Source organism: Mytilus galloprovincialis, chromosome 1, assembly GCF_965363235.1.
Source record: "Mytilus galloprovincialis chromosome 1, xbMytGall1.hap1.1, whole genome shotgun sequence".
Taxonomy (NCBI): Eukaryota; Metazoa; Mollusca; class Bivalvia; order Mytilida; family Mytilidae; genus Mytilus; species Mytilus galloprovincialis.
In genome coordinates, this window is record NC_134838.1 from 22986727 (window position 1) to 23058815 (window position 72089).

At 33.0% G+C, this 72089-nt stretch overlaps 2 protein-coding genes and 1 long non-coding RNA gene across 3 annotated transcripts; 1 reads left to right on the forward strand and 2 right to left on the reverse strand.

The window, feature by feature from the left end:
• Window positions 1-14878: 14878 nt before the first annotated feature.
• On the forward strand, window positions 14879-17608 carry LOC143069687 (uncharacterized). Its single transcript, XR_012976461.1, has 3 exons — window positions 14879-15019; window positions 16841-16922; window positions 17481-17608. It is a non-coding gene; the product is annotated as an uncharacterized LOC143069687 (long non-coding RNA).
• Window positions 17609-20213: 2605 nt separating this feature from the next.
• LOC143069691 (protein SSUH2 homolog) lies at window positions 20214-30577 on the reverse strand. Its single transcript, XM_076244459.1, has 11 exons — window positions 30455-30577; window positions 27704-27730; window positions 27135-27293; window positions 26600-26669; window positions 26051-26180; window positions 24860-25045; window positions 24293-24462; window positions 23851-23943; window positions 23126-23228; window positions 22289-22393; window positions 20214-21477 (listed from the first exon to the last, which is right to left on the reverse strand). Exons 1-11 carry the CDS (start codon window positions 30465-30467, stop codon window positions 21331-21333), a joined length of 1203 nt encoding a protein of 400 aa, XP_076100574.1. The 5' UTR covers window positions 30468-30577; the 3' UTR covers window positions 20214-21330.
• Window positions 30578-32171: 1594 nt separating this feature from the next.
• LOC143069668 (uncharacterized) lies at window positions 32172-35292 on the reverse strand. The gene has a single exon (XM_076244427.1). The coding sequence runs from the start codon at window positions 34996-34998 to the stop codon at window positions 33436-33438; it is 1563 nt and encodes a 520-aa protein (XP_076100542.1). The 5' UTR covers window positions 34999-35292; the 3' UTR covers window positions 32172-33435.
• Window positions 35293-72089: the final 36797 nt, after the last annotated feature.

Below are 72089 nucleotides of genomic sequence, written 5' to 3' on the forward strand. Positions count from 1 at the left end.
GGCTGAATTTGCTAATCTTCTTAGATTCTTTCTGGTCATATAGCTCCCAATGAATATATAAAGTTAGGAAAGGAAAGGGGAATGGAACAAGGAGAACAACCCGACCAAAGAGCAGATAACAGCCGAAGGCCACCAATGGACTTCAATGCAGCGAGAAAACACCGCACCTGGATTTTAATACAGTACCTTGTTTCGAATGCTTAAGTTTGAGCGTTCTGAATGAAGGATAATTTCGAAAAGCGTTTTGGTAACACGAAGTGAATCTAATAACCCATTGTTGGGTTGCCGCCACTAAATTGGTAATTTTAAGGAAATTTTGCAGTTTTTGGATATTATCTTGAATACTATTAATGATAAAGATAAAGTGTAACCAGCAAATATGTTCAGCAAAGTAAGATCTACAAACAAGTTTATACGACCAAAATTGTCAATTGACCCCTTAAAGAGTTATTGCCCTTTAAGGACAATTTTACATAATTTGTTTATCATGTTTTCTAACTTTCAAAAATCTTCTCTTCTGAAACCACTGAACCAATTCCAACCAAACTTAAGCTGAATGATCCTTTGGGTGTCTAGAATGAAGTTTGTGTTTTATTTTCTGTTTCGTCAAAAAACATGACCGCCATGGTTAAAAATAGATACATAGGGGTAAAATGCAGTTTTTAGCTTATATTTCAAAAACCAAAGCAGTTAGAGCTAATCTGACATGAGGTGAAAGTGTTTATAAGGTAACTTTCTATCAGCTTGAAATTTACAGATGAATCTAATAACCCATTGTTGGATTGCTGCCACTAAATTGGTAATTTTAAGGAAATTTTGCAATTTTTGGTTATTATCTTGAATAGAATTAATGATAAAGATAAGCTGTAAACAGCAAATATGTTCAGCAAAGTAAGATCTACAAATAAGACCAAAATTGTCAATTGACCCCTTAAAGAGTTATTGCCTTTAAGGACAATTTTACACAGTTTGTTTATCATGTTTTCTAACACTTATTAATATACATTAAACTAAAAAAAAAAAAACTACAATGAAATTGGACACTTAAACTCTTAAACGAAAGATAAATGCCAAAAAATCAAGGTGAGCGATTCAGGCTCTTGAGAGCCTCTTGTTCTTTAAGTTTTCATTTTTATCTTTCAGATGCGGAACCCGGATTTAAAGAAAAATGTGGCGACTGTGCAACATAAGGATTTTGACGTGTTCAAAGTCTATGCATTTACCATAGATGAAGCTCCATTAGGGAGCGCCCCTACCCCCTTAATCCGCCTATGCAACTGTTAATTGCACACTGAAGTGTTAGTATGGCGTGAGCAAAGCGTAGCTGTTGGCTCTTTTTTAATCATTAGTAATTAACTGAATATTACATTACTAGCATTAATCTAATAAGGTGTCACTGTGTTATAATAGTATCGGTTTTTGTTTCATTTTCTCTTTTACCTATACTCGCATGCAGAACTACCTGAAATTTATCATTGAATGTAAATAACATAGTAATATGAATCTCTCTCTTCATTTGACATGAATTATCATTACTATAGTCATAGTAGCAATTTGACTGTTAACTAAAGATTCTCTGAAAATTACATTATCAAGATGATTGATTTCTTGATTAACAGCATATTTCTTATGTTAGGACGACGTGTTTTTCAACTTGTAATCGGTATTCCAATGGGAAGCAATTGTTCTGCTCTTCATTCCGACCTTAACCGTTATTGATATAAGGCTGGATTGATATAGCAGTTTCTTATGAAAAATGTAAAGAAGGTAGCCTTCAACTTCACTTTCCGCTAAGCAGTTGATGACCTCTAACTAAATAATCTAAAGTTGGGTGACTGTGTTGAACGCATCTATCACATCGAACTTGGGATGACGGATACAACATATATAGTTAAGTCTGCCTCATATCTTGACTAACATCTAGATAGTGAAAGGCAACATAGCATACTGCTGTTCAAAAGTCATAAGTTGATTGAGAGAAAGCAAATTCGGTTACAAACCAAAACCTGAGTAAAACACATCAACCATAAGAGGCAAGCTACGGAAAGACACAGACGTCCAACAACAACAAACGCCACATACATAGAAACGGACTACTTTATAACGAAAATGTCAATCAGGGTCGGTTGAAAACAAAACTTTACGACAAAAAAGAGAAGATTTCCCGAATATGAACTTTCTGTTTTAATGTATCAATATTCCAGCAGCGCCTGCATATGGAGTATATATCTCCCAGTTTGATTTCCTTAAGATTGACCGATGGTTGTTGCTTATCAGGAAGCTATGAAATCAGTAGTTCTAAGTTTTTAAGTTGAGATCAGCCCCTTGTAATTTTAAGGACACCATCACGAGTTGGTTGACCATAATGGAATATCGGTTCCAATTGTCGTAACCAAAATCTCATCCTTTTTTCCTCGAATCTGGCTTACCAAAATGAGACGTCTCATCGTGAGTGTACTAACATGGGCAAAACGACATGCTACATGGGGACCTGGATCTGCTTTACCTCGCCGAGCACACGAGAACACCCCTTGCTTTTTTGGGGGATCGTGTTACTTAGTTTTTGGGTTTCTATGTTGTGCCATTTATACTATTGTTTGTTTTGGTTCTTTTTTTTTGTCATGGCTTATTTTGGACTTATTGAGTTTGTTTTGATTGCTGGCGATTTAGTGATGAATCAAGCCATTTCAAACTGAATTTGATAGTCGTTTCTGACTGTAATTATTGAACTAGGTATGAGTCAGACCCTCTCGAACTGAATTAGTCAGTCATTTCTCACAGCTATAAGTGAATTAATGATGAGTGAAGCCCGTTCGAACTTAATTTAACAGTCTGTTCTAACTGTTAGTACATAAATAGTGATGAATCAAGACTTTTCCAACGGAATTGGACAGTCTGCTTTAAATGAATTCGTAACGAATTGAGTCCTTTATAACTGAATTTGAAGCATGTCCATACTGTAATTAGTCTAAACATATATTTTATTTACTCAAAGTAAAATGGATTGGATGTAAATCATACTTCTGAAGTCCGCTCTAAGACTATAATAAGTGAAATAGGAAACAATCGAGCCCTTTTCAACCAATGTTTAAGTTTATTCCTATGGTGTGCTGTTGCACCACTATCCTTAACTTTATTGGTGAGGGGTGAACTTAATTATCTAAAACCTTGTTGTATTTTATATGCCTGTCGCATATTATGAGTCAGTGGTTGTTGTTAAATTATGTCCTTTGTTTTTGTTTTCTATTAATGATTTTGTTATAAATGCCGTGTTTTTTTTTATAGCTGACTATTTATGTACGGTATTGATGCTACCATTAGACCATTCCAATAACTTATTATGAACGTAACATTGTACATGTTATTTCTGTAAATCAAATGACAATCAAGGTAACTATATATCTGTTTTATGTTTTTTTTTTTATAAAAACAATGACTTCAGACTTATAGTGAAAGTTTTACGGACGCCAAAACGAGATGGTTGGCAGTGAATGGAGTATAAGTTTCACAGATGCAACTGACAACGGATATGTTCCAATTGTTGTAATCATAATCCTTCCTTTTTCCTCAAATGTGACATCACCGAATTAGGCGTATCAGATGGGTTGTGCAAACATGAGTATTACGACAGTACCACATGTGGTGCAGAATCTGTTTACCCGTCCGGAGCAAATGAGATCATTCCCAGTTTTGTTGATCGTGTTGCTAAGTCTTTTTTTGCATCTTGAGTATTTCGTATAAACACGTAGATTATTTCCGTGTACCATAATCAATAATAAGTCACATCCAAATTTACATTGTAGCGACTATAATTGATAATTTTATTCGAATACTGTGCAAAAAATGTTAATATTTATGTTTTAAATATGATTATATGAAATGAATTATTTAACGTTTATTCATTGTCTCTTCAATCCAGTTTTAGACATTTTGTCTAGTGATAATGCATAATTCCTGAAAATGATATTAATGATTATATATAATCACCAAAGTAACCCGTGAGTATAAGTCATGAAAAATTTGAAGAGTGGTGCCGAATTATACAAATTTACAGTAACATGTACATATTTTTAATATATTTCCAACAACGTTATGTCATCTTTCCGAACAAAAAAGCATTTTCGTCAAACATAATATTTAATAGAAAGTCAATCATATATTTGTTTTCTTAAACAAAATTCTTCATGTTTATCTATATCCTTTATTGCAAATTTTATAAATAGCATTTGAGAATTGCAATATTTTTTCAAAATTGTCATCGGCATCAAAGAAAAGTGCTGATGTTGGTTTCCTTAAAAACATACGACTAAGATTGATCGTAAGAATTCATAATTGTTCATGTGTAGCGATCAACTTTAATCATAATAAATTTGTTTTGTTCAAGTTATTCTAGAATGTCATTTTGATTTTCTGGCTATGAACAAAATTGAAGAAACATCTTTAGAGTAACTTAAATATACTTTTTGATATTGAATTTCACTACGTTTGATTCAATAAGATACATATATATTGATCATGTAGTTGAAACAAATTCAAGAGAAAATTGACCATACCCCTTTGAATAGTTTCAGGCTACGTCGTTTACTGGATTAACATTTAAAACACTCAAATTTAACGTTACTTTCTGATTCGCAAAATCACGAACACTTTCCCTTAATTTGCTCAGCCTTAAAATGTAAATAAAGGGGTCACATACTGGATTCAATAACAAAAGACAATTAACTACAAAAGCAATCGTAGGTGTTTCTTCGTTTGAAATTGCAAAGTTTTGTACATACAATCCATAAACTGTTCTGGGAACTATTGAGCAAACAGAAACAACAATGATACAACTTAATGTAATCACATTGCTGCGCATTTCTTTGGTAGCTTTTTTCCTTTTCTTTTCTTGTAATTCAGTAAAACCATCAATGGTGAATACTTTGCTTTTATGTTTGACTATTCTAATTATTATTATCACGTAACATCCAGCAATTAGAAATACTAACAAAACTTTCGGTATTGCATTAAAATGAAGAAATTCTTTCTGAAACGTGTATGCTATGTCGCATCCTTTTGATGGGACGAAATCCTTTTGTGCAAAAACATCCACTAAATATCGTATCAAAACATATAAATGGACGATTAGAAATCCAACTCCTACAGCAACGTTACTGGTAAGTCGTCTTAAAATTAGACTTGAAACTGTAAATGTTGCGTTAAGTCGTTCAAAGCATATAAATAGAGTTTGCAAAAGTGAAAATGTGACTGTTCCTGATGTTAAGTTATACAGAATGATACACTGTGTATGGTAGCTATCTCGGGTACTTTCAGTTAATATTCCTCTAACTACTGCTTGCCAAATCGTTTCGACCATCATAACCGCATCACTTATACTAAGGTATAAAGCTAAAGATAGAAATCTACTTGCTGACCAGTTCTTGGTTTTTACCACATGTCCTATTACACAAATATGCACAACAAACAGTAGAGAGCAAATCGTTACAACAACAAAGTTCGATATATTCATTCCGATACTGATTTTAATATCGATATGATAGTATCTGAGTTCCTATATCTTCACTATATTATAGATATATCCGACATTGTCAATCTGCTCAAATAACGTGACTTGTAAACAATGAAATGATTTTGAATGTTTACGTTTATATAGGAAATTATACCTATACAATTATTGTTCTTATATTAAGAAAAGAAAAAAAACTGATTGGTATCCACGGTAATATAACTGATGAGGGTGTCTTTACGTCATGCAAACAATTACATCGTTGTAGTCCATCGACTCTTAATTAAGAAACAAGACTCACTTGATGACAGGTATTCAAACCGCAGGTATACTTCAGGGTCAGAAAAGACCATATCAGAGACTTGTAGAAATAACAAACCACAAGAACAAAACGTATAGTAAAAAGTCAAATCACAAAAATACTGAACTCCGAGGAAAATTCAAAAAGGAAAGTCCCTAATCAAATGGCAAAATCAAAAGGTCAAACACATCAAACGATTGGAAAATAACTGTCATATTCTTGACTTCATACAGGGATTAAATCTTACGTAGAAAATGGTGGATTAAACCTGGTTTTATAGATAGCTTAACCTCTCACTTGTAGGGCAGTAGCAAACAATTCCATTATATGGACAACGATGTGTGAACAAAACAAACAGACATAATAGGTAAAAATTCGACATGGTGTTATAACATAAGATACAAGAAGAACTCAATGTAATTTTATCACCTCTTGAATCATTCACAGTAAGATACCTTTTATGATCTTTTTTTTAAATTTCAATTTGAATCTTTCAAGAGGTAAGACATTGGTAAATACATATCTTTTTTTTTTTTATGAAATTGCAAATGGTAAACTTATGATTATAACTGTCAGTAGTTATCTTTTATTTCATCTATTTCAGCAAAAATAAACTGTTAGTCTATGGGTTGTTTTGTTAAAATAGTCACATATAATGTCTTCGAAATCTCTATAGATTTAACTTGATCTTCTTTTCAAATACCTTACCAAATCATCAATGTGTCCAGTAGTTCAATATTGAGCTTTAAAACCGTTTCGTTTTCGTTCAATGAGAACTCTGTATTGGACATTTTCGTAAAAATCACTTAGGTAACGTCAAATCACACCGAGCTACTAGTCAGATGTATTTCATGTTGCAATTAGATTTATTTGCAACTTACAAAAGTTGATCGTATAACAATCTGAAACTCAAGTAAATTCTATTGTATTTCATTGGCATTTTTTTTTACAGCAGTAATATGTTATCAATGTACTGGATGGATTTCGATTGAAATAAAAAAAAAAAAAAAACATCTTGTCAGTTGCAAAAACACATTTCACAAATTCTTCGTCAATTTATCACTTTCTGCACCCATTGTATAATCTATATTTACAAGTCTAAAATTTATAGTCAAATGATATATATGCAATTTTATTTTTCAAAATAGATATACTTTTAAGCATTTTGAAAATGATCTTATGCCATTTTGGACACCTAGAGCTAGATTAAAACTACTATGATGCACATTGAAGGGTATACAGTGCAACCTGCCTAATCCGACACCTGAGTATTCCAACATTCTGCTCTAACCAACACATTTCCTTGGTCCCAATATATGCATATCCTTGCAGAAAAACCTGAGTATTATGACACCTTGCTTAATCTGACATTTTTTCTGGTCCCCTAAAGTGTCGGATACACTGTACTACAAAAAGAACCTTGTTATCTGTATTTTATAAATTGAGAATGTGTCCATGCGACACAGATGGTACCCCCTCTTGTATATGATGTTATAAAGGACATAACTCATCAACGGTAAAAGTGACGCCACCCAAATTCAAATTTGATCTGAGTTTTGTAGTAATAAGCATTGTGTATAAGGTTCATACCATTTGGTTGAGGCAAACTAAAATTATAGAACGGAACCTAATTTAGGGCAGTTCATTCGGACGGAAGTACAGACGGACAGGGTAACACTTAATGCCTCGTTGATGCGACTTGGACATGAAAAAAAAACTCTCCTATCGAAGTTTATTGGAAGATTCGAACCGATGTTTGGGCGGTTCTTCCGTAATGAAAGCGTTCCCTCAAGATGACAAACAGCAACTAGAGCGTTATTCATATGCTTTGAGTCATGTCAAGTGCTTGCTGGAATTAATTTCTGGAACTAAATACTTTTTTTTCTCTATATATATATGAGACGGCATTGTTTGAGTACTCACAATATAGTTTCCCAAACCCCGTCAAAATATGATTAAACTCGCAAATAGTTAGCTGGTTTTTGTTCATTGTTCACGTGTGCTTCATACAACTGTACTGAATCAATAAATCTATTCTAGCCACGTGTAGTTCAGTTTGAATGTTATTCTTTCGTTGGCAAAGGTTGACTTCTAAAATAAAGTTACTATTTATCCATACATGTCACTTTTCGGTGACTGTACGTGTTACTGTATTGTCTTTGATATTAGACTTATGAACTCCTTAAATTTGTAACATTTGCTTATAATTCAATATTCAATCTTTTAGATCTGCAAATTTAAGGTAACAAATTTGTGTCCTTCCCTTAGCGTAACCTTAAACTATGCTATTGTCAAAATCATGAGTGCGCTATGACCAACGCTGTACGCCACAGACACTATCAAGACTATAGATACATAACATTCCCGTTGTTTATTAATGCCTTTCGTCGTCAGATTCATCGTCAGTTTCATCTGATGCATTGCATTGATTGGTCAAACAGTCGACGTATGTGTAATTGCCGTTTTAGACCTATCAATTCATATGTTATCGGAAGGGAACTTTTTACTTAGCTTTTCGTTTTGAATTGTCCTTGGAGTTCGGTACTTGCTTTATATTATTTTTAAAATGTATTAATTGAAAACATATTGACATGACTGCATGGGTAATTTTATCATCCTTAACGACAGACAAAAAAAGCAAATCTTCAAAGTACTAGTATTTCAGGTCAAATAATGTCATGCGTCCAATGCGCTTCATGTCACGATACAGTATAGATCTATATTCTTTTACAATCGTAGACAAAGCCAACAATGAAAGACATTACTCGATTAACAAAAGCTGTATTTTATCTAGCCTTCTTAATCGAGTAGTATAGGGAAGTGTACAAAGTGCTGGCGGGGGTGCTACGATGTCCAATTAGCATGGATTTAAATTCCACTGTGAAAAGAGTAAATATTTGCTAATGCAAGTTTTCATATCTAACATGATTGTTTGGTTCACATTCAGATGGAGTATGTATTTAGGGCGTTTTACCAAATATATATATACTAGTATATATAAATCTAACCAATTCAGAATTTCTGTGGTAGAACTGTCACACACACACACACACACACAAAACAGACACATACATATCTGTGACATCATGGCAACGCAGTTTGCTTTAAAGGGGCACTAGCTACGAGATATATAAAAAATCTAAATTATGATTTTTTTTGGTTCAATCATTAATGCAAGTAAATAGTGAAATGATAATTCACTTTTAGCAGCTAAAATGGTTGAATTTTGTCAAATTAAGCTAATAAAAATTGATAATGAATTATTCACTTGCAAGTGAATAATTCGACCTCATAAAACCTGTATTCATGTGAACTCCAATTTAACCCCGTAGAAAGAGATAGAATAACGCATGCATTGTCCGTGTAAGGTTATTTAAAGGAAAATAATGTCAACATTGAAAGTGAAACAAAGGTAAATAATTTGATTGTCTGATTCGATCCACAAAAAAAAATCTTATTTAGGAAAAAAAACGACGATAAACATAATTTTTTAATCTATAATACAAAATTTAGTAGACCTATGAAAAATCCAACTGTACGAGCTGCTTAAGGGGGTTCGCGGGTCTAAATCATTTATATAGGATTTCTCTATATTTTTCTATAAATGAACTTTATCTTATAGTTAGTAGAAAAATAAAATAAAAAAGTGGGGTCACCGTTCATTTGCGCTCACAATCTGCCTTCGAAAGAAGCATACATTTTTGTAAAGGTGTTTTTTTTTCTGTTGAAGTAATAGGAGAAATAAAGGTATTAAATAATATCGAAATAAAAAAAGAAATTTATTACAGAAATCGCTAAAATATTACAATAATTTAGTTTAAGTACAGCTTATATGGAAATTATATTAAAAAAGATAGGTCACCGATGATTTGAAAAAGATATTTCAATTTTAGAGTAAAAAAATGGCATTTTTCCACCAAAGGGAGATAATTTGGAACTTTTTTAATGATGTATACATTTTGAAAGTCATCTGGGGCCAACACGAATTGATTGTTTTGAATGATTTTTGTACCATATGATAAAGTAACAACTACAAAAGGAAATAACTAAAATTTGTAATGAAAAACAAATGTTTGATTTTTTTCTGAAAATTTTATACCCTCGAGCCTCCTTAATCTATTTATATCTATGTTTATGTTTACATCGCTTATATGGTCATAGAAGGTCAATTGCTAAAATTCACACGAAACGAAGCTACATGTTATCGAGCCCATGACCTGTAAATTGTTTATTTTATACTTTTGATAGTTTGGAAAAATGTTTTACATTGTTATAAATAAAATATGAGAATTTGAGTCAAATTGGTGAACATGAATTTGACAACTGGTGCCCTTTAATCCGCTAGTGAAAGCTAAATGTGATATAGTTGTGTTGGTCGAATGGTTTATGTCACTAGACACAGTGTAGATGGTGTTGCCACGATGTCACAAAAGCAAGAATTCGAATCACACAGAGGGAATAAGAGTGATACGTGTTTTATCATACGTTTGCTACTCAGAAAGGCAGAACATCGAATGACGTGTTATCAAAATAATAATTATTTATAATGAGATTCTTCGAGATACTCTCGTTTTTACGGTAGAATATTTGAATTGAGACATACACTAATCAGTCAAAACATAGTACAATTACAAACCAGATGGCAACATTATGTGCTCAGCAACGTGTGTTGAACATAAACACACACATGTGCTTCGTATCTTTAATAGATATATTTCGTCAATTTCCCAAGCATCAAATATATAATTTTATCAGTCAATAACCAAGAAGGAAAATTGCAAATCATGATTTCAGACATACATTCGTCACAAAACACTGAAGGCGAGTAATGATAGCACATTCATTTGTAAATAAATTAGAATTATTGTAAAAACAAAAGCTATCGTCTGAAAAGAGTATCATTAATTAACTTTCATTAGATTTGTATGAATATTGTACGGAGCCCCTCTAGGGACATGCAAAGAAAAAAAATATATTGTGCGCACAACTTAAATAAATTGTGCGCACAAAATAATATAGTGTGCGCACAAAATAATATATTGTGCGCACAACTTAAATATATTGTGCGCACAACTTAAATATATTGTGCGCACAAAATAATATATTGTGCGCACAATTTAAATATATTGTGCGCACAACTTAAATATAGTGTGCGCACAACTTAAACATATTGTGCGCACAATTAAATATATTGTGCTCACAACATCATATAGTGTGCGTTAAATTATTTGCCCTTACACATGATACGGAGCTTCAATGTCTCCTTTTTAAAGTGACAGAATGGAGAAATACATAAGGTTTTCTTTTGAAATGGGCTAGATTACATGGAAATACTCTAGCAAAAAATCATCAGTGCATTTGTATCGACTCCTGACATGAATACTGAATAAATTACGTTTATTTCGTCTGAAACTTGGTTTACTACACATGCGTCGGAAGCCTCCACAGAGTTTATTGGAACGGTTTGAAACAGACTTGGCAATAGAGCGAGGACACTATTGAACCTATGTAGACTTTCGTGTAACAAATATACAACTACTATTTGCACTTATGCATTATACTTTATTTCTGAAAATCTCAAGATTTTGTTTTGATTGACTCTAGACTGACATGTTCCTCAATTCACGACTTTGATTTTGTTATGCTCCGTCGACGAAGGAGATGGCCATTATGTTTAAAAGTCTTTACGTCCGTTCATCAGTCCGTCTCTGTTTATGGTAAATAATTTGGTTATAGTTTATGATGAAGTTTTAGTGTCATCAACTTAAATGAATAATGTGGACTGGTTTCCCTCAACATATCATTGTAAAAGTGTAGAGTAAGTCAAATCCACTGAAAACTGAATACACGTACACAAGTTTTTTTTATCAATAAAGATGACTATGTTTGTTCATGATTAAGTACGGTTTTGACCCAAAATGTACTGTTCGTTATTGAAATGTGACGATGTGTTCAGTCTAAGAAATTCACCATGAAGTTGTGATCAAATAGAGATAAAACTGAGTACATATATAAATCAAAAGATGCAATATGAGTGCCAATGAGACAGCCTCTCCATCCATATCATAATTTATCAAAAGTTAACAATAATTGGTTATAGTACGGTCTTCATTACGGAGCGTTGGTTCACACCTATTAACAGCAAACTATAAAAGGCCCAAAATGACTGTAAAACGATAAACATATATGAACCACACCAATAAACGACTATCACTGAATAACAAGTTTCCGACGTAGAACAGTATGCTAATTATGAATTAGAATTTTTTTAAGAGTTGTGTACAAATGTTTCAGGCCAAGTTCTGATTCATACTGATTTAAAGAAGAGAGGGCAAGAGGTCACTGATAGTATCTTTTTTTGATCGATTTCATTATACAATTTTACAGAATATTGTTCGTATTCATTATGAAACTGAAATGTTACGAAGCAATTTAGGAATAGTCAATGAAAAAGTATTCCTCAGTGGTATATTTTGAAAAAAAACGAAACAATTATGATTCAATTTTTTCCAAATATGGTCCGTTTTGGGGCATCATTTATTCAAAAACGTGTGGCCCGATTGATCACGATCGATGCGAGTACCAATGAGACAACATAATACATATACACCATAGCTCATACAAATACGGGTTATATACTTCTCATATATTGAGGTGTGGAGCTGGCATGTCAGTAACTGCTAGTAGTGCTTTGTTAATTTATGTATCATTGTCATTTTGTTTAGTTTCATTTGTTACCTATTCTGACATCGGACACGGACTTCTTTTAAACTGAGTTTTACTGTCGGTATTGCTGGGTTTTGCTGGTTTTTTTTTAAATCTGCATTGGCTAGAGGTACAAAAGGAGGGTTGAGATCTCAGAAAACATGTTTAACTCGGCCGCATTTTTGTGTCCGTCCAAGGTCAGGAGCCTCTGGCCTTTGTGTTAACTTGGTCTTCTATGAATTTTAATTTTAATTTCTTTTATATATTTTGGATAGATAAAGGAAGATGTGGTATGAATGCCAATGAGATAACTCTCCATCTAAGTCACAAGTTATAAAAGTAAACCATTATAGGTCAAGGTACGGTCTTTAACACGTAGCTTAGGCTCACAACAAACAGCAAGCTATATAAGGGTCCCAAAACTTACTAGTGTAAAACCATTCAAACCGGAAAAACCAACGGCCTAATCTATATAAAAAAAACGAGAAACGAGAAACACTTAAGAAGTTTAGTATGACGTCCATAATCGCTGAACTAGTACATATTTTTGATTATGGGCCAGCTGAAGCGCGCCTTTGGGTGCGAGATTTTCTTGCTGTATTGAAGAACCAAATGTATCTGAGAAACAAACCTTATAAAACATGCGCGCCTTATAATTATTTTGTACATTAAATACAGTTAAACTATACCTTTACTATCGTATCTAAAAAAAATAGACCAATTCTGAGATATTTAAAATTGACCAATAAACCATGAAAATAAAGTCAAGGTCAGACAAATATAATATATACATTATAATCATTCCATAAAACAAATAAAGTTCACTTATTGAATAATTCCTTATAGTATCTGAAAAACAGACCAAACAAGAATCAAATAACACGAACCATGAACATAAAATCAAGGTCAGATTAATATTACTGCAAGATAGACAATAACACCATACAAACATTCCGTACACCAAATATATCTAGCGAAATGCTTATTGTATCCGAGAAATACACCAAAACACCCAAAAAAACTTTGGTGACATTTAGACATTAAAATCGTTTCATACAACCAAATATAGAAGAACTATTGCATTCCATATCATATTGTGTGCACAATATGTTTAAGTTGTGCGCACAATATATTTAAATTGTGCGCACAATATATTATTTCGTGCGCACAATATATTATTTTGTGCGCACAATATATTTAAGTTGTGCGCACAATATATTATTTCGTGCGCACAATATATTATTTTGTGCGCACAATATATTTAAGTTGTGCGCACAATATATTATTTTGTGCACACAATATAATTAAGTTGTGCGCACACTATATTATTTTGTGCGCACAATATATTTTTTTTTCTTTGCATGTCCCTAGAGAGGCTCCGTAATATTGTGGGCAGATTTAAGCATCAGTATATTTTACAAAGTCGTAGCTTTGGTTGAATGACAAAAAACAGCGATGTGTTAGACAATGTATTTGAAAGCAAATGCACGACGTGGACGTGTTTTGAAGTATTTTATCTATTGAGGTATGGTAGATTTTAACTTAAATCAGCAACAGTTGTGAGCGTCATAAGCCCAAGGTACAAACATAAATTCTTAAAATCACTGAATAGTACCATGAAAATAAATTTTCAAATAGTAAATAGACACATATTTGTTAGAATAAGTATTCAATCTATTGTTAATTGTCATGCATAATGAATTCATTGATTGTTATTTCGATTTTTTCCTTTCATTATAATATTATTTCCAAATTATGCCTATATGTGTCAATCAAATAAAAAAAAAAAACCCCACACACAATATTACCCATTGATTTAACACAATATTAACACAACAGTCATATTTTCCTTTATTTTTTTTAGCATTCTTTTGCATCTTTTTGTACATTGTCACTTGTTGGAACTTAGTTCACAAAATAGGAACGTACCAACAAAGCAATCGAAAACCATATTTTGTAGATTGTCAGACAACAAAATGGCCGAAAGAAAAAGATGTACAGACAAACAACAGACCATAAAACACTACACAGAAAAAAAAAAGATTGATTTTCTTTTTATCTAACAATCTCTACTGACATATAAATTTAAAGTTTATTAATTCGAGAAATACATTTTTACATTTTTCGAACATTATTTAAATTACAGTTGGGTAACCCTATACTAATGTGTACAATGCTTGTTCCACGCATAGCTAACTTACGCGTACGTTAATTAATCCTTCAAACGATCCGTAAATTTGCGTGATTGTTAAAACTGTATAATAATAAAATTACATATGTAATATTGGCAAAGATAAAGACATGCGCATATTTAAAATTTTATCACGTTTTAAGATATAAAATTTGTTTAAATATAGCAAATAATATATTGAACTCCACTCGAGAAAGACTGGTAGCTTATTTAGTTAGGAGTTGTGTACTTCAACTGGGTTTCTTGAACGTTAACAAGAAAATCAAAATGTGTTTCAAAGTAACCTGCGAATCATGCAACAAGCCAACATGGGCAGGTAAGCTATTTACTTTTTCTCATTTAAATACATACCATTCATTTGTTTACACCTGTCCGTAGTCACCTGTTGTTCAGTTGTTGTCGTTTGTTGATATGGTTCTTGAGTGTTTTTCGTTTCTCCTTTTTGAATAGATAAGACCGTTGATTTTACTGTTTGAATTGTTTAAACTAGTCATTTTTAGGCACTTTATAGCTTGCTGTTCTCCACAACATTTTCAAAATTAATTTTATGACTTTCTTTCGTAATTTGACATTTGCTGTATTAAAGAGATTCTTGTGTGTTCCAATTCGAAAATTGGGGATTGAAAAGCCAGAATTATTGTCCCAACCACTAGAACTGCTTTCTAGACATTCTTATAAACAGTTTCGTCATTTGCACATAGTGAACTAAATGCTTATAATTTCCTCTCCTGTATCAACGAAACGTATCTACTATACATACGAGTTTGAATTCCGGTAGCAGTAAGGGAAAACGCATTACCTTCAACTTTGGAATCCATGTTTCTATACATTTTTAAACTGAAAAGAAGAACGATTTACATTTTTGGACGAAATAGAGTCGAAATCGCATGCAACATTGCAGCTATGAGATACAGGGATTGGAATATATGTTGTTTTGCAATCAAAGTATTATTTGTAATAATTAATCATCAACTTCATTCCTACCCACAGGAGAATAATGTTATATATATCAGTATGTATGGTCGGATTATGTTTCTGTGTGTAAGAGAGAGTTGTTCCCCGTTTGCCAGTATCTTGTATTTATGTTTGTGGCGTCAATCTTTGTCTGATTAAAATGTATAAATGGAAGCTGATGTGTTTTTATGTGTCCGTATGTTATCGCCTCCATCCATGCTACCAGAGCTATTCCCCTAGTCTGTAATATGGTGGGGACCCGAAACGATCGTGAATAATTATTTATACATATTTTGGAGTTTAATTTTTCATTGGATTTTGGATATTTTTTCTTAAAAAGTTGACCGATTGTTCCTGATGGATCCTGTTATTCCGCCATGATGCTGATTACTTTTTATTGTTTTTAAAAAATTTATACCTGAACTTTTATTATGATACCAAAATTTAAATTGATTTTTGAAAGAACAGACCATGTCTCGTCTCGTGTACGTACTGTCTTTGTGAATTATGTGGATGTCTACATGTATTCCGTTTTCAACCAGAAAGCACGTGAGAATTATCTCATTACATCATACATTATTTGATTTTCGTAACATTTGGATCCTGTTAATATATATGCTATTTTCATTTGACATTATTCAATTTGTATCGGTGATAACTGTATCGCCATGCATAGTCTAAACTTTCAATTTTAGAAATTAATACATATTGTATTTTTTTATAACACATAAACATATTGACCATTGTAAAAATTTAATAAATTTTTGTTTTGTGGGCGGGATGTTATATATATCAGTATGTATGGTCGGATTATGTTTCTGTGTGTAAGAGAGAGTTGTTCCCCGTTTGCCAGTATCTTGTATTTATGTTTGTGGCGTCAATCTTTGTCTGATTAAAATGTATAAATGGAAGCTGATGTGTTTTTATGTGTCCGTATGTTATCGCCTCCATCCATGCTACCAGAGCTATTCCCCTAGTCTGTAATAATAAGAACTAATTTTAAATAGTATTGTGTTATTCTGTTTTGATGCAACTTATAAATTTTTTCTTGACGCGTTTCGATAAGTTACTCTCAGAAATAGACTAAAAATTACCATTAGAATTACAAAATATTTCATAACATAATCGAAGAACTAGTATGTGACATATGAAAACCTGTGTATATATTGATTGTATTTTTCAGGATGTGGAAATCACATTGAAAAATGTTTGAAAGATATTCCACCAGAAGAAAGATGTAAATGCCCGAAAAAATCAAATTAATGGTGATTTTTAATTCAACTTTAACTACGTGTATAATTTTCTAATGACTAATTGCAATCTTGAATCAAATAAGCAAAAGGAACAGGTCACATCAAGTAGTTACAATCAATAGAAAAAGATAAAGGCATGCACTAAAAACATGAGATGAATTTTGCTATGTTCAATGGAATTAATAGCTTTTACTCTGAAAAATAACTAGCTTCATATACTTTATTTGTTTTGATTAAAACATTTTTTTCAGATGTATAAGTAAAGTTCTGAATATACATTGAATATTTGCTGGGCATTTTGAAATTTCCATTGAACTAGTCAAAACAAAAATATGAGATGCGGAATATACCATAGGGACATTCAAACTCTGAAGTGGAAAATAAACTGACAACGCCATGGCAAAAAAAAGACCAGAAGACAAACAACTGTCTAAGAAATACAACATAGAAATAAAAACAGCCGCCATGTGTTGACGTGAACATATTTAACAGTGGTTTTAATTGTGAATCATTTATATACCTTTTGACATTGACAAAAAGTCGTTAAATTAACTTATCTTATATTTTCAGGAAATATTTTGTAGATTTGTGTTGGTAACACGAGTGAACAGAAGTGCCAGAAACCTTTTTTTTTTGTAACTTTTAATTTTATTGTTATGTCTATTCATCATGAGTATTCATTAAAATATTCAAATGCATCGCCTTCTATTGCATTAAATGTGCTTTAGACCCTTACTGTAAAAAACCTTGCTAGTATGGTCATAAACTCTTATAATTGGTGTTGTAGATCTTGTATGTTGCTGTAGCATTACCTGATATGTTTCCTTCCTTAAAAGGGAGACGAAAGATAACAGAGTGACAGTCAAACTCTTAAGTTGATATATGATATGTTGTTACATATGCATACTCTCTTACCGTAACATAACCTGCAGACAGAATTTGTTTTTTTTTGTGGTATAACAGGAAACCTCTGATCATAGTATTCTTAATGATAATGATATTTTCATCTCTACGAACTCCATTCTAATATTATTGACTGTTCAGAATACTACTATCTGTTAGTTATACGTGACAAATAAAGAAGATATAACAAAAATACCGAACTCCGATGAATTTTCTAAATGGAAAGTCCATAAACAAATGGCACAATCAAAAGCTAAAATACATCTGATCAAGCGAATGGATGACAACTGTCATATTCCTGACTTGGTACAGGAATTTTCTTATGTAGAAAATTGTGGATTTAATGCATATGCTCCACCAGTGATAGCATATCCCAATTCATAATCTTTTGGCACTGAATTATGACCAAATGTCACAAGCACAGCATATACTGCAGAGCACACAAGTTCCCATCACTAGATCGGTGCCAGTGCTGGTGAATGTTTCGCCCCCATTAACCTGTTGATCTGTTCCTACATGAAATATTATTAATGCAGTCATTTTTGACATAGACTGGTCAACAAAAGAAACGATACACGATTTTTTTTTCAAATTAAAGATGAAGTTTTCTGTTAATGGGACCAATATTGAAGGAAGTAATACTTAATGACCATGGAAATACAATCCGTTTAAAAAAAAAATTTTTTGCTTTCATGACATCATTTGACAAAATTTGCATTTTTTGACAAATTTACATAAAACGACAATTCAAAAAAACAGAAGTTCCAAATAATGATGTCAATAGCTTGCTAGACCTTTCACTTGTAGCACAGTCGCATATGCTCCACCAGTGATAGCATAGCCCAATTCATAATCTTTTGGCACTGAATTATGACCAAATGTCACAAGCACAGCATATACTGCAGAGCACACAAGTTCCCATCACTAGATCGGTGCCAGTGCTGGTGAATGTTTCGCCCCCATTAACCTGTTGATCTGTTCCTACAGGAAATATTATTAATGTAGTCATTTTTGACATATACTAGTCAACAAAAGAAACGATACACGACTTTTTTTCAAATTAAAGATGAACTTTTCCGTTAATAGGACCAATATTGTAGAAAGTAATACTTAATGACCATGGAAATATAAATCCGTTTTATTAAAAAATATTTTGCTTTCATGAAGTCATTTGACAAAATTTGAATTTTTTGACAAAATTTACATAAAACGACAATTTAAAAACAGAAGTTCCAAATAATGATGCCAACCTCTCATTTAAAGGTAAAGACAATGTTTGCCATCAAATCTTTTTTAAAAATCATACAGTTTCTTCGTTTACTTGTAAAGCAAAGTTCGGCCCTACAAGAAATCGTTAACATGTATACATAGTCAATAGATTTACCATAGAAAGTATGTGTAAAGTGAAATTCAAAAGACAGTAACAAATTTAAAACTAATCCGAAAGGTTCCAAATTTACAGTGTGTTGTTTTCATGTCTAAAGCATTGATTTGCGTCGAAAATATTTTTTAATTTTGTTTGCATTTTTTGAGATTTCAAAAAACACTTTTTTTTATCAAAAATTTGGAAAAACGATATTTCAACCCATAAGTTAAAACATGAACATAACTTGATTAGCATTTTGAATATTTTTAAACAAATTTGAAAATTCACTAAATACTTTGAAAATTGTGTGTTAATTTTTTATCCAACTTTCCGCAAAAATAATGTGCACCCTATGATTGCTTACACGGAATTTAGGTACTTTCCGACAGGTTATGGTATTCATTATTATATGTGCATAGATTGCAAATGAAAGCTTTTTAAAATAGTTTATCTCTTTTTGTTTTATATTTAATACTTTTTGATAAATTTTATTCAAAAGTCGTGTATCGTTTCTTTTGTTGACTAGTATATATACTGCTGTGAAATCATTTTATCTAATTGAAATGCTCTGATCTATCATACATACTAGTAGATTGTCTTAGCTGGTTAATGCACATCCTTCTGTGATATTTTAGTTGTTGCTTTTCAGCCTCGTTATTTGTTTTATTTGACCTCCCAACTGTCTTTTTTTGAGTGCGACTGATTAATCTTGTGAAACGAAACACGAGTCTAGCGCATTAAATTGTATGTCTGCTGGTGTCTTTGTTCTTATCTATTTTTTGTCTTTATGTTTTTTTAAAACTGTGTAGTTTATACGGAGTTACTTTATCAGTAGACCTTATGGATACAAAAATACCACTATCAGTCAGCAATTGTCTATCACAGATCATGACTTTTTATTTGGCTTTTATCACGAGTATTACTAGTGGAGCAGTATTTGGTTAAATTTTTAAATATATGTATAAGTATCATGACAATGTCAAAACTTATATTGCATGGTTGGACGACTTGTTTAGTAACAAAATACTCCAAAACAGAATTGAAAGTTTTATTGAAAAAAAATACATTTGTATTTAAAAGATAATTACTAACAGTTTATAAAATCATGGTTAATAAAAGAAAATAAAAATATCAATACTATCACAGAATTAAAGTGATTGTTGAACATGTAATACTGGAACTCTTCACAATAAATCTACATACATTCATTTTTTCATATAGACATCATTGCGGTTTTGAAGAATTGTAAATTTGAGTTAATGCTAATGTTCTTTTGATAACACTATCATGCTTTGTAATTTGCAATTCTAATAAATTTTCTCTAACTGTAAAAATATATATATTGAATATAATGTGTATTACATATTGCACACAGAGTAATCTCTATTTGTAGATTGCAAAACGTCATCTAAACTTTTCTACAGCTACTAAAAGAATATGTATAAGACATTAAATACAAGACCATATCAATAATGAATATATTACAGACTTGATAGACTTAGAATATCATTTTTTCAAATAATTCGGTAAATTTCAGAACTGTATACTTATGACCCAAAAGTTGATAAGAAAATCAACCTATTACAGAATGTTAGTAAAAAAAGGTAAGAATAAAGATAAATGCATTCTCTATAAAAATATGTTAATAGATCTGATAAGAAGGTAATGCCGCTTTATTATTTTTGTAAACATATTTTGGCAGCATATGATCATGCAGCTTATATGAATAGTTTTATAATATATAAGATACATCCTAAATATATCATGTAAAATAAAATACTTCTTGAGATTTTCATAAGTCTTGTTTTGATAAAAACAACACATAACAATAAAATAAACAAAATCAATCAATAAAAGTGATTAAGGCATTTAATATCGATAACACCTTTTCTGTATATGATTATTTAAAAACAATAGCTCTTCAATACATAATAATATTTCATTTTTACCCAATAGCATAATCACAATACATATACAGACAGACATAATAATAATTCTTCAGACTGTAATTATATATATTCTTGGTTTGATACGTGATTGAATACTAAATGAAAAAATTGGTTTTAACAGATCCAAGCAGGCAATAAAATTTTACTCAAAAAACCCAGGCAAAGAGAAAGAACGTCAGGAATCCTTTTGATGTCTGACAATTTACAATATAGAACATCCCCAACAGCATTGTTGAGGGTAGTCGGGTGCATGGACTTTTCTTTCTAGTCCATAGACCCAGAATCTTGAACTAAAGTCTTCCCAGGTGTAGTTAGCTTCAGTTACTGGCACAGCACGCAATCTTTGTCTCTGAAAATAAAATTTATTTTAAAATGAAAATCAATGAATCATGTCGTAAATGTGTCAAGTTATAAACATTTTATTCTCCTTTGTCAGCTACACGTCTTGCAGAAAAAATATGATTAGATATTCGTACAAATACAGGACTTGTGTGTTACTCGCTGACAAGGAGCACTGTAATTGTGATCATATAAATATGTGATCATGTTGATTCAAATGAATCCATGAACTCCAGAAATATACCATGACATTGTCAGTTTCTCTTGAACAGATGAGTATTACATGTCCCCTTGGTTTGTTCATCCTCCTTTTCAATGTCAGTGGTTCTGTTGTTTTTCTCTTACAGTTGATGTGTGTCCCTCGGGTTTAGTTTGTAACCAGGATTTGTTTTCTCTGAATCGATTTATGACTTTTGAACAGCAGCATACTACTGTTGCCTTTTTTTATATACATCTAGATCTGATGATATATCTAATTATCACCTTGTAAAATCACTATAGACGGACTTGGCTTAGATATCAACATTTAATGTGTCCTTCCATCTGAGCTGATTTAGATCAACACCCAAAAGAATCAATTCTGGGGGAAATTCTAAATCCTTTAGTAATTACATTTGATTAATAAATTCGTTGAACAATATTGTTTGATAGGTCATGTGTATAAGAGAATACTTATGTTTGGGAAAACAAAGTTGAATCTGCATCAAGGGCAACATGCCATTTTTAGGTATTACCAGTGGCATATTTTAATATAACACCCAAAAGATTTTTTTTCTAGAGATTTTTCAAGTATAAAGTAAAATTGAAAATAATAAACTAACCTGCTGAAGCTGTCTTTCATTTGGAAATGCAGTTCTATGAGAATTGACCAATCGAACAGAATTATCATTAATCTCCACCACAGGGTATGACGTAATTGGGAAAACCTTAAAGGAACAACGTTATGATTAACAAACTATCAGTTGGTGAGTGTTAATTTACAATTTACTTTTCGTATGCTAGAACAATTTAACTTTGGTGTTAATCAACGTTATTTTTTCGGAATGGTCTTATATATGTAAAAAAAGTAAAATCACAAAAATACTGACAGTATTTTAATGTAATTCTTTAGATTCCTTTTTTGATAATTTTCATTGGAGAACTGGACTGTTGATGTGTTCTTGATGTGCTCAGTCCTCACGATAATATAATAAGACAAAGAGTAAATATAAAGTTTATTATTTTTCAAGCACTTTAAATAGTTCAATTGTAAGTACAATGGTATATTAACACCAGGTTGCAATTATCTCATTATCTCCTAATTAAGCAAAAATGATGACAAGTATTATATAATGTAATTAGATTCCCGTTTAATAATTTTCTTTGGAGAACTTTTAAAGTCTAGTTGATTGAGTGGTCTATGGTGTTTGACACAGTACATGTGGTAATGCCATGATGTAACAGAAGCAGGGGTCTGAATGCCACGAAGGGAAGAACTAACGCAAATTTGCTAATCTGACATTGTTGGGCTACATTTGAGACCAAATATAAAACCTTGTATCGGCAATAACAATATATGGGAATGAAGATGAACATTTTAAAACATTTTTTAAAAACATTTTGATGACATCATCACATTAACTATTATTTATTCCTGTCACTGTTAATAATAAACCTACCTGCGTCATCACTTGTTCAAAAATGGTTTCACCTTTAGCGTGTCTAACCAGTTCATCCGGCATGTCAGTTCGTTCTATTATGTGGTCTTCGTTGTGATTTGTACTGAAAAATAAATAATACCCAATTCTAGATGACACTCCTTTATTAAAATGTATAAAACTGTGATAAAGGAAGAAAGTAGATTAAAAAAAAATCAGGGGGAAAGTTCAGAAACTCGAAATCTGACGTTAAATGGAAAAAGAATATTAAGTAAATGAAGAATGTGTCTGAATACACAAATGCCCCCGCTCAATCTTTGCAATTTTCAGAGTTTATAAAGGGGCATAACGCTAGAGAGGTAACTAGGTGACTCACTGCTAAAATTTAAACTCTGTCTGTGAGGGTTTTTCCGTAGCATTGTGTATGAGTTTCAAGAAATTTGGGTGAGGAAAACTGTAGTTAGAGTGCTGAAACGATATTGGGACGGGCAGACTAAAGTAAGGATGGTCAAAAGTACCTCAATTGCCTATGACGGGGCCATAAAAATCTGCAAGGGAAATATCAGATATTTTAAATCTAAGAGAAAAATATAACATTCACGACATGTAAATGAACAAACTAGAACATTCATTGACTTCTAACCAGAACCTGTCCTTATCTTGAAAACATTTCGTCACATTACCCCTACATTTGGTATCTCATCAACGCTACCCTATAGCAATAATACCGTTTTCTATTCACTTACTATGTAACTGTTAACTTAATGTAGCACTTCATTTGTCTGTATCCATCACAAGTATCACATGTTATACGGCCATCTCCACCACATGTATGACAACTGAAATATAAACACATGGTTTACATACAAAATAAATAAAAGTATATTTGATTAAGTATTCAAGCAAAAGTTCCAAAATGTTTATGAATACGTCGTTACATATCTTTTCTGATATATTTTCTTTTATTTGACACTGATGAAATTTTATGTTTTAAGTAAGAAACATTATGTAATCTTACTAAGAGTTAAATGTATATGCCTGGATCAAAATAGATATATCTAGGAACTAGGTTTCTTCTGATGTTTTGCAATTCTTTACAATAACAATAGCAAACGTAATAAACGAGGTTGTGATTAAAATATCCGAATTTGCATCTAACCAGGTCACCCATTTACATGTACAACTTACCTACAACGACCGTCCCCTCCACATCTGTGGCACCCTTCCATACGCTGGTTACCCTCGTGGTCAGTTCGCATCACTCGTCCATCTCCTCCACAACTGTCACAATGAGTCTGTCCCCATCCACCACACCTCCAACATCGGTGGTATCCCCGGGCATCACAGTCATGACAAGGCTAAAATTATTGTTTACAATTTGGAATTAACATTGTGATTATTATTACGGTATGATAAATATAACTTCAAAACGGAATTTTGTAAAAAAAAAAACTAGAGAAAAAGAGAATAATTTTCTTGTATAATATGTTATGAATAATATACATTTTAAGGAATAACACCCTGACAATTGAACAATATTTAAAATGAGCATGACAGTACGGGCCATGAAGTTTAAAACTTTTGATAGGCACTATTTGATTATTGGGGACATTTATGCATTCTTAAACGGAAAATGTCACCTTGACGCAGACGTCTACAAATATTAAAAATACACTTAGATAAGGACACGAAAGAACTATTTTTTATATTTGGTACACATAACAGGGAATTATATAAATAATCAAGGACGTTTACCCTGACTGTAGCTGTATGTGGAACTTCCATTTCCTTTGTGTGGGTTTCAAACATTCCGTTTGGTTGACATGGAATTGCCCATGGTGGCGGTGGTGGACCATTCTGGGGTCCATCTACAGGTCCGCCTCTATATGGTTCATTGACATACCCCGTGTCCCTTCCTTCACAGAATGTCTCAAGTGTATACTGAAACGAAATTAACAGATCAACGTTCATTAGAAGTCTTCGTTTTACTCATCAAATTATATAATAAACAAGAAAGTGTCCAAAGTACACAGATGCCCCACTCGCACTATCATTTTCCATGGTCAATGGACCGTGAAGTTGGGTATATAAAAACTAATTTGGTATTAAAATTAGAAAGATCATACCATAGGGAACATGTGTACTAAGTTTCAAGTTGATTGGACTTCAACTTCATCAAAAACTACCTTGACCAAAAACTTTAACCTGAAACTCCCACTTTCATTTTCTATGTTCAGTGGATCGTGAAATTGGGTTCAACAGTCTAATTTGGCTTAAAAAAAATATCATATCATAAGCAACAAGTGTATTAAGTTTCAAGTTGATTGGACTTCAGCTTTATCAAAAACTATCTTGACCAAAAACTTTAACCTGAAGTGGGACGAACGGACTGACGAACGAACAGACGGACACACAGACCAGAAAACATAATGCCCCTAAAAATCGTATACCTGTAAATTCTTGCCTAAAATTGAACTTGACTGTCATAATACAAGTTTGAATATCATATATATTAAAAGTATATTCTATTCGAATTGTAACTGAACTGGTGACAAAACAAACCACCATGATCTTAATATAGAATTTATAGCATGACCGCTTTTAGTCTGGGTAAGCCTTGCATTTACTCTCCAAAAACTGTAAATCTTGACATTTCATGTCATAGTGATGACAAACAATCCCGTTATTCTCTAACATTACTATAATTTTCACTGGTAGGAAAACATTACATCAATAATTTGCAATAATGTATGCTATATAGACATTTTCGTTATAAATTTAAGAGAAACAAGTAATAGCTACGCTACGACAAAGCGTTAAATATGATAAGAGAACACATTTTTTATTCTTATTAAAGGGCCCATGGAGAGCAAATTAATTTATTACAATGATTTAATTGACACAATATGTGATTGCAAAGCACCACCATTGGCACCATCTACTCACATGTAAAGCCGTTAATCCTATAGCTTTAGAAAGATTCATTTCATTGGCTGGTTTCTTGCCATAGCAACAGTTCTGGTTGACATGTTCAATCATAGCTGATTTACATGCTGCTTCATCCAAGTTGGCTAAACTAAAATGGTTGTTAAAATGTATCAATATAATATATGTTTACTTATTATATGATACAAAAATGTACCTACAGTTTTGAGAAATATATTGTTATTTTTTTAAGTGTGAAATTATCTAAATTCTTTTTAGCGTTTTTTTTTTATGTACAATATCAACTTACATATTAACAGGGCTATTTTTTCAATTAAAGTGTAATATTTAAGATACAAAATTATTGATGTTGATAAGCCATGTCAATTACTGTGAAATTTGTTCAGAAAAACTAATATTACAGTTCTTACTGAGAGCTGGATTTAATATTATTTTACAAATATTTTCTACCTAACGCTAAGACTGACGTGTGTATATAAAGTAGTCAGTGCTCGCGCTTTTACGAAGATATGACATTGAAAGATCGTTTAACCTTTACTAACGACTTACTCTGTAAATTCCATTGGAGGTGGTTTTCCTTGTGGTGGTGGGGGTGGTGGCGGTGGGGGCATCGGTGCCACTGAAATAAATGTGATCAGTTACACTTGAGTTAAACAGATCATTTGACGTACCTGTACAATATGATAGAAAACAATGTCTTAATTCATTTAGAAAATATACCGAAAAGCGTAGCTGTAATTGTTTTTTTTCGGAAAAATAATTAAAAGAAATTATCATGAAATTTTATAAATTCACAAGTGAACAAAATCAACCATATTGGATTGATATATAGTGGTTTGATTTCTATGGGTTTTTTTTTAATACTATTGTTTGTCTTCTGGTCTTTTAGGGTTTTTGCCATGGCGTTGTCAGTTTATTTTCGACTTATGAGTTGGAATGTTCATATGGTATCTTTCGCCTCTCGTCTAAAAATCATACTAGCAAAAACCGGCTTTAGTCAAATTACTTTACACCGGCATAAAAGCGTTGAAAAAATGAAATAATTACACAATTAAAAATGCGCTATGTTCTGTTTCATACTTACTCTGTCCGAAACCACCGACTTGACCATATCCTTGAAACTGTGGCATCCCTTGCATTGGTGGGGGCCCTCTCTGAGGTGGGCCTTGAGCCAGTGGCTGCCTTGGTGGCCCTTGACCTTGTCGAAAATCGGACGGCGGCGGTCCCATGCCAGCATTCCATTCTAGAAGTTAAAAAAAAGTACAAAAAAAAAAGGTTAATATTTAAATTTTTCAGCATACGATGAATATTTTATTTATTGATTGGTTGGTTTAATAAAATTAAATCAGCGTGAATATGCTATATTGCAACAAATATGTAACTGAATATGTTGATTAATTAAATAAATAATAATAAAGTTAATATTAAGGTCATCACTACATGTTTATTTGTTTCGATCGAAATGTACATTTTGTCTATGAAAATAGGACAATCGAATAATATCAACAATAAAAACGTTCTATAACGAACGACTGAAAAGTTCAAATGAATGCCTTCAAAGTATTTCATTAAATGAGTATTTTAATCATAACTGGTGAAATATTGGAACTGCCATTTCAGACTTTAAAACATGAAATAATAGAAAATACTTACGCTGAGGTGGAGGTCCTCCATAACCACCTACAAAATAAAATACAGTAATCAATTCATTGGACACACATATCTTTAATAGAAAGAGAGATTTCAATGCCAACAAATCGGAAGAAATAAAAGAAACGTGACACATATGCTGGATAAACACTGTCAGTACCATTGAGAATGAAAGGAAACAAAAAACATACAGTAATTACATGTACAACTTGTGAAAGATGGCAAAAACCCTAAATTCCAAGTATGCAAATAGTTGTACTGCTCAAATTACACTTTGAAAAGCGAAATACTTTATTCTATGCCATCACAACACTGTGTGGTATCTGGTTTTAGTAAGCAATTATTCTTGGAAAGAACTGGGATTGGAGAAGTGACGTTTAGCACTAAACAGCCAGTTATTGTTATATGTTAATCTGTTTGAATTTGTGGATGGCCTCACATTTGGAATCAAGGATTGTTGAATTTTCACTTGTTTAAAATGCCAAGTTTGGTGTCTATAAATCGCATTACTAAAGGGATCCTACTACTATTCATCGATATTCAATGTAAATGTTTTATTTCTATATAGGCTTGAAATATATCATATAATATAAGCAAACTTGACTCGAAAACTTGATATGTTAGCGGTTTTTAGTTAATTGGTCTCCTTGTCCATCATCGAAAATTGGCAATATTCACAGCACAATTTTCATCAAAGTTATTGATTTTTGCGATATTCTTTTGTTTTTGTATTGCAAAGATTAGATGCATGATTAGACTTGCTACATGTCTCTTGCTTATTATTATTATTTTTTCAATTTTGCCCCTTTAATAATTTTACTGCTATAACTAGGAGATTACAATTATACTGACATCTGCAGGAGGATGGTGCCAATGGTGGTGCTTTGCAATCACATATTGTGTCAATTAAATCATTGTAATAAATTGCTTTGCTCTCCAAGGGCAATCAGTAGGCTGGCACTTATCAGTAAACATATAAATAAGTAAGAGAGAAATATTAGAAAGGGAATTGTAGCAAGTCTCATGCATGATTTGCATTTGAGTTACGTAGACAGACCGGCAGACATCGAAGGATAGTATGCGTTAAACAAAAGAATACGTTACTATATTGTTCACAAATATTCAACAAAGACATACAGTAATCAATATTGATTTTTCACTTGCCCGATATGGCCAGTTTTGTTTGCTTTTATTTTTATCACTCAATGCCAATAAACAAATGATATAACTGTTTATCCCTAATGCATACAAAAACAAATATTCAATTTTGCATTGCACAGTTCACACAATCGACCAATGGTCAATGAATGATAATTTACGTTTATATTTTAATTCAACACACTGAAATGTCAGAAATAAAGAAAAGCAGATTGGTAGAGACTACATGGTAAATGTTGACATTTTTTTTGTTAAAAAGCAGTATTTTGGGTCTGAAATTTTGTTATAATAAATCGATAATATAAAAATGTGTGAATTTATATTTAAAAAAACAAACATGTAAAAACATAGTCAAGTTTCAGGTAAAATTCCTTTGTCGGCAACACCTTTAAAATTATCATTATTTAAAATGACCTGAGTAATGAACTAGGTGTATTATCTATTTAATATAGAATCTGACACAGTTAGAAATATGAACTGGTATTTAATTTTAATTGATCTTATTTTGGGACAGCACTGTCTAGGAACAATATAAATATTAGACCAAATCGTACATACTTCTTTAACCTTTTAAATCAATTAGTTCATTTACACTAACTTAAATTTCAGTGGAATATTACTGTTGAAATGGCATTTACATAATTATGATATAAAATCGAGCATGCAATACAAAAAGATAATAAAACTGTTGGAATTATGCTCCATCTGTCAAATACTTAAATGTATGTGAACAATATATAATATAAGTCCCGGTAGAAAATTGACCGTTTGAGGTCGCTTTAAGTCGTACTACTCTCCACGGGTACAGGTACTTATTCAACATTGGCTTTCAATTTTTTTGGGTTTTCTGGTCGATGAAAGTGAACTTAAAGTCCACGAAAGTGTTTCGGACGCACACAATGTATACATTTCATTTCCATTCACTGTTACTATTGCATTATTTGGTTCGTTAGACAAACGTCTCGTCTAAAAAAACATGCAGTTTTCAAGGCCATCTAATAAATTACAAATAATAAAAAGCAACAAACAAAGCTGTAATGGATGAAGTTGTGTTTCTGGCGACTTTCATTGAAAAAATATAGCACTCAATCTGCCATATAGAAATACGTATTTTGATCAAGATTAGAGTAGTGCAGCGAGTTGGTGCAAACATGAAACTTTATTCTGTACATGATATGTGCATTTATGTTTATCATATGGTTTTTGATGAAGCAAACTGGATTACAACAATTATTCAAATCAATTCAAACCCTCATTCAATGTATTACATATATAAAGAATAGATATACATGTATTTATTTGTATACAAATTAAATTTAATAGAACACACAAGTAGCAAACACTCACGGTTATGTACTAAATAATGGCATAATTTAATGCATGACTAATTAAGGGTTAAAAAAATGCGTAGCCTTCCTTTACAGTCTTTACAAAATGCCAATTATGGCCAAACCGGTCAATAAGATTATATTAAAATCTGAAAAATGATATAATAAATCGATTTCTAACCTCTTGATAGATAATTGATTTATTTACAGTTTTTGGTATAATTTCTTGTCATTTATGATACAAATTTAAATGAAGAAAATATCTTACCGGGTGCTGCCATATTTGCAGGGTCAGTTCTTTACAAACACGTGTCCATGACAGTACGCAAACAAACGGGTGGTTGTATATGAAAACAAACGTGCCGTGTGCAATTAACCAGGTATGCTATAAAAGAAAAACTATTTATAGTACATTGTATATTGATTTATAGAAATACGATATGATTGAAAATATTCCATTCTATTTAGATACGTCATGAAATCTATATGACGAAGTTTAAAGAGTCGGTGTATTACATTTTTGGTGACTTAACAATGTATTTTAAAGCTACGAAATCTCAAAATAGAGTTAGAGCGACACAGCACACGAGACAATCGAGAAATAACTGATATCGCAAAGCAGTAATATTTTTTTAGGAAGAAATTACTGAATACCACTAAATAAATAAGAATGAGATTGTTTGCAAAGTACTGTGGTAATACGTAAAGGCTTTAAAATGTCAAATGAATTAGCTATAATCGGAAATCCAAACTTTCTATAGCATTTTAAAAAGAGAAAAAGGAAAACTATGCTGATACAGAAATATAGGTTATTGTAAAACTGTCATATTCTCCCTATACCTAATTTATTCAGTCTAATTCATTGAATTAATACATAGATGGTAGTTTAAATTGAAACTTTCGCAATTCGATTGGATGAAGCTGTTATTGCATATAGTTGTCGCTGTGAAAAAAAAAAGTTTTAGGCTTTTTTGACATTTTATATCTTAAGAATTTTGTAAAATCATTTTTTTTCTTGTATTTGCAATATTTCATCTAGGGATTTTGTTAATTTTTCTCGTGAAAGGTTATTATATCTATGTTTGGTTGGACCTGCTATATTATATTGGACATAGGACTTCGTCCTGGGTAAATATAATCTAAACAGGACCATATATTACGTGTTAACCTCGTCAAAAGTCCGTAAATGATAAGTGTCTTTGTATGTTGAATGTATAAATTTACAATGCGATAAAAAAAATAATAAGCGCAATATTTTGCTAGATAAACTATTTCGTTTATTTTTTTGTATCGCAGTTTAACTATTTTTTTTATACTAACATACTGAAAAGTGAGTTAAAATTACTTTGTGATTGTTAGGCAATTTATAAGTGTCAGTAAGTGTATGGAAAGGAATGGAATGATCTTTATTCTCATAAACCAAATACATAGTTACAGAGAAGATATCACAATAATATATAATATTATTAATTCGTATATTTTAACAAAGGAGAAGGTATGATAAGGGACGTTTTTGGCCCCCTCTCCAAAGAAGCCTTTATTCGTACCATTGCTAGCCTTAGTATAGAAACTTAGAAAAAAAATGATTTTTTTATGTTCCGGTAAAAAGAAGGTTGCCTAGCAACCGTTTTAATTATATAATAAAATAAGCAGATATGAATTGCTGTATCTGTACAAATAACCATATTTCCAGATAAGATGGTTGGTTTGAGAATAACTTGAAGTTACAAATGAATAGTCACTTCAATTTGAGTTTACAGGATGCTTAGCAACAACATAACAACAGAAATATTCCCTAGCAACGGTTAATTAAAGGTGATTTTTGTCCTTTTAAGAATGCATCTAGCATTGTTTGTGTTCATATAATGGTGTTTCATTATAATACAATGTGTGAGTAATCCATATCTTTTTTTACTAGGTTTATATTGAGCCTAGCAACACTAATGTTGCTTAGCAACAGCATAAAATATTAAATTAAAGCTAACTGCAAATGAAGTAGTCATTTTATTGTACTAGTACAAATAAATGCGAAAACAGAATGCATGTTCAAGAATAACAATTGGTAAGAAATGAAAATGTCAGTTTAATTGTAGCTCTATTGTATAAATGCTTGACAACAACGTAGCAACAGAAATGGTGCATAGCAACGGTTAACAATTTATAAGATACTAGTATGTTACAGGTCTTTTTAGTCACTCTCTTTACATATAACTGCATAAAAGTTCATTAAAAGATCTTTTCATAGAGCAATTTTTCTAACAAGAACAGTTTATTGCCTAACAACAGATTTTACTGAATACCATAAAATATCCTTTATTGGTGAACTATCTCTTTGAAATGGTTTTGAAATATTTAAAATACTTTAGGTGGTGTCAAATGCTTAAAATTATCGAGATGCATATTTAGTATGCGTTGCGTTACAGTAACAGCTTCAATCTAGTAATGGCCATGATCTCTGGAAACCACTGAGGACTTTATTAGGCAATATTAAAATCTTGAGTAACGGCTTGCGTTTGCTTTTTGTAGTTCTAGTTATCAACATCATGTATATATTTATTAGTATTTCCTTAGCAACAACAGCAAGTCAGAAGGGAAAGTGTTTTAACAAACATATTAAGATACTTTTCAAGAGTATTATTATTCTAGTTTGTACCATCTTAAAATCAACAAAAATAATTTTCCATTGCTCCAAACAGGTAAGGTTTTCGACTTATGTTAGACTTATAAATTCAGTGGGTATCATGGAAACACAAAATATATTTAATACGTGACTATTACATAACCATGATAACATCGTTCTACTTTTTTTATGTTACTACATTTTAATTGAAAAGTCTTTTCTTATACAAAATACAACAATCTCATGTAAGTATATGAACAGCAATTTGTTTAATAGCCTGTGTACTCCTTATCGTCTGAGATTTCGATATTCCAATTTTAAGTACACCGAAAAATTATATGAAAATATTGTTTTAATACTAACATTTGCATTGACAATAAAATTTACTAACATGAATAAGTTATGACCATTTCATTATAGAAAAGTAATTTAACCACAATATAATGACTAAATCAGCATGATTTGGTAAACAATGAGAGTAAGACATTAGCTATTTGTAAATGCTCATAAAATATGTGAATACATGACTTATTTAAACATTTTCTTGAAAAACAAATTTTAATTAAAGTTATACCCTAAAATATAAGTGAAGAGTAGCTGTCACATACACACAGTTTGTATTAGTTATTTCACTCCTCTGGCAAAGAATCACAGTCACTTTCATCAGAACTCGGTATGTGAGATGCATCTAAAACAGATGTTTTAAAGTCTCTCCTTGATCCAGACTGCTGTTCAAGTCTTTGATACCCCAGATACCATAGCACACTTGCAACATGTGCACAACAACCAACTACTCGTGCTCCCGATTTGCATGTACAATACCATCCTTCTATATCTCCTTCGTCACTGTAACTTATGAAGACAGTATGGGAAAGTTTGTTACTATGCCTAGATTGTATTTTAATTTTGAGCAGGTTTGCTTTGATTTTGCACACATACAGTTCAAATTTTCCGTCTTCACCCTCGTGTTCTCTGACATAGTTAGGGGCCTGTTTAAGCTGATATACCCCCATGGTTATTTCTCGTAGTTTATCCATACTCAGAACTGGAAAATCAGCTAGTTCATCTAAAACATTTGATGCATCAACTAATTTGTAAATGGTACGTTTGGTCAATAAGCCTTCTTCCGTCACCATCTTTTGGATTGCATTTCCCTTTTTGCATTTTTCAAGCATTGCTTCGGCAATACTTTTATCCTCAGGGTGTGTACCAGCAAGTGGTGGCCGAAATTTGTTGCAAACAGCGCATACAATCCGTAATAAATCACCAATTATTGGAATGAAATGGTTAGAAACTACCTTGTCGAAGAACCTCCATTGTTTAACTCGTGCATTCACACTTTCAACGACCCATCTGACTTTGGTTACTAGTCTGCTGGCGTTGGCTTCTTCTACCGGGTGCTGTTTTGATCCCTTCTTCAGGTAAACGGGCATTTCTACGTTATACCCTTGTTCTCTTAAGAAGTCTACCACGTCTCTAAATCCCCTGTCGACCACACAAACATCGCTAGTCTCTAGCCACTCATTCATGCCTTCGGCATTGACAGAAATCATGTGCTTTGTTATTGCCGCGTCATTATTTTTTCCGTTTGCAAAATAGGGACCCAGTACTGACAGGATATATCCATCTGTTCCTACTATGACCATTGGTTTAACTAGCGGTCTGTTTTTATGCAGGCTGTATGATAACCTCTGGAATTCATAATCAGCGCTTTTCTGGAGGTAGATATAAGTACCGTCCATGACAATAATTGCAACATCTTCAGAATCATTGGCAAACAGAGTTTTTGCTATTGGAGTGGTGTGGTTCCGAACAAAATCTTCGTGGCTTATATGCTGAAACCCAATGAAATGTGGTACAAAATCCTGCATAAGGGAAACTCTGGCACTATGAATACATCTTTGCACTTGGCTTTTGGGTAACGAAAATATTGTTCCAAGTATATGATTTGGAAGTCCTGTCCTTAGTTTTGTTAACAAGACAGCTATACATGTGCGTACAGACCTAACATTGGTTTGACGTGCTGATACAATATATGAGGAGAGTTCATTGAATTGCTGCTTTGATAATCCAGTTAGATTGTAATAGTCACCATCAGATAATGATAATGGATTGTCAAAATTCAGGATATGAGAGGTTGCCAAGGTTTTTCTCACATTTTCTAATAATGAAGTTGTATCAGAACGATTCATATATGTTGTAGTGTATTTTGCAGTTAATGCTTGAAGTGATGTGTTGTCGAAAAGTTGTTCAGATAAATGATGTTTGCAACAGCGTGTATTTCCATCTATAAAAACGGCATTTTTTATAAAGGCTTGGGTTCTTGCCTGTAAAGGAACTTTGCACAACTTATTTCTACTGGTACCTTCCTTCTTGCATACAATGCAGAATCTATGTGATGTGTGAGTGGAAGAAATATTCAGTTCAATTTGTTTCGGACTTAGTATTTTCGTGGATACGGCTTCTTCTGTATTTATAACAAAATCAGAGTCACTGTCATCTGTAATACACTCGGAAAGACAGTTTGAAACTTTCCGTTCATTGTTTACTTTTTTTAGTGTTTTCCTGTATATTGATCTACACTTCTCACATATCACATCATTTTCTTCAAGGTTTCGCTCAATTCTTTTTCTTACAAACTGTTTCAGTGCTTTAGTTGTTATCTTACGTCTGGATTTTAGATGACATCTACCACAAACCACACACTTGAACTCTTTAGCCATCAGTCACCTGGAAAAATGTAAACAAATATTATTGATTAATGTAAAAAAAAAAAAAAAAAAAATATCAGCATGTAAGATAAGATCAATTTTATTTCCTATAGAGGACCCATAATGGGCATAATCAGTACAGTGATATTCATATTAAAAAAATACAATATAGATAATACAAACAAAAAAAACCCATAACGTGAAATATACATGAGTTAATAATATATGTAGTCATATAACCCGTAATGTTTAGTGTTTCTTGACCATGCACCAGAAGCAGCATTACATTCTTTATAAAATAGCTTTTATTTATATTCTAGCACTTTTAATCACAACATGCATAAATAAAAATCAAAAAGGGTTATTATAGTATCCTTCTCGAGGATAGTGCTCACGAACAAGATTGTTAAGCAGTTATCAAAATGCAGAAGTCACCTGGGGCAGGTGCGTAAAGGATATAGTAACATGTTTGTTATATAGATGAGACCGTTGGTTTTCCAGTTTGAATGGGTTTACACTAGTAATTTGGGGCCCTTTATAGCTTATTGTTTGGTGTGAGCCAAGGCTCCGTGTTGAAGGGCGTACATTGACCTATAATGGTTTACTTTTATAAATTATTATTTGGATGGAGAGCTGTCTCATTGGCACTCACACCACATCTTCCTATATCTATTTGTAAAGTTTTTGTGCAATGAGAATATTCCGAATTAGATACAGTCTCTAGCGCAACTTGTCCCAATGCTCACTCTGATCAAAAAAAACAGACAAAAATACACATGAAACACAAACAATTGTATAATCGAAAAAAAAATTGAGCCCCTTCTTGTTTACCTCCCTCCTTTGGAGAAATTACCCTTAAGTAAATCCCAGCTTACTCCTTTAAGGTATGATATCTTGTATTACAATTTCAATGCGATCCATACACTTTAACACAAGCTTTTGTCTGAAAACTGAAATATAATTCTTGCATGTATTTGGTCATTTTTTGGCCCCCGACTTCCTAAATGTATTACCCCCAAACTTAATCCCTACCTTTCTTTTGTAGTATTGAACCATCTGGTAAAATTTTAAAGCGATCCATTCACATAAACTTAAGTTATTGTTTGGAAACCAAATGTGTCTCGGACAACGACATGATAGCAATATAACTAAAAAATGTTGCGGTCGTATTAAAAGTCTTTAACAAACAGTTTACGATGCATGGACTTGATAATATGTATTTGATTTTCGTACATGTAAATTTATTTTATTATATATATGGCACATAATGCCCCTTTCAAGTATAATCAATAACACTGAATAATTTTGCAACTTACATTCAAGTTTAATACATGTTTTCACTACCACCGCCATCTTTTAATGTCTAGGACAATCCATGCGTGAATAAACCAAGCCATGGGTATTGCTGCGACGTACAACGTATCTCGAATCTAAAAAAAGAAAAAAAGTTATGTTGATTAAAAATGTATCATAGATTTTCGCTGTGGTTGGCATGGTTGGGTTGTGGGGTTGGGTTACTGACTATCCTTTATGACATAACTGTGCCGACAGCACTTGCCGAATCATATCCTGTTCTAACCAGAAAGTAATGAAAAACATATATCCTGTTCTAAACAAAAATATTGAAAAACATACCCTGTTCTATACACGCTCAAAAAATGTATACCTTGTTCTAGACCGTATAAAATAGATGCAGTTCTAGACCTGGGCTCTATACTGTATCTTAAACAGTTATATACGCGATCCTGTTCCAGACAAATACTTTGTTTAAAAAAAGACCTTGTTCTCACCAGCAAGGCATGAAAGGACGACCCTGTTCTAACCAGCAGGACATGAAAAGGGAGACTGTTCTAACAAACAGGGCATGAAAAAGTTACCCTGTTTTGCGGCACACTCATACCACTAAAAAAATAGGAAGTAACCCCCTTGCAACAACACCGACAAGGACACATAAGAATTGACTATAAAAATCATTCGAAAATGGCGTAACTCAGCAGATGGATGGATACAAAGCAGAAATATTTTTAAAAAATACACAGAGTTGGCGTGACAGGGAAGCATAGCCTTTAATTGTTTGCTTGTTGGTTTTTTAATCATTTAAGCTGAGAAGTCACTTTCAATAAAATCATGAAAGGAAATAACAGTAATATTCATTATCTACAATTCCCGCATGATATAGGTCTAGTGAACATCTTTGTGCCTTATAAGTGTTTGTTATGTTTGTTATTTCCTTAAAGAACCGAGTATTACATTCAGGTGACATTATTTATATATTTAAAAAAAAAAAAAAAAAAAAAATTGTGTCTGAGATACGATCTATGACCGCCTAGGTTGCAGAGCAGCGATGTGTACCATTGAGCCACGGCGGCTGATCACTTATTCAATGTAATTTTAATGTACTTAAATGTTTTGTCAAAATCAGTGATGGATATTTCCCCCTCTAATTCAGTTGATAAACTAAATAAATCTTGCTGGGTTGATTTGTTTTTACAAATATCGAAGTTGAAACAAAAAATACGTGTATTTTACCGCATAGTATTTTCTACAGAAATATTTTTGCCATTGGCATTGCTCATGATCGTCTGCCGCTTCCCTGTCATCACATTATCTCAAGTTTATCGGCGATTTGTTGCTCTGTTTACAAAATGTTTTATAACAGATTTCTAATCAAATCATTTTTCAATTTATATTAAAAATATTGAAGTACATACCTTTGTTTTACGGCTCTCTGGGTTGCCAATGTAATCTATCGTGTCAGTTCCTTCCGACAGAAACAGAGTCACAAAATAAGTCTTACAATCCGGCATTTCAAAATGAACTATTTATTGTTCATTAAATAAAATTCGTTGTTGAATTTCCATGTATTTATATCACTGGAAAAGTCAACATAAGTCTTTTAACTTAATCTACGTGTATGAAAATGAGCTTGGAAACATGTACGTAAATTCGGGAAATAAAACGAGTTCATTCCGTCAACCGGTAAAAAGTAAGTTTTTCGGTCAAAATTCCGACAGTTTTTTTAAAATTTCAATATGAGCGGACGCTCGCCCCAAAAAGTCCTTTTGTAAGGTGACACAACATTACATTTTTGGCAATATCTAAAAATATCTTCTTGGGGCGAGCGTCCGCTCCTACTTAATTCATTCGATATTACTGTTAGGTACCGACCATTTTGTTGTTTTTGCGTTACTAGGCAAAGAAAAACGTGTCGTTTCAATTGTTAAAAGTTAAAAATATTCGAACTTCAATGGTGTTTTTATTAGTTCGATATTTATGGAAGTTAAAAAACATGTATTTCAGAAAAACAATTGTCTTTGATTTTTCACTAAAATAGGGGGCCAATTAGATAGCTTATCATACCTTCTCCTTTGATTAGTTTAGGGATAGTCACATGTTAAACTATATTTTCGAAGGTAGAGAGAAAACGGCGGATAGCAAAAAGCATATTGACCTGCAAAAAGCATATCGCACGGTTATTTTTAGAATATCTAAAAACCGATATACTTTGTGACGTTATGTAATGATTTTCAGGATATTGTTTAACGTTTTGAAACAAATGATATCTGTGATCGATTATTTGACGAAAAAAAATCTTCAAATAAATAAGATGTCTAAAAAGAAAGTAGATGAAATAACAACTAATATGTTGTGATTGTCAAGGAGATAATGTAATATCTATAAAGTTCCAATAAACCTAAATGACGATTTTGATAGAAACATGTTCGGAAGTTAATAATATAATAAATATAGCCTTTGTATGAGGTCAATACAGGATATATCGACCCAAAGAAGTATATCGACCTCGGACTTCGTCCTCAGTCAATATACTTCTTTCAGGTCAATATATCCGTGTATCGACCTCATACAAAGGCTGTATTTGTATATAACATATATAAGACATAGCATGTGTGAAATACAAAATTAATATGATAAATATTTACACAAATGATAAATAAACATATATAGTTGTATTAACCAGGAGGATAGACTTTCACAGAAATAGATTTAATAAATCTACAAAGTTTCTCAAGTTCAACAATATTTTGGGTTGAACATACTTGTTTGAATTTGATAACATTTATATTTTTATTACAATAATGAGGTAAGTATTTGCATCTTTCATCTTTGAAATATTTACAAGACATGATATAATGGTATTCATCACCAATGTCAGCTGAGCCACAAAGGTGACACAATCTTTCAGATCTTGGTATGTTGCGCCACCTTCCCGTCTCGATGGGCAAACGGTTATTCCCACATCTAAATTTACATAAGGTTATTAATAAATTAAATGGTAGTACTGATAAATAGTGTTCAAATTTAAAAACATTTTTGTACAATCTATAACACAGCCCCTTGGGCGAAGTGTTCATTTCTGTTGACCATTCTTGAATGAACTGATCTCTTAATCTATGCTGAACACTCAATACAACCCAACGTTTCTCAAATAAGTTGTGACTTTGCCATATATTTGACATTCCACAGTCATCAAAAATTTTCTTTATATATAATATCCATTTACTATCATAACCATAGTTATTAAAATTTACATATAACAGCTTATATAATGAACATGATATTTTGCTCTCTTTTCCTTCTTGTAAACGACACCAGAAATTAATCATACGTGACTTGACGGTAACAGAAATGGGACATCTTCCCAATTCCCCATAGACCATAAAATTGGGGGTTGAATTTTTTAACCTCAATATATGTTTGCAAAAACGCAAATGAACTCTCTCAAGAATATCTAAATTTTCGAATCCCCATATCTCACACCCATACGTTAGTATAGGAACAATAGCCTTATCAAACATATCGAGTTGGCACTCGATCGACAAGTTATTTAATCTGGATTTTTTTATCACAGCATACATTGCTTTAATCGCCTGGTCACGAAGATATTTTCTGGTGGAAAGAAATGAGCCACTTCTAGAAAATACAATACCAAGATATTTATAACTACTGACTATCTCAATTTCATTTCCATCTATATTAAATAACATGTTTCTAGGTATTCTACCTTTTGAGAATATCATAATTTTCGTTTTATTTATATTAATTTTTAATTTCCATTGTTTACAATACTCTGAAAATTTGTCCAACATACATTGTAAATCATGGCTAGATTCAGAAAGTAGTATTGTATCATCAGCATACAATAACAGAAAAAATTTAAAATATACAAAAAGTACATTTTCAATATCTTTTGTTACAGACTGAATTCCTTCAATATTAGAGTTTTCTAAAAATTCTTGTAAATCATTTAGATACAGGGAGAAAAGCAAGGGAGAAAGGTTTTCCCCTTGTCTAACTCCTGTTTCACAAGAAAAAATATCAGAAACTTCTGAATTATGAACAATTTTAGATTTGACATCATCATACATATTTTTAATAATTCTTAGAAATTTTCCGTTCACATGGTTTAATATCAGTTTTAAAAAATAATGAGTTTCGATGAATAAAATCAAAAGCTTTTTCGAAGTCGACAAATACACAAAATAATTTCTTCTTTTTCACCCGCAATAATTCAAATAAAGCATGTAATGAAAAAACATGATCTGTTGTGGAATAACCTTGCCGGAAACCTGCCTGGTTTTCGTTTAAGATGTTATAATTTTCAATAAAATCCCCAAGTCTGTCGTTAAGAATTGACGTGAAAACTTTCCCTAGACAAGAGTGATGTCCCCTTGTATGATGGAACGAAAAATTTTGCTCTACTAAAATTTGTTGAAAATGTCGTTTTAAGTTATAGCTGTATACAGGTGCGTAGCTGCCGTTAGGCACTTTAGGCACGTGCCTACACATATTTTTTCACAAACATTTTTTTTTTATTTAAAAAATGATAAACAACGTTATATGTAGAAGAACTCAAGTGAAGTTGTCACAACTCTAATTATCGAATGTCATGTGTACACTAGTCTTTCGTCCTTAGTGAATGTCGGAATATTGGATAGAATTGAATGTATTTTTTATGTGTGTACCTTATTTAGAAACTATAAACTAGAACTTTGGTTCAGATCATTTCAATTCTATCGACAAAAACTTAAATGAACCTCAACTTAGACACATGAATCTTTAATTAGTTGTTGTTTTCAACTAGCTTTCCACTTTGTCTTCACCCGACTTGCCAATGTTGGTCGTCCGTTTGTCTGTGCAGGATGTATAAATACGTAGTCACGTCTGGTCAGAATGGGGACATTTAATCTTATGCCTAGTTCTAGAGAGAATACCACCCTTTGAGGAATTCGTAGTTGATCTACTGAAAGGCAAAGTTTCTGCTCCTATCCAATAATCCCTTTTTTCCAATGCATGGCATTTTCAAATTTCCAGACCATCGTCCTGTACAACACCTATTACAGGACTAAGCTCCCTGTTGTGTTTTATGTAAATAATCAATTTTTTTTTTGTTTTTTGTTCTAAACCTGCATAAATATTTTACACTGGATGTTTAAAAATCAATCTATCAACTAGCTTCCAGTAGTTTTGAGTACTCTCAGATCTACGTGTAATGACCACAATTATTCAAATTCCTAAGCAGGTAGGGATTTTACAGTAGAGCGGGATATAAAGAAATACAAATTTCTTGAATTTTGTTACGTTAGTATGAACAGAACAGAACTTTTGCATTAGCATCAACTATGTGTTTGTGTGGCTAGGGTGAAGGTTTAAGAATCAAAAGATTGATGGTTGATGTCTTTCTGGCCAAAAGGATAGTGTTATTATATAGTAATATCAGTGTTAACGTGCACGTGCCTATTTTTTAATGAAGGATCGTCAATATATAATATGTACTATCAATTAAGTTAAACGTATATCATGTCTATATCGATCATAACGGAATAGATTTGAAAATACCAAACAGGGTGTACTGCTTAATTAAAGGGATACGCGGATCTATGCTGGGCAGTACATATTGTAAATATTTTTTTTAATATTTGATTTTCTAATTGTACTGCGTTATTTAATTCACCATTCAGATGTTATGGTAAATTATTCATAATTCTTTTAAATTTTCATCATGTATATTATTATAATTATCATGATTAAATAACCAGAAAATTTAATATTTTTGTGCATAAAATTTTGCAGCCAAAACGCTGAAATCAGTTTTCCGTCGGGTGCCCCCCTAAACCCCCTACCAGGCTCTGTCCTTGACCTGCTGGGGGCCTTATGCGGCCCCCAGACCCCATGCCGATTTGTGCCTACAGATGAATTAACACCTAGCTACGCCCCTGGTATAGTTGATTTTTGGACATGAACCTTCTTTAGGAATGCAGATGCGTGAGTGTTAACGACGAATTTTTTAACAGTGAAATTGAACTTTTGCACAACTATTGATTATTTTATTTTATAAACGGACACAAAGCTATATACAAAACACAACCTAAACATCACTCACACTAAAGTTTTCGTGTTGATTACTAAACAAAGGAGAAGTTTCGATCGAGCAGACAAAGTTGGACTTTGGACTTCGTATATATATGATATGCAAATTAGACGTTATGTGTTTTATTTGTACCGGTCTTTGTAAGAATCATGCAGGTTCCTGTTGATGGGCGATTCATGACCCATCTTCAAATGGCTTTATATTTTGTTAATGAGGAGGGTATGGTATGAAAATAAGTTTCATGTATTAATTTTTTTCTTTTGAACCTTGGTTGCCATGGAAACCATCCTTACAAAATTTTGCCTAAATACGTTCATAAGTAGCCTTTGAAAATTGAAATATAAGGGGTTTTAAAGTCCCATAGAAATAAAGTTAATCAATACAAAAAATATGTATATTTACAGTATTGACAAACAAAACCCCTAACTATACAAAAACGTTAAAATTTTGAATTTACTAAATAGTTTGTTTCCATAGCAACCATTTAAAAATGTGTTAAAATTCGAAAATGAAAAATTTCAAAAAATCTTTAATTTTAAATCTGTTTATCTCCCAAGACCAACAATACCATGAAATGTCATTGACAAATTTTGAAAGACCACATTCTATATATTGATAAAATAAAAAGAAAGTCGTGTGTTTTTTTTTTCTTTAAAAAAATAATTTTAGTCAAAAATTGTCAATTTTCACCAAAATTCAGATTACCAAACAGATGAATACTGAAACATTTTGAACTGAAAAAGCTAAAACAGTCCATTTATACGTGCATTTCTGACACAAATTTGGTAATTATAAATGAGAATATATGATTGATAGAGATATTTTGGTATAGAAGGAATTTTTTTCTCTCTGGGCATGGTGCCACACCCGCCCCCCCCTTTTTTCAAAATTCAAAAAATTATTAAAAATTTAAAAGATGGAATTCAATTGTGAACATTTTGAGCATTAAAACATGAAATTTCTTCAAAGGGTGAGCGCAATAATAGAAACCCCCTACACCATTTTTATACGACCCTAAAAAAATTTTGGGATCGTATAATGGTATGATGTCGTCGTCTGCGTCGTCGTCGCCCGAAGACACATTGGTTTCCGGATAATAACTTTAGTTTAAGTGAATAGATCTTCATGAAACTTTTTCAGAAGGTTCAATACCACAAAAGGAAGGTTGGGATTGATTTTGGGGATGATGATCCCAACCGATTAGGAATTAGGGGCCCAAAGGGGCCCAAAACAAGCATTTTTTTAGTTTCAGGATAATAACTTGTGTAGAAGTATTTCAATTGCTCTGAAATCATATCGCAATGTTTAAAACCACAAGTAGAAGGTTTGGATTCATTTTAGGGATGATGGTCCCAACCGATTAGGAATTAGGGGCCCAAAGGGGCCCAAAACAAGCATTTTTTTAGTTTCAGGATAATAACTTGTGTAGAAGTATTTCAATTGCTCTGAAATCATATCGCAATGTTTAAAACCACAAGTAGAAGGTTTGGATTCATTTTAGGGATGATGGTCCCAACCGATTAGGAATTAGGGGCCCAAAGGGGCCCAAAACAAGCATTTTTTTAGTTTCAGGATAATAACTTGTGTAGAAGTATTTCAATTGCTCTGAAATCATATCGCAATGTTTAAAACCACAAGTAGAAGGTTTGGATTCATTTTAGGGGTAATGGGGTCAAAGTTTAGGAATTAAGGGCCAAAAAGGGGTCAAAACAAGCATTTTTCTAGTTTCAAGACAATAACTTACATTTGTATGTGTAATTGTGTGGATCTCTCTGAAATTGTACTACAATGTTCAAAACTGCAATGGAAAGCATGGGATTGAGTTTAAGGGTTATTGCTCCAAGGGGGTTTAAAAAAATTGGGGGGGATTTTTTGTTTACGATTTTTGAAGGGCTTCCTTTTTTTTCAAAATTTTTCAAATTTCGAATTTTGAAAAGTTTCAAGAAGAAATCTTCAATTGCACAGTATTGTGCAATAGATTTGTTAGATCTTTGACCACATTAATTTTGTGACAAAAACCTATATTATTTCAAAAATTTGATCACAATCCAAATTCAGACAGAATCAAGCTTGAATATTGTGACCAAATTTGCCCTAACTGTTCAGGGTTCAACCACTGGGGTCGTATAAAGCTGCGCCCTGCGGAGCACCTGGTTATATATTAAGATCTTTTTTTAGAAATGGGGAATGTGTCAAAGAGACAACAACCCAAGCAATCAACAGAAAATAGCCGAATAGCTGAAAACTGAATGAAGGGTAGCTGCGTCCCTAATTACACTTGTTTTGTGCAAATTGAAATTTTAAATCTTTAAGTGCTATTTCATGGTCTTTGAAATTGATTCTGTCCTAGTTTCATAAATTTTGCATCAATGATTATTTGTGTCTTTCAATATATATCAATGAGTGGCTTAAAAATTCCATTTAAATGGTCTTTGTATCTGTCGTTTTTTCTTCAAAAGCAAAAAAATGCATTTTACCCCTATGTTCCATTTTAGCCATAGTGGCTAAGTTTCTTGAAGTACAAGGAAATAAAATACAAAGTTTGTACAAGATACTCCCAAGTTGGGCCGAAATCGATTTAGCATATTCAGAAGAAGACTTTTTTTAAAGTAAGCAAACTAGATGAACAAATTGTGAAAAAATTCTTTAAAGGGCTATAACACCAGAAGGATTCAATTGACAATTTTGGTCATATAAACTTATTTGTAGATCTTACTTTGCTGAAAGTTGTGCTGTTTACAGTTTATCTTTGTCATTAATAATATTCAAGATAATAACCAAAAACTGCAAAATTTCCGTACAATTAACAATTTAGTGGCCGCAACCCAACAATGGGTTGTTAGATTTATCTGAAAATTTGCTCTCAAGGCTTTAGTGTTTGAGATATAAGCTACACACTGCATGTTACCCCTATGTTCTATTTTTACCCATGGCGGCCATGTTTTTTTTACAAAATTGAAAATAAAACACAAACTTTATCTAGATATCCTAAGGATCATTCAGTTTAACTTTTACTGGAATTGGTTCAGTAGTTTCAGTGGAAATGTTTCAAATATTTAACACCGAACAGACGACGACGGACGCCAAGTGATGGCAAATTTCACAGCTCCTTTGAAACGGTGAGCTAAAAAAAACTACGTCAGTCCTATTAGAAATAAACTGAAAATAAAAAATTAAAAACTTGTACCATCGAGAGCGCAAACGAGGCCACTTTCCATAAATTTTAATATTTTTAAGGGTCATAACTCTTTAAAAAAAGTCCATTGTCCATCATTATAGAACTTAATTTCGAATTTTTTATTTATAAAAATACTTTTTTTGATATAACAAAAATAAAAAAAATATTTTATTTGTTTTGTCTTAAAACTGGTTTTGATAAGAAAATAACACTCTGTAAAGATTAGACCAATGGACAGTTTTAAGCTTGGTACAGTGTATCCAATTTCATTATCTATGGAAAATACATTGCCTTGTATCGTTTCTTTTGTGGACTAGTATACTATTGCGCAGAGTCAGATTATGTACACGTAATGGCTGTTACTATTTACCTCCAATGTAAATCGACATGTACATCAAAACCTTTATGCAAACACTTATTTGTCACTACGTCAATTTAACTGGGTTAAAATTGAAATTGAAGAAGAACTACAGAACCTTTCTTTCTATTCTAATATATAATAAATTAATCTAACTTATGTAAAAGATTTGAAATACATGCGGAATGTGTCCATTGGACACAGATGATGCTCGCGCTTGCATATCATAAAAGTTATAAACGGACATAACTGAAGAACAGTAAAAGTGACACTTACCAATTGTGTACTAACTTTTATGGTGATAAGTATTGTGTAAAAGTTTCATAACATTTTGTTGAGGTAAACTAAAGAAAGAAATACAAAAACTTTTTTCCTCTATAAAGAGGGATTGCATAGAACAGTGAAAGTGACACCACCAAAATTCAAAGTTGATCTGTATTTGGTGGTTTTAAGCATTGTGTATAATTTTAATAACATCTGGTAAAGACAAACTAAAGTTAGAGAACATAAACGGAAAATTCAGCAATTTTTCTATCTGTAAAGGGGCATAACTCTTGGACGGTTTAAGTGACACCACAAAAATTCAAACTAAGTCTGTGTTTTATGGTAATAAGCAATGTGATTAAGTTCCATTACATTTGGTTGAGGCAAACTAAAGATAGAGAACAGAAACCAACTTTGGGACGTACTGAAGGACGGACAAGGGTAAACCTTAATGCCCCCTCCGCCACTGCGGGGGCATAAAAATGTGTAAATATAACAATCGATTAAATTAGGCAAAATTCAATGAATGGTCATTGCACATGGTTGTCATACAGGTTTGAGAATCAAAACAGTATATAATAGTTAGGACCAGCAAATTGTCCTCAAGGCCACAAGGAAAATATGTTTTGAGAACCATAAAAAAAATCGATTATTCTGCCGTATACAAATAATAATAATCAGTTAGGTTTTTAAAAATAATAATAATAGACAAGCTGTCCTTTTCCACCATATACAATAGAAACATTGACAAATTCTTGCACAATTTAATGTAGATCGTTGGTATATTTTTCCTCAGATAGAACATGTAGAATTTGTATGCCCCCACCGTAGCAAAGGGGGCATTAAGTTGTACCCTTGTCCGTAAGTACGTCCGTTCCAGAGTTATACCATTCTATAAATGGAAAAAAGTGCTGACTTTTTTGTTTCCGTTCTCTAACTTAAGTTCATGAAGTTTGCCACAACCAAATGTTTTGAAACTTATACACAATGCTTATTTCCATAAAATTCAGAACAGTTAGAATGTTATTGGTTTAACATGTACTGTCAATAAGTTATGCCCTTATAAATTGGAAAAAATGCTGAATTTTCCGTTTCCGTTCTCTCTTTTTCGTCTGTCTGACATAGTTCATCTTACACTGACCTCATTTTCTTAGAACATTGATAATGTTAAGTTAATATGATACTTGTATTAAAATCTTTACATAACACTTACAGAGTTTCAAAAGTAATTCAATGATAAATAAAACCAACCAGACATTTCAGGGTGAACCTTCTTGCTTAACAGATCTTAGTCTAGGTTTAAAGTTTTTAAAGCATTAATCTGTTTCAAAAACCAACAATGAGTTGCATTAAATTGTTCCTGTAACTTTTTTATAGCCATTTTGAAAGACAAAGTATCCTGAGCTATTTTTTTTAAAATGTTCATTAAGATTTGTTTTTCTAGATAATAATGTTATGCTCATTGTTGAAGGATATACGGTGACCTGTGGTTGTTTATTTCTATGTCTTTGCTCTCTGGTGGAGAGTTAATTGTCTCATTGACAATTACAACACATCGTCTTATTTTTATACATAGACTTACTAGTAATTAAGTTTTGGATTCAACATTATTCTTTTTCACTGACAGCATCAGTCTTAGATACGACAACGGGTTATGCGTATTACCAATTTTTTTTTAAACTTCTGAGAAATCTTACATATAAGATTGAAGGGAGGGGGTACATATGATGCCCTCAACTTTAGAAGTTGTGTTATGCTTAAATTCTTAAAATACTTAGTTCACAAGTAAACTAAATGAGATACCACGTTTTTTTTCAACAAATTTTATAATTTTGAAAAAAAAAAAAAAAAAAAAAAAATCGAAAAAAAAGGGGGGTGGACCATACCCAGAGTGATGATTTTTCATTTTGTACAAGTCTATCTTCATTTACTATATATTTTTGTTTGAAATTAACAAATGCGTGTCAGAATTGCACATATAAATGGAATATTTTAGCTTTTTAAGTTACTAAATGTTTGATTATTCATCTGATTGTTAATCTGAATTTTGGTGAAAATTGACAATTTTTGACTAAAATTTTTTTTTAAAGAAAAAAAAAACGCACAACTTTCTTTTTATTTTATGAATATATAGAATGTGGTCTTTCAAAATTTGTCAATGACATTTCATGGTATTGTTGGTCTTGGGAGATAAACAGATTTAAAATTTAGGAGTTTTTGAAATTTTTCATTTTCGAAATTTAACACATTTTTAAATGGTTGCTATGGAAACAAACTATTTAGTAAATTCACAATTTTAATGTTTTTGTATAGTTTAGGGTTTTGTTTGTCAATACTGTAAATATACATATTGTTTGTATTGATTAACAATATTTCTATGGGACTTTAAATTCCGTTATTTTATATTTTCAAAAAGGGTCTTTTTTCACATATTCAAGCAAAATGTTGATTTGATGGTTACCATGGCAACGGGCATAATACAGGGAAAATAAAGACAGAATTTTACTCATCTACCAAAGTTCTTATGATAAAGGGCAAAAAAAATTACTTCTGTGACATGTCATGAATCACCTTCTGCATGATTTTTACAAAGACAGGTACTTAACCTTTGAACTTAAAGTTTGCTGAGTGTTAAAATGTCACTAAAAGAAACGGCAGCACTTCTGGCTGAAAGTCGAAAAATAGTCAACCAATCAAAAGAAGATGATTCTTATGTACTTTTAAACATGATCCTCAAAATCGTTACGACCATGGATAATAGAATGCAAAAAATAGAGAAAGGCGTAAATAAAATTGATGAGCTGAAAACTATTATCACATCTGTAGTAGCAAGAGTAGGGGATTTGGAAAAAACCGTTCACGACGTAAAATTAAAAAATTCTGAGTTGGAGGGCAGTATTGAAGGCATCGGCAATGTATTTGACGAAGTAAATAACATTAATAAAGAATAAAAGGCCAAACTACAAAATCTTTCGTCAAAATTTATTCAACTAGAAAACGCAACAAAATTTGAAATCGGAAAACTTAGGGTAGAAAACGAAAAGATCGAAAAACTTAAATCAAACATCTTAGACCTACAGTGCAGATCAATGAAAAACAATTTAATTTTTTCTGGCTTAGCTTACAATAAAAATGAAAATTGTGGAGCAAAATTGAGAAATTTTATCTACGAGTAGCTACAAATTGAACACCATATAGAATTCGGCAACGTTCATAGATTTGGGAAAATAGGACGGAATAGAGCCTAACCAATTGTTGCGCGTTTCATTTACCGACGCGACCTCGAATGCGTTCTCCAAAAAGCATTTCGCCTCAGAGGAAAGCCATTTAGTATTAATGAACAATTCCCGGCAGAAGTTGAAGCCCGCCGTAAGAAACTTTATCCTGTTATGAAACAGGCGAAGCAAGACGGTAACCAGGTGTCTTTGATACGGGACAAACTATTCATTAACGGAGAACAATTCGAAATTACAGAACACATTGATATAGATGATCAGCACAGAGGACATCCGAATGGAGGGTTCAGAGACATAATGATGACCCCAGCAAATACTAACGGTCGCCCTTATAAACGACAAAGATCTGGATCAAGCCCAAGTAGTGAATCAACTCACCTATAGGAATGCCAAGGAGAGCATAACCAACATTTATCAGATGTAACTTTTAACTGTAACAATACTTTAAATACTACTAAAAATGTATACATAAGAAGTGATATAAATATTTTGTGTTTAAACTGTTGTGGTGTTAAAAAAAGATTGAACTATCCTGAATTTCAATCATTGTTGAGTAATAATGATATAATTTGTTTAGTAGAAACAAAAACTGACGATGTAGATATTATTGATTTACCAGGTTATGAATTTAGAATGAAAAATAGAAAGAAAGTGTCAAGAAATAGGTCAGGTGGTATAACTTTAGGGTACAAATTAGAACATGCAAATAAAATTAAAATTTTAACAACTGACAGTCAGTTTGTTCTTTGGTTCAAAGTATCGTCAGATTTACTCGATATTGATGATGACATAGTTTTTGGCATAGTATATATTCCTCCGGAATACACAAATTACTCATCTCAAGATGCTTACAGTCAGTTAGAAAATGAATACATTATTTTTTCTGATAATTATAAATATGTGTCATTACTTGGTGATCTCAACGGACGAACAGCAGACGACAACTGATACGGTGCTTTTTGTCCGCAATTCGCTTTTGTCCGCTTTTGCTTTTTGTCCGATAATTTTGCTTTTTGTCCGAAACTTTTGCTTTTTGTCCGTTGCTTTTTGTCCGTTTTGCCTTTTGTCCGATTATTTTGCTTTTTGTCCGTTTTGCCTTTTGTCCGATTATTTTGCTTTTTGTCCGAAACTTTTGCTTTTTGTCCGTTGCTTTTTGTCCGTTTTGCCTTTTGTCCGATTATTTTGCTTTTTGTCCGTTGCTTTTTGTCCGTTTTGCTTTTTGTCCGATAATTTTGCTTTATGTCCGATATAAAATGTGTATATTTTTGGCAGGTTTCATTTTGAACTTCAAAATACCATGTCCTTTTAGGAGTTAAATACAGACCATACTCACATTATAAATGATTTGTACATGAAATTTCATGTCTTTTACAATATATCGCATTACCTCTAAAATGGCTCGAAGCACTAATATCCTAGACCCGTAGGTGTTGGTCAACAGAGGGCAAGGGGAATACTCTTGTATATCCCTAAGTCTAAAAAACAACTATTGAAAGCTGGCTAAACTAAGACATACTCCAGGTAGGCCATTATACCAGAAGAAGAGGTAGTCAAACCCTTATAAATGGCTTATAGCACTTATGTCCTGGATCTACACGAGTTTATCAGCAACGAATTAAAAGGGGCATGAGTTTCGCCTGTATATCACGAAGTAAAAATAAACCTCATTATTGCCAGCTCTTCAAACTAAGAGATTCTCCACGTTGGCCATTATACCAGAGGTATAGGTAGGCAGTGCCTCTTTAATGGTCCATGGGCCATGGCACTTATGTCCTCGACCCGTACGAGTTGGTCAGAAGAGGGTAAGGGGAATACTCTAGTATATCACACAGTCCACCAAAAATAGCGACGGCTGCCCAAACTAAGACATTTTTAGGTGCGCTCTTATACTAGATGTTGGAGTAGTCATTCTCTTAAAAATGGCTCATAGCACTTATGCTATAGACCCGAACGAGTTTGTCAACAATGAGTTAAAAGGGGGATGAATTAGCCCGGTATATAACGAAGTTGAAATAAACTGTTGCCCGCTGGCTAAACTAAGAAATTATCCACGCGGGCCATAATATGAGAGGTAGAGGAAGGGATTGCCTCTATAAAATGACCATGAGCACGTATGACCTAGACCCGTACGAATTAGTCATCAAAGTGTAAGGTTGGTACCCTAGTATATAATAAAGTCGAACTAAACTATTGCTGGATGGCTAAGAGATTCTCCGCGTGGGCCATGATACCAGAGGTAGAGGTTGTCATTGCCTCTAAAATGGCCTAAATCACTTATTCCCTAGAGAAGTACGCGGTATCATCAAAGGGTTTAAAAGGGAGTTGGAACCTCTGTTTACAAAGAAGTCGAAATAAATTATTGCCGGCTTGCTTAAGTACGAGATTCTCCAAGTTGGCCATTAACCCTAGGTTAAATGTGTGCATTGCCTTTTAAATGGCTGATAAAACTAACGCCCTAGACCTGTACGAGTTTGTCAGCAAAAGGTTAAAGGGGGGATGCGATGCCTCTTTTTACAACGAAAATATAAATTAAGCCGACTGGCCTAACTAAGAGATTCTATACGCGGGGTATTATATCAGAGGATGAGGTAGGCATTACCTCTAACATAGCCATAACACGTATGTCCCAGACCCGTGTAAGTTAATCAGCAAAGGGTAAGGGGGGTACCTAAGTATATCACAAAGTCGAAATAAACTATTGCTGGCTGGCTAAACGAAGAGATTCTCCACATGGGCCATGATACCAGAGGTAGAAGTGGCCATAGCCTCAAAAATGGCCACTTATGCCGTAGACCCGTACCAGTGCTTCAGCAAAGTGTTAAAAGGGGGAGGTGGTATCTATGTTTACAACGAAGTCGAAATGAATTATTGCCGGCTGGCCAAACAAAGAAATTCTCCACATAGGCCATTATAACAAAGGTAGTGGTGGACATTGCATCTAAAATGGCCCATACTTCTTATTCCATTGATCTGTACGAGTTTGTCAGCAAAGGGTAAGGAGGGTACCCTGGTATATAACAAAGTCGAAATAAACTATTGCCGGATGGCCCAAAAAAAAATATGATCCACGTTTATCATGATACCAGAGGTAGAGGTGGGCCTTGCCTTTAAAATGGTTTATAGCACTTATGCCAGCAAAAGGAAAGGAGGGTATTCTAGTATATCGCAAAGTCGTTATGAAATATTGCCGGCTGTTCAAACTACGAGATTCACCACATGGGCCATGCTACCAGAGGTATAGGTGGTCATTGCCTTTAAAATAGCCTATAGCACTTATATGGCATATACCCGTACGAGTTTGTCAGTAAAGAGCTAAAATGAGGAGGTGGTACCTCGGTTCACATTAAAGTCAAAATAACTGTAGCCGGTAGGCCAAACTCCGGGATTCTCTACGTGGATCATTATACCAGAGGTAGAGGTTTATTTCGACTTCGTTGTAAACAAAGGTAACACCTTTTATTTTTAACCCCTTGCAGGCAAAATCGTACAGGTCTTTGGAATTAGTGTTATATGCCATTTTAAAGGCAATTACCATATCTATCTCTGGTAAAATGGCCTACGTGGAGAACCTCTTAGTTTGGCCAGCCGGCAATACTTTATTTCGACTTTGTTGTAAACAGAGGTACCATCTCCCCCTTTTGATTCATTATTGTCAAACTCGTACCGGTCTAGGGCATAAGTGCTATAAGAAATTTGTATGGCAATGCCCTCCTCTATCTCTGGTAAAATGGCCTACGTGGAGAATCTTTTAGTTTGGCCAGCCGGCAATTATTAAAGTGTATTTCGACTTCGTTGCAAACAGAGGTACCACCTTACCCTTTTAATTCATTGTTGTCAAACTCGTACGGGTCTTGGACCTAAGTGATCTGTGCCTTTTTTAAGGCAATGCCTACTTCTACCTCTGGCATCATACCCCACGTGGAGAATCTCTTGGCCAGCCGGCAATTGTTTATTTCGACTTTTTTATATACCAAGGTACTTCCCTAACCCTTTGCTGACTTATTCGCTGGCTTATCCCTTATTGTAAGTAAGTAAGTTCAATAAATATAAGACTATATGCCAGGTCTTTCTGACAACCAATTACAAACAAATTGGGGTTTATCTAATGAGGCTTTTCCCAGGATGCAATTGCTCGTAGACTGTATACAGTTGACCAAATAATCCACAAATTCCTCAAAAGGATCTTTTAATTATAGGCCATGTCCATTTAGACATTAAGCAACAAAAGCCCAGCATGACCGATGCATTTGTCTTTAACATCTCCGATATTGATTCCGCGTGGCCTTCCAATTGACATGAGTGTCCATTGGTGTTCATTGTTAAACCTTTGGAGCTATATCAGTTTGTGTGGAAATTAAGAGCACGATGACCTTCCCTTGGTGATAACAACATGACCAACAACCATATCGTGTGAACTACCAAAGGCCGTCAGCGATAGTCACACCGACAATTTGCTACCTTCGTGGACAAAAGCCTGGCTTTTCGCTGGATCCTAATTAACATCTAGTGTTGTCACTACCATTTGCTGTAGAGATTTAGTTGCACAACATAACAGAAACATTCTTTGTAAATACTCTATGTTGATATTTTGACATTTGGATGGTTCATATACCAATTGTAGCCGAAAAATGATAATGAAACATTTCTGTTTAATATCGATCTATTGTTGGAATTGTGAATTTTCATATTCAATTTTTGTTTGTTTAAAGATGACCATTTTAAATAAAGATTTTAATTTTTTAAAAAGCAAGTGTTAGACTTGTGCTTTTATTGCCACTCAGTTCATATAACCTGTCATTTTAGTCGAGCCTGTAACTTTTGTTGCAGAAAGCTCGACATATGAATAGTGATCCGGCGGCGGCGGCGGCGGCGGCGTAAGTTAACTTAAAAAAAAAAAAGCTTAATATTTTAGAAGGTGGAAGAATTGGATGCTTCATACTCTGTATATAGATGCCTCATGTTACGAAGTTTCTGTCAGTCACATGTCCAATGTCCTTGACCTCATTTTCATGGTTCAGTGATCACTTGAAAAAAAGTTCAGAATTTTTGTAATGTTGAATTCTCTCTTATTATAAGTAATAGGATAACTATATTTGGTATGTGCGTACCTTGCAAGGTACTCATGCCCGTCAGACAGTTTTCACTTGACCTCGACTTCATTTCGTGGATCAGTGAACAAAGGTTAGAATAAGTTTTGGTGGTCAAGTCCACATCTCAGATACTATAAGCAACAGGGCTAGTATATTCGGTGTATGGAAGGACTGTAAGGTGTACATGTCCAACTGGCAGGTGTCATCTGACCTTGACCTCATTTTCACGGTTCAGCGGTTATAGTTAAATTTTTCTGTCTTGGTCTGTTTTTCTCATACTTTATGCAATGAGTCTACAATATTTGTTGTATGGAATGATTGTAAGGTGTACATGTCTAGCGGGAAGATATCATCTGACCTTGACCTCATTTTCATGGTTCAGTGGTCAAAGTTCAGTTTTTGAGTTTTGGTCTTTTTATCTAATATTATATGCCAAAGGTCACTATATTTGGTGCAAGAAAATATCTTATGATCTATATAGAACTCTCCCAGGTTTTATTTGACCATGACCTCAATTTCACGGTTCATTGCACAGTGTTAAGTTTTTGTGTTTTGGTCTGTTTTTCTTAAACTATAAGTAATAGGTCAAGTATATTTGTTGTATCGAAGAATTGTTAGCTGTTCATGTCTGCCTGGTATGGTTCGTCTGACCTTTACCTCATTTTCATAATTCATTTGGTCTTTGTTTAGCTATCTTGGTTAATGTTAAGTTTATGTGGCAGTTGTAATAAATCTTTATACTTAGGGCTATCAACATAATATTAATGATGAGTAAAGTAGGCGAGACATTTCAGTGTGTGCACTCTTGTTTAAATGTGCTTATTTATCCGAGTCCTGGACTGCATTCCAGTGGCTTTCATTCGTTTACTTTTGTGTAAATTTTATACAGATCAGTATTTTTTCAAATGTTTTACCAATATTTTAGCTGCATGTAACATCTTGAACACTCAGAACAGCAAAACAAAATTTAGATTTCAGAAATAAATAGCCTTTAGTCATCGACGAATAACCGATGATTTCAAGAGTTGTTTCCGTTAAAGGATGATTCCTTTTTTTTGTGCAATACTTGCTCTTTCGGAGGCTCGAGGGTAATTTCAGCAAAAATTTTATCATTTTTGTTTTCATTACAAATTTTATTTATTACAATATTAGTTATAACTTTATGAATTGGCTCAAAAATCAACCCAAAAAAATCGAATGATTTTGGCCTCAGATTTATTTTTCAAATGTTTATATCACTGTAAAAGCTCCAAATTGTCTCCCTTTAGTGCAATAATGACATTTTGTTTTGGCATTAGAATTAAAATGTCTTTTTCAACTCATCGGTGACCTATAGATATTTTTCAAATATGCTTTACGTAAACTAAACAGTTGTAAAATTAAATCGATTTCTGTAATTTAGTTCTTTTTTTATTTCGATATATATATCTCTCTATTTCTCCTATTAGTTCAACTTAAAAAAAGTACCTTAACAAAAAAGGTTGCTTCTTTCGAGGGCAGATTGTGAGCTTAAGTGAACGATAACCCCATGTTTTTATTTGATTTTTCTATTTAGTATATGATAAAAGTTCATCTATAGAAAAACAAGCAAAATCCTACATGTATATTTAAAAAATAATGGATTAATACCCTCCAGTCCCCTTAACGACAAAAAAAATAAATAGAACATTACGTTTAAGTATCACCTACAGTATTTTACAACCTCCATTGGTGATACATTATATGTATTTCTGCTGTTGTTTTATATAAGTTATTGTCCTGAATAAACATCTTTATGCGTTTTTGCGTTTTTGCGTTTCAGTTTTTATTGTGAAATTTCTACCATCAGCCAAGACAAACTTTAAATTTCGCCTTAACGATGTTTTCGCGAGAAATCCATGTATTATTATCGAATTACTTACTACATTTAATCATTGTCTAGTGCCCTAAAATGAGATTTTCCGAGACGCTGGGTTTGAAATGGGATACCCTATTTAATTTAAACAATATTTGCAATCTTTTCAAAAAGATGCAGATGGGAATTTTCGTTCCTTATGAAAGTGTTCGCAAGGAGTTAAATTATAAACTCCTTATAGGATTATCAAAAAGCAACTATTAAGGACCCCCTTGGAATAAAGATCTTCCAAGACAACGTGTTCGAGAGTTTGAGTTTAATACATGACTTTTTAAAACTTAATGGACGGAGCAGGATTATCTTACTCTTCCAGTTAACCATACATCATCACAGTTGCATTGGTTCTTGTTGTTCAGATTTTAAATTTCAATGATTTCGTCCGAGACCACAATTGTCGTCCCTTGATTTTCGTTATTAGTCCCTAGTGATAACAGTGGGTTACTTGCCAATAATTTTTATACCCCTTCCAAATTTATTTCTCCTTGTTTAATGCCTCACATTGTAAGTAGGGGGGGGGGGGCGTGAAATTACACTGTAAAAAAATTTGGGTCCAGAATTTTACAGGAAAGTAGTGATTTGGTCCAGCTGAAAAAAGTTAAAAATTAGCACTTCGGAAGCTGTCAAAAGATTTCAAGACACCCTAAACACAAAATTGTCCATATTTTGAGTTAGACGCGATGAAGTTTTCTATAATTTTGATATAATTTGTCCCAAAATTAGTACAACACACTGTAAAAGTTTCATTGAGAAAGCGCAGGTGGGATTTTTTTAATTTTCATTTATGTTCTAAAAGAAATGCACTACGAATTAATTGTGTTCTCGGACCATTTGTTTTGTGGACTGTTGTGTATCTTGTTGTTTTTCATTCAGCTGCGGCTTTGTTGGTTTGTTTCAACCCTTTTTAGTGTGATTATCCTTTGGTACACTTTGCCTCTCTCTTATATATGATATCGCAATAATTATATATATGTAAGCGTTCATATACATTTATATGGATACAATATTGAATTAAAATAGATATAATAATTAGATGAGTGAAAAAAAGAAAATGAAGTAATAATTGTACGTGTGAGGAGTTGGCATTCTTATAAAAAAGAAGATGTGGTATTATTGCAAATGAGACAACTATCCACAAAAGACCAAAATGACACAGACATTAACAGCATTAGGTCACCGTACGGCCTTCAACAATGAGGAAAGCCCATACAGCATAGTCAGCTATAAAAGGCCCCGATAAGACAATGTAAAACAATTCAAACGAGAAAACTAACGGCCTTATTTATGTCAAAAAAATAAATGAAAAAACAAATATGTAACACATAAACAAACGACAACCACTGAATATACAGGCTCCTGACTTGGTACAGGCACATACATAAATAATGTGGCGAGGTTAAAGTCTTTTACACTAGAAATATTTTAGATCTTGTTATATAGACTAATTCTTATTCATTCTGGTCTTAAGTTAGTCTGTCATCCTCAAACGTGTGAGCAATGGTGTACGTACACCAATTTGTAGAATACATGGGATATTCAAAGACTTAAACGAACGTTAAGTCTCAGAGGCATGACTTTTTATTAGTTGTTAGTGGCTTTGAAATAGCTGTCAGATAACTACGAGTACTCTCAGATCTGTTCATTGTGACTTTTTGTGTCGGGATGTATAAGTACCCGGCCACGTCCACTTGTATTTGTGTCTATCTGATGAGTTAAGCCTTTTTCAACTGATTTTTATAGTTCGTTCTTATGTTGTACTGTTATACCACTGTCCCAGGTTACGGGGAGGGTTGGGATCCCGCTAATATGTTTAACTCCAGCACATTATTTAAATCTGTGCCTGTCCCAAGTCAGGAGCCTGTAATTCAGTGGTTGTCGTTTGTTTATGTGTTACATATTTGTTTTTCGTTCATTTTTTTTACTTAAATAAGGCCGTTAGTTTTCTCGTTTGAATTGTTTTACATTGTCTTATCGGGGCCTTTATAGCTGACTATGCGGTATGGGCTTTGCTCATTGTTGAAGGTCGTACGGTGACCTATAGTTGTGAATGTTTGTGTCATTTTGGTCTTTTGTGGATAGTTGTCTCATTGGCAATCATACCACATCTTCTTTTTTATATGCTCGAAACTTTAGAATAGTTTAGAAATTTATCAAATCAAATAATCCTTGAGTGATGGTTTCGTTATTGAAATTCTAAATTGATGTTTAACCGCGCTAAATATTATATATGATAATCATACGAATAAGTCAGGAACGGAGTTTCAATCTGTAATTCAATAGTTGTTGTTTGTTTCTGTATTTGTTTGTCGTATAGTGTTTTGTAAATCAATGGTTTTCTCGTTTGAATAGTTTTATCATTATGTTAAATGGTGTCGGCGTTTGCTACATGTGGAAGTGCACACATTTACGACATGTTATTGCTTAAACGCACAGTTTCTTCTTCCCGCTAATAATATATAGTCACCATTTGCACTTATATGCGAATGGCCGATTGACAGTCGCTCCAAAATATTTTGCAACATTTCAGTTAAAAAAAAACTTTTTTAAGTCTGGTAATATTTTCGTCATATTTCCAACAACTTTATTTTTCTTAAACATTACAAATATTACAAATATAACAAACAAACAAACTTCATTTTTGGAACACTATCACAAAGTTTACGTAATACATGTGTAGCTATTTATTTAGATAAACTGTATTAATCCATACATTTCGGAATTATTTAGCAACTATATCCAAATGACGAGGAAGTTCGAGGTTATTCAAGTAATAAGATTAAGGAAACTTTGGTTAACACAACAGCATTTTCAACAAAGTAGTTTATTTTTGTTTGACAAACTCGAAAAGAGGGGGAAAAGTAATAAAATGGTTACTTAAGCATTTACTTAATTTCTATCACGAAATAAATGCGTTTAATATTTTAGATAGAGATACAATATAGTGCATTCGTAAATGTAAAACACTTTTTAATAGAAAATTTAAAAGAGATACATCAACAGTGTTTATTTTAGAATTGCTCAAGTCTGTAGGGCTTATTCCCGATTGTCCCACTTTTTTTTAAATTAAGAGCTCATATTGTCCCACATGAAAAGTTCTGACTGGTCCACATTATTTTATGAGGCGAAATGTTCTTATCCCTTGTTAGATTGTCTCTATGGTTTTGTTTCAGATATATAAGCCAAAATCTACATTTTATGCGATGCTCTTCTTTTAGACATTGCGGCCATCTTAATTATTGGGCGGGGTCATCGGATACTTTTTTGAAACTAAATACCCTAAGGATGATTTTGGCCATGTTTGCTTTAATTTTGCCAGTAGTTTCAGAAGAGAAGATTTTTGTAAAAATTAATGACGACGACGAATAATGAGAAAATGAGAAAAGCTCACTTAGTCCTATGGTCCAGGTGAGCTAAAAAGCAAAACGGACAAAAAGCAACGGACAAAAAGCAAAAGTGTCGGACAAAAAGCAAAATTATCGGACAAAAAGCAAAACGGACAAAAAGCAACGGACAAAAAGCAAAAGTATCGGACAAAAAGCAAAATTATCGGACAAAAAGCAAAACGGACAAAAAGCAACGGACAAAAAGCAAAATTATCGGACAAAAAGCAAAATAATCGGACAAAAAGCAAAAGCGGACAAAAAGCAAATCGCGGACAAAAAGCACCGTATCAGACGACGATTTTGTTATTATACATGATGATAAACATACCGATAATATTACAGATTTTATAGAAAATAAAGTGTATATGCTTGACGAATTAAATATTCCAAAGAAAAGAAAATCTTTGGACAGGGTTAAAAATGGATACGGGAAACGATTGTTAGATTTATGTAAAGGAAACAATTTATTTATTGTAAATGGTCGAATTGGTGATGATAGACAGTATGGTAAATTAACATGTAGAAATAGCAGTATTGTAGATTATTGTATTAGTAGTGTTGAGTTGTTAAAATATTTTACTAATTTTCATGTACTTGATTTTTGCACCTTATATTCTGATGTTCATTCGCCATTACAGATAACTTTGGCAAGCACTAAACAAGATGTTGAAAACAATCAGTGTTTAAATACTGTAACAGATACATGTAATCGTCCAGAAAATATTAAAAAATGGGATAATGATAAAATTGGGGATTTTCAAAATGGGATAGATGTAGAAGAGATTCACGCCCTAATTGAAGATATTAATAAATTTGAATCAAATATGGACAAAAATGAAATGAACCTGATTGTTAATAACATGTGTGATTTATTTTTGGATTCTGCTAGGGCAACATTTGGGGTAACCAAAACTAGTGGGTTAAAGAAGTATAAAAACAAGCCTGTAAAATTGGATAAAGAATGGTTTGATTATGATTGTAAATTTGCTCGCCAAAATTATCGCAAACTCAAAAGAAAATTTAAGAACAGTAGTACTGATGAAAACCGTCAAATCATGAAATCTTCGGAGAAACAATACAAAAAAACTTTAGATAAAGCAATTATTGCTCATAGAAAGAAAATGGCAAAAAAAATAAACACATTGAGATCCAATAACTCAAAAGAGTATTGGAAATTACTTAACAGTAGAAAAAAGAGAGCCCAACCTGACATCCCTATCAACAAATTATTCGATTTTTTCAAAAATCTGAACGCCGCCCCAGAAATTGAAGAAAATACAAATATTCCAACTCTAAACCCGAATGATGTCGATAGGCTTAATGAAAATTTAAACAGAGGAATTTCTAAAGACGAAATTCTTAAGGGCATCAAAAACCTGAAAAATGATAAAGCATTTGGGGATGATCGTATAATAAACGAATATATCAAGTCTACAGCTAGTTTATTCATTGAATTATACGAAAAATTATTTAACGTTATATTTCGCACTGGTATTATACCAGATAGTTGGCTAGTTGGTTACATTAAGCCTGTTTATAAAAATAAAGGTAGCAAGTTGGACCCCAAAAATTTTAGACCAATTACCATTTTAAGTTGTATGGGGAAACTTTTTACCGCAATCTTATGCGAGAGACTAAATCTTTTCTCTGAAGAATTCATGATTTTAAACGAAAACCAATGTGGTTTTAGAAAGGGTTATTCAACCATTGATAATTTATTTGTGATTCATACATTGTTTGAAATTTTAAAGTTAAAAAAGAAAAAACTATTTTGTGCATTCGTCGATTTCGAAAAGGCTTTTGACACGATATGGCGAGATGCACTATGGTACAAAATGCTTTTAAATAATATGAATGGATGTATGTATAATGTAATTGTAAATATGTATCAAGGTACAAAGTCATGTATTTCATATAACAATGCCTTATCTGATTTCTTCCCATGTAGTAACGGGGTTAGACAAGGTGAAAATTTATCGCCTTTTCTTTTTTCTTTATTTTTAAATGATCTCGATTCTTTTTTGCAAAACTGTAACCTTGAGGGCCTAAAATCAGTGTCAATAGAGCTTGAGGAAAAACTTGATATTTTTTTAAAACTTTTTATCATTCTGTACGCTGATGATACTGTTTTGATGGCCGAATCAGAAACTGAACTCCAAAAACTTTTAGATTGTTTCCAAGATTACACAGATATATGGAAGCTTAAAGTTAATGTTGATAAAACAAAGGTCGTGGTTTTTTCAAGGAGACGACCATCATGTAATTTTCAATTTTTACTTAATGGCAAAAAACTTGATATTGTTGATGAATTTAACTACTTAGGAATAGTTCTAACAAGAACAGGCAATTTTAATAAAACAAAACAGTTTAATGTAGAAAAAGCTACCAAGGGTCTTTACGAAGTGTTAAGACTAGGTCGTCTACATAATCTTTCTATATATAGCCAGCTAGATTTATTTGATAAAATGGTAAAGCCAATACTACTGTACGGTTGTGAAGTATGGGGTATTGGCAATAACGACATGATTGAAAGGGTACATCTAAAATTTTGTAAATTGTTATTAAGTCTGAAAACATCTACACCCTCTTATATGATTTTTGGGGAGCTTGGGAGATATCCTATAGACTTGGACATAAAAACTAGATTGATTTCATTTTGGGGAAGATTAAACTCTGGTAAAGAGACAAAACTATCATATATTTTATATAAATTGTGTTATCACATGTCTATTAATGACAATGTGAATTTTTCATGGTTAAACAGAATAAAGACTATTCTGAACGAATGTGGTATCCCAAATGTATGGGAAACGCAATCTTTTATAAATTGCAAGTGGTTAGTTTCATTCATCAAACTTAGACTTAAAGATCAGTATGTACAAGTCTGGCATTCTTTACTAGAAAACTCGCCAAAAGCACTAAATTACAAACTTTTAAAGATTTTTTTGGAAAAGAAGATTATTTTGAAATTCTTGGAAACAAACTGTCTATTGATTTGTGTAGATTTAGGACCACAAATCACAAGCTCCCTATTGAACAGGGTAGATGGAACAATATAGTCAGAAACAATAGAATTTGTCTTCTATGTAATAAAAATGATATTGGTGATGAATTGCATTATATATTAGAATGTAAATACTTTAAAGAAAACAGGAAACATTATCTGTCACATTATTATTTACAAAATGCAAATATTGTCAAATACAAAGAGATTATGTCTTCAAAAAACAAATCAGTATTGATTAAATTATGTAAATTCATAAAGATTATTAACACAGGTGTATGTGCTCCTGGCTAAAATGGACTTCAGATATTTTCTTAGCAACTATTTTGTTTGCTCTGTCTTGTTGTAAATATTGTACATAATTGCATATCTTCTCTATACCTATGTATATGGTTTATTGAGAATAAAGATATATATATTTACAAGACAAAAGTGTAATCGGTCTATAATTTTTGGCGTCTAATTTACTCCCCTTGTTTTTGAAAATAGGTATTACATTTCCAATAAGCCAAGCCTCAGGCAAGATTCCCGTATCAAATACAATATTAAATAAATATACATAAATATCAACCATACAATCAAGAGAAGAAGCAATATGTTCATTAATTACTTGGTCTTCACCCGGTGATTTATTATTTTTAGCTTTTTTCACAGCTTTCAAAATTTCATCCCGGGTTATTGGACAATTCAAATTTTTATTTACTGTATCAGAATTTACATCGTTTTCTATCATAAACTCATTTTCGAACTTATTTTTGTTTAAGTCCTTGAAAAAATCAAATAAATTTTGCAGTGAAATATTGCTTTTCTCTCTTTTTCGACCTCTATTGAACAATTTCCAAAATTCTTTTGGATTTTTTGTTTTCAATCCCTTCATCTTTTTACTCATTTCAGTATTATGATTCTTGATATTAACATCCATAACTTTTTTATAATGCAATTCACTTTGTCTAAGTCGTTCTTTAAAAATGTTCGACCCATAATGTTTGTATAACCTCTGAGATTTTCTAAATTCTCGTTGCGCTTTTTTACAATCTTTATTGTACCAGTCTTTACTAAACTGGTTCTTTGAGCACTTAAACATAGTTTTATTAAATGTCGAAGTTCCGAATGTTGCCTTGGCAGATTCGGTTAAAGTATCACAAATATCAGTAACAATGTTATTCATATCATATTTAGTAACATTATTTACATCATTTACATATGCAGACAATCTATTACATATATCATCAACTTTATTTCTATCTATATTGTTCTTATACTCATTACATTTTTCATTTTTCCATTTATTTGCTCTTTCGTCACCACAACAAAATGTTTCTGTTAATGCCCGCGTCACACTGTCCCGATTTTTATATACGATGGACACCCGAATGCTAAAATTGTAAGTTCGTACGAAGTTGGTCCCGATCTCGTTAAAATACCAAAAAGTGACCGAAGCAAGTACGATAAATAACGAAGTCTATACGATGGTGCCGAAATTGTATACGATAGCAAAAGATGGACATACGAAGGTTAACCGAAGACGGGTATTTATGCTTCATATCTCAGCCGTAGCCTACACGATGGATCACGAAGGCTACACGATGGATTACGGAGGCTACACGATGGATTACGATGATTACGCGATGGCCATACAATGTCTAAAAAATACGAACAGAATTTCGACAACATATCGTTTCTGTACAAGTCTGCCGTGCATGGCGGGTAATCGATCTTTTTGTCTAATTCTTATAAAACTTGGTTTATTATCCCCTCGCCTACTACATGTAAGTTGCGTGTAGATAAAATTGTTATGGACACTCTAGAACCAAAATGCTCAAAACTTGGTATGGTGTTACTCGTTAAGAATATCTTAAGCGCTATTGACTTTAAAGTTCAAAGGTCAAGGTCACAGTGGCAGTTGTAATACAAGGCAATATCACCCTTGTGGACACTCTAAAACCAATATGCTTCAAAAGATTTTAACCACATTTGGTATATTGTTCCTCCTTGTAATGATCTGACATTTTTACGTTCAAGGCCAAAGGTCAAGGTCATGCAGATGGACTTGTTTTTTCTCCTTGAAATAGCATAATACACAGGAAATTGGTTGCTCATTTTTTTACCTGCTGGTTCTAAAGACAATATTAAAGGTATTTCCAGTTACTAAATGTTTTGGTTGATTTCTAAAAAAATAGTTTATGTATCAAATACTAGTATGCATATTCAATTTACCATTTTCTGCATGTGTCATATACAAATATAGTGTTCATATTTGTCCTCAATATGTTACATACGAGGGTATGCCACGCTCGGCATTGCCTTGTTTGAACTGTAAAATGTGTGCACTAGTCTGAATAATCACCCATAATTATGCCCATGTTTACTGATCTATAAGAGGGACGAATGATACCAGAAGGGACAGTCAAACTCATAAATCTAAAACAAACTGACAACGCCATGGCTAAAAATGAAAAAGACAAACAAAAAAACAATGGTACACATGACACAACATAGAAAACTAAAGAATAAACAACACGAACCCCAACAAAAACTAGGGGTGATCTCAGGTGCTCCGGAAGGGTAAGCAGATCCTGCTCCACATGTGGCACCCGTCGTGTTGCTTATGTGATTACAAATCCGGTAAATAGTCTAATTCGGTATGTCACATTTATGAAAGGGAAGGGGATTGTAGTTACGACGTAAGGAACATATCCGATATCATTTGTGAAACGGTTATTCCATAACGGTCAACCAACTCGTGATGGCGTCCGTAACATTTACGAAGGGATGATTTCAACCTCACCATTTGGAACTCTTGGTTTAATAGCTTCCTTGTGAGCAGTAACCCTCTATCAAGAAAATCATGATAGGAAATGCAAGCACGGGAATATCGTATCAATTGGGAGATATATACCCCGTATGCAGGTGCTGCTGGAATGTTGCTACTTAGAAATGGAAAGTTCACAATTGGAAAGCTGAAATCATCTCTTTTGTCGTAAAGTTTTGTTTTCAACCGACCCTCATTGTCAATTTCTAGATGTAAGTCAAGATATGAAGCCGACTTAACTGTATCTGTAGTATCCTTTATCTCCAATTCGATGGGATAGATGCGTTCCACATAGTCACCAAATTTTGAATTGTTTAGTGAAAGAACGTCATCTATATCGCGGAAAGTAGAGTTAAAGGATATTACTAACTTCTTAGCTTTCTTCCTAAGAAGTTCCTGCATGAAGTCAGCCTCATAATAATAAAGAAACAAGTCGGCAAGTAGAGGGGCACAATTTGTTCCCATTGGGATGCCGACAGTCTGTTGAAAAACACGTCCTCCGAACGTACAAATATGTTGTCAATCAAGAAATCAAGCATCTTGATAATATCGGTTTCAGAGAATTTTTTTTTTGAATCAGAGTGATTCTTTAAAGGTAAGGTAATGGGTTCGTTGATCCCTTTTATTCAAAAAGAGCTCTTTCCAGGAGAATATCACAATAATATAGACAAAAGGAAGGATGTGGGGAAAGCAACAAAGGCGGCAAAATATGACATATAGAAAACAAAATGGTAATGGAGTAAACATTCGTGTGACAACAACTCAGACGATACATAAAAAATCAGAATAATGAATAAAAAGTTGGTTTCCCTATATACGTGTACCTGCAGTGTTGGTGTACGAGGCGCGTTTATTTAAAGGAACCCCAGCATGTAATGATATGAAACAATCCAGATGGAAAAGGCCTGAACATATCGCTCTTATCATAACTAACGTTTTTGTCTTTTCGTGTTGTTGTTGTGAATAGAAGAAATTGAATATGTTCCGACATTGTCTAATATAAATTAAAAACTCTAAATTCTTTATCACCTTTAATTATGTTACTTGATATAAAAAATTGACAAAAAATAATATTTTACTTGTAAAAGTAAATCCTGAGCCTGTAATAGCTGCTCTTCTTGTTCCATTTGAATTAATAGAAACAACGCTGTCGCCTTTCTTGTTCTCATAGAATCATATGATATGAGCTCCATGTTTTGTGAACGTCTTTCTTAGCTGTCGTATTGGACTGACCAGTGCATATCGCGCATGGCACTTTAAATGTATTTTAGCGCGAAAATTAACTTACATTTAGCTGGATTTATTGCAGTCGTAGTTCCATCTTGTCGCCTTCGTACTTTTATTCGATGGCAACACGACGGGATTACGAGGTCTTCACGAAGTCGTGTTGCCATCGTAAGACCTTCGGGTACCTTCGTGATTCATTCGTGTAGACATCGTAATGTCAAAACTGCCCGATGGAAACGATTGAAACACGAATGCAATACGATGTGCAAAGATGCATTCCCGGTGACATTACGATATTGAGGATGGTGATACGAACTCAATACGAACCCTCAACATCGGGCGCACCTTCGGGGATTTTTTAACATGTTAAAAAATTTAGAACTCTTCCCGAAGTTGTCCCCGAAGGCTAGAAAAAGTGGCCGATGGTTAAAGATGGTTAAAGATGGCACTACGAATAGCCCGATCTGGATACGATCAGCCCCGATTTTGAAAATTTCCATTATCGTGTTGCCATCGGCGTAAAAATCGGGACAGTGTGACGCGGGCATAACAATTTGTCTTTTATTTCATTATTTGTATACAATTGAAGAGACAAAGGAGAGTGTACATCTGAAAATAGTTTACAAAAATTTAACACTTCAAGTTTACAAATGTTGTATAAAAAATGAGTAGAACTCAACGCATAGTCAATAACGCTAGAATTTCTACTAGTTGGACTAACTGTTTTGTTTTCTTCCAGTCTACCGTTAATGCCCGCGTCACACTGTCCCGATTTTTATATACGATGGACACCCGAATGCGAAAATTGTATGTTCGTACGAAGTTGGTCCCGATCTCGTTAAAATACCAAAAAGTGACCGAAGCAAGTACGATGACTAACGAAGTCTATACGATGGTGCCGAAATTATATACGATAGCAAAAGATGGACATACGAAGGTTAACCGAAGACGGGTATTTAAGCTTCATATCTCAGCCGAAGCCTACACGATGGACCACGAAGGCTACACGATGGATTACGAAGGCTACACGATGGATTACGATGATGGCGCGATGGCCATACGATGTCTAAAAGACGTCGTGTACAGCTTACGATGCATTTAAATTATATGCCGAAGGCATCATGCGTTTTAAATTGTTTGATCAATATTGAATATATATTATATTGTACATTTCATTTCTGGTTTAATCATAAGACGGAAGACCGTTGGCTTGAAGGGTAAAACTTGACTCTGAGTCTCTGCATATAATGCCATCTGTACAAGTCTGCCATACATGGCGGGAAATCGATCTTTTTGTCTAATTCTTATAAAACTTAGTTTATCATCCCCTCGCCTACTACATGTAAGTTTCGTGTAGATGAAATTGTTATGGACACTCTAGAACCAAAATGCTCAAAACTTGGTATGGGGTTACTCGTTAAGAATATCTTAAGCGCTATTGACTTTAAAATTCAAAGGTCAAGGTCACAGTGGCAGTTGTAATACAAGGCAGTACCACCCTTGTGGACACTCTAAAACCACTATGCTTAAAAAGATTTTAACCACATTTGGTATATTGTTCCTCCTTGTAATAATCTGACGTTTTTTACGTTGAAGGCCGAAGGTCAAGGTCATGCAGATGGACTTGTTTTTTCTCCTTGAAATAGCATAATACACAAGCAATTGGTTGCTCATTTTTTTACCTGCTGGTTCTAAAGACAATATTAAAGGTATTTCAAGTTACTGAATGTTTTGGTCGATTTCTAAAAAAATAGTTTATGTATCAAATATGCATATTCAATTTACCATTTTTTGCATGTGTCATATACAAATATATAGTGTCCATATTTGTCTCCAATATCTTACATACGAGGGGATGCCACGCTCGGCATTGCCTTGTTTGAACTGTAAAATGTGTGCACTAGTCTAAATAATCACCCATAATTATGCCCATGTTTACTGATCTATCTTAAAGGTAAGGTAATGAGTTCGTTGATCCCTTTTATTCAAAAAGAGCTCTTTTCAGGAGAATATCATAATAATATAGACAAAAGGAAGGATGTGGGGAAAGCAACAAATGCGGCAAAATATGAAATATAGAAAAGAAAATGGTTATGGAGTAAACATTCGTGTGACAACAACTCAGACGATACATAAAAAATCAGAATAATGAAGAAAAAGTTGGTTTCCCTATATAGGTGTACCTGCAGTGTTGGTATACGAGGCGCGTTTATGATTTTCATTATGTTACTTGATATAAAAAATTGACACAAAATAATATTTTACTTGTAAAAGTAAATCCTGAGTCTGTAATAGCTGCTCTTCTTGTTCCATTTGAATTAATAGAAACAACGCTGTCGCCTTTCTTGTTCTCATAGAATCATATGAAATGAGCTCCATGTTTTGTGAACGTCTTTCTTAACTGTCGTATTACACTGACCAGTGCATATCGTGCATGCCACTTTAAATGTATTTTAGCGCGAATATTAACTTACATTAAGCTGGATTTATTGCCGTCGTAGTTCCATCTTGTCGCCTTCGTACTTTTATTCGATGACAACACGACTGGATTACGAGGTCTTCACGAAGTCGTGTTGCCATCGTAAGACCTTCGGGTAGCTTCGTGATTTATTCGTGTAGACATCGTAATGTCAAAGCTGCCCGATGGAAACGATGGAAACACGAATACAATACGATGTTCAAAGATGCATTCCCGGTGACATTACGATGGTGAGGATGGTGATACGAGCTCAATACGAACCCTCAACATCGGACGCACCTTCGGGGATTTTTTAACATGTTAAAAAATTTAGAACCCTTCCCGAAGTTGTCCCCGAAGGCTAGAAAAAGTGGCCGATGGTTAAAGATGGTTAAAGATGGCACTACGAATTGCCCGATCTGGATACGATCAGTCCCGATTTTGAAAATTTCCATAATCGTGTTCCCATCGGAGTAAAAATCGGGACAGTGTGACGCGGGCATAAGAATAAACATTCTGTTATTTTTACAAAAATCAATAAATTTTCTTCCATACCCATTTACTACAGTATCTATACTATTTCTCAGCCTTGGTATACCAAGTTCATCTAAAACATCAACATCACTTAATTCATTATAATCTGTGAAATTATTTTCAAAAGAACTATCTTTATCAATGTTATAAAAATCAGACAAATTTCCCGTGCGACTATTAAAATCGCCAAGCATAGTAATATAGTTTGTTTTACTACAAAAATTTTGTAATTCAAATTCAATTTCAGTAAATGCATCTTCTGATGTATATGAAGTATTTATCTGTGGGATATATATAATTCCAAAAATAGCATCTTTTGGTAAATCTAAAACTTTTTTGTCTATACTAAACCAAAGTACAAATTGGCAGTCTGACTGAATATATTTAATATACTTGTCTAAATATTTTTTAAAACCCAAAGCAATACCACCAGATTTGTGATTTGCTAGCTTCTTTCTGTTTTTATAATGAAAAATAAAATTATCACAATCTATTTCGTCTACATCATCTAGTTTTGTTTCTGTTAAACAAACAATGTCATGGTTATCTAATAATGACTTAAATTCAGGGTACAAAAGTTTTGTTTTTATACCACATACATTTAATGAAAGGATTTCAATAGTTTTATTGTGAATATCAATATCTTTATTTACAGGTAATGAACAAGAGTGAAGGTCGCTAGTTTGTTTACACTGGTCATTTCTAACGGTACTGTTCAATCCTCCACGGTATTCCTAGTTCTGTCTTTTTCGGGGTCCTCTACGGGGTTGTGAAAATTTCGACTGGTTGAATTCTCTCGGTCGAGCACCTTGTTCGTTGTATTGATGGCGTGTCTGTCTATCGTAAGTGTCCCTTTCTTTAGTGGTGTCTTTTGGTGTAAATTCGTTCCCTTCAATAAATAAGCGGTCCCTCTTGAAGAAAGCCTTTTTCCTTTGACGACGTGCCTCTTGAAAGTGGGGCCACAGTGCCTTCCTACGGTCGTTTATCTCCTTCGGAAACTGTTCGTTTATGCCGTATTTTGTGTCTTTTAATTCTCTAGCTGCTTTCCGTACGAGTTCTCGTTGCTTGAAATTTACAAATCTACATACTATTGGTTTAGTAACAAATTTAATAGAACCGTCAGGATTTTTTTCGGTGAATTCTTTACCGAAACGATGAGCTCGATGAAATTTCGGTAATGTTTCCATTTTTAATTCCACTGTCATAAAAAAATAAAAATAAAATTCTCCCGCATCGACCTAGTTTGGAGATCTAGTTGTCTTTCGTTGAGATCTTCGAAATCTGTTCGTAGTTTAGCAATAGTTTTGGTTGCTTCTTCGTTTTCAGAGCGGATCTCTGTCAGGTTTTTTTTTACTTCTCGGACATCCTTTTTGTTATTTTCGAATTCTGCATTGATAAAGTTCAAACCTTTTTCAACCTCGTCGACTCGTTTATTGATACTCTCGATACCTTTAACCATACTGTTTACCGTTTTATCAAATTTGCTAAGTTTTTCGGTAAGTTTGTCAATGTTTGATATTTTCTCACATATCATGTCTACTTTTTGGGTTAAAATATCAATTTTCCCTCCGTTATCTATGAAAGCTGAGTTTATAGTCGAGTGCATCATTGGCTGCATGTAAGTATTGTGAGGGGTACCAGGAAAAAAACCTAGGGTTGATGGTGTTGGCGAGGTTTGCAAGAAGTTTGGATTCTGAATGTTATGGAATTGCTGATAATTTCTATTTTGTTCGACCATTGGAGATTC

What these genes read in the sequence shown, in the direction of transcription:
- LOC143069668 (XM_076244427.1), bottom strand. Translation starts at nt 34,998, where the DNA reads ATGAATCGTTCTGATACAACTTCATTATTAGAAAATGTGAGAAAAACC.
- LOC143069691 (XM_076244459.1), bottom strand. An exon ending in CCTCCAATGGAATTTACAGA is followed by an intron (nt 26,181 to 26,599) that starts GTAAGTCGTTAG and finishes CAACCATTTTAG; the next exon opens with TTTAGCCAACTTGGATGAAG. An exon ending in TTGAACAAGTGATGACGCAG is followed by an intron (nt 22,394 to 23,125) that starts GTAGGTTTATTA and finishes TGTTCCTTTAAG; the next exon opens with GTTTTCCCAATTACGTCATA.